The sequence below is a fragment of the Ursus arctos genome, unplaced genomic scaffold (genome assembly GCF_023065955.2).
Source record: "Ursus arctos isolate Adak ecotype North America unplaced genomic scaffold, UrsArc2.0 scaffold_19, whole genome shotgun sequence".
NCBI classification, from domain to species: domain Eukaryota; kingdom Metazoa; phylum Chordata; class Mammalia; order Carnivora; family Ursidae; genus Ursus; species Ursus arctos.
Window position 1 is genome coordinate 52324583 of NW_026622863.1, and position 61793 is coordinate 52386375.

At 45.7% G+C, this 61793-nt stretch overlaps 3 protein-coding genes across 10 annotated transcripts; all 3 read right to left on the reverse strand.

The window, feature by feature from the left end:
- Positions 1-259: 259 nt before the first annotated feature.
- Positions 260-30767, reverse strand: LOC113248009 (zinc finger protein 548-like). Of its 4 annotated transcripts, none has more exons than XM_057313928.1 (4): positions 30513-30745; positions 8370-8411; positions 4852-4978; positions 260-3229 (listed from the first exon to the last, which is right to left on the reverse strand). In XM_057313928.1, the coding sequence occupies exons 1-4, from the start codon at positions 30678-30680 to the stop codon at positions 1677-1679; spliced, it is 1890 nt and encodes a 629-aa protein (XP_057169911.1). In that variant the 5' UTR covers positions 30681-30745; the 3' UTR covers positions 260-1676. The 4 variants fall into 4 exon arrangements, with proteins under 4 accessions (XP_057169911.1, XP_048080056.1, XP_057169912.1 ...); XM_048224099.2 differs by lacking the exon at positions 30513-30745 and adding an exon at positions 10148-10377; XM_057313929.1 differs by lacking the exons at positions 260-3229; positions 4852-4978; positions 8370-8411 and adding exons at positions 23155-25206; positions 26376-26502 and having other exon boundaries at positions 30513-30767.
- A 7972-nt stretch (positions 30768-38739) lies between these two features.
- Positions 38740-46492, reverse strand: ZNF304 (zinc finger protein 304). The gene is made up of 3 exons (XM_057313925.1): positions 46056-46492; positions 43894-44020; positions 38740-42193 (listed from the first exon to the last, which is right to left on the reverse strand). The coding sequence occupies exons 1-3, from the start codon at positions 46086-46088 to the stop codon at positions 40374-40376; spliced, it is 1980 nt and encodes a 659-aa protein (XP_057169908.1). The 5' UTR covers positions 46089-46492; the 3' UTR covers positions 38740-40373.
- A 1115-nt stretch (positions 46493-47607) lies between these two features.
- LOC130544084 (uncharacterized) lies at positions 47608-60979 on the reverse strand. 5 transcript variants are annotated; one of them, XM_057313956.1, is made up of 5 exons: positions 58738-60711; positions 57780-57906; positions 56655-56776; positions 55341-56011; positions 47612-48407 (listed from the first exon to the last, which is right to left on the reverse strand). In XM_057313956.1, exons 1-3 carry the CDS (start codon positions 59257-59259, stop codon positions 56703-56705), a joined length of 723 nt encoding a protein of 240 aa, XP_057169939.1. In that variant the 5' UTR covers positions 59260-60711; the 3' UTR covers positions 47612-48407; positions 55341-56011; positions 56655-56702. The 5 variants fall into 5 exon arrangements, with proteins under 5 accessions (XP_057169938.1, XP_057169939.1, XP_057169940.1 ...); XM_057313957.1 differs by lacking the exon at positions 47612-48407 and adding an exon at positions 52937-54741 and having other exon boundaries at positions 56655-56760; positions 58738-60979; XM_057313954.1 differs by lacking the exon at positions 47612-48407 and adding an exon at positions 52937-54741.
- Positions 60980-61793: the final 814 nt, after the last annotated feature.

Here is a 61793-nt window from a genome sequence, read left to right on the forward strand (position 1 = left end):
TTTTCCACTGGTCAGGCCATCACAGAGGCTTTAGCTAATTCTTTAGAACACATATCCCCCCCTCCCTCTACACACACACCCTGACGGTTGTTTCTCTGGAGAACCTAATAGAACACAAAACCGAACACTTAAAAATAACAAGATAGTAAACTTTGTGTATTTTACACAATAAAAAATATTTTTAAAAAACGTCCTAAGAATTTTTATGATACAAAGACAGCTTAAAAACACTACTATTAAAAAAGAGGTCAAACACGAATTTTCTAGAAAGGTGGTTCAGATGGTTCAAAATCTTTTATTGATAATGAATTCATACGAAACCAAACTTAAATTTACTTTATTTAAACTTCACTTTCCCACTCTAAACAACTTTCACTCGGTGACTAGCACCGTTGTTGCTGACAGACAATGCAGCTCTAAAACATAACCCGGAGCCCTGCTTGTTACTTGATTCCATGCTTTTGCATACACGACATGGATGATACTAAAAATACATATATGCATTTAGTGAAAACAGCTTACAAGAGTAACTGTAGGATTCCCTTTATATAAAATTCTAGAAAATGCAAACTAGAGTGTCCACCTGGGGATGGCAAGTTGGGTAAAGCTTGGAGAGACAGAACATGAAAAGGGGCTAAGGGAAACTACAGGGCCTGTGGATTATTCATTATCACGACTCTGGTGATGCTCCCATTGTGCACATATACGAAAATATATTTTACATTTTTAATAAATGCAGTTTATGTCAATACCTCAATAAAGCTGTTAAGAAATAAAGATTCCATATAAAATCCGGATCTCCTCTTCCCTAGAAATAATATAACATCTGGCAAAGCTGCATTGATTCCATCAACACCCTTCCCTATATCTTAGGTATGTCAACTCTGATTCCTTCTCAGAACAGAAGGAAACGCTCAGAGAAGGAAATGCTGACAAATGGAGAAATCATGCGAAGCAAAACAAGCCAGTCACAAAAAGACAAATACTGTACGGTTCCACTCACATACAGTACCCAGAGTAGTCAAATTCATAGAGACGGGGTATAAAACCGTAGTCGCCAGGTGTGGTAGGGAGGGGGCAGAGAGGCAGAACTCTCTTTCGTGGGTTTCGTTTCAGTTTTGCCAGATGAAAGGAATTCTGGAAATTAGTTGCATAAATATGTGAATTTTTTAAACTACTAAACTGTACAATTCAAAGACAGGGTAGACTGCTACATGTACTTCGCCACAACATAAAGGTAAAATAAAGAACTAGATTACGGCAGCTCCCAGCGACAAATAAGAGCAGATATTTGGCTAAGTCTCTCCCCCTCTGCAATACTCTCTGGCGTGGTGTGAACGTTTTGGTGCTGAACAAGGCTGGTGTTTAAGATGAACAAATGCCCGTATCTGTTGCACAAATAAGGTCTTTTTCCATCGTGAACTCTCTGATGTGTAATGGGGCTGGAGTTCACCTAAGACCGCACACTGACTGCACTCGGAAGGCCTTCCCCAGTGACCTCCGGCTGTCTAATGAATGGCGAGCTGTACAAGAACAACTGCGCACGTTCGCTGTGCTCGTAAGGTGCTGCTCCAGTGTAATGAGTCCAGAGCGGTACCTAACGGCTTCACCACATTTGCTGCACTCAAAGTTTCTTTGCCAGTGTCATTCTCTGGCCAATGGCTTGGAGCCGTATTTCACGATTTTCCCACATTTACGGTGCTCACAGACCTGTTTTCACTGTGGATTTTCTGGTGATGAACGAGGTGGGACTTTCGAATGAAGGCCTTCTGACATTTGCTGCACTCATAGGGCCTTTCTCCAGTGTGGATTTTCTGATGCTCAACAAGTATATGTTTGTGGCTAAAGGCTTTCCCACACTCGCTGCACTCGTAAGGCCTCTCTCCAGTGTGATTTCGCCAATGTTTAATAAGGTTGGAGTTATACCGAAAGAATTTCCCACAGACACTGCACTCATAAGGCCTTTCTCCGGTGTGAACTCTTTTATGTCTAATGAGTCTGCAGTGGTACCTAAAGGCTTTCCCACACTCGCTGCACTCATAAGGCCTCTCTCCAGTGTGATTCTGCCAATGCTTGATGAGCTTGGACTTGTACCTAAAGAATTCCCCACATAAGCTGCACTCATAAGGCCTTTCTCCAGTGTGAACTCTTTGATGTCTAATGAGCGTAGAGGTGTACCGAAAGAATTTCCCACATTCACTGCACTCATAAGGCCTTTCACCAGTGTGAACTCTCTGATGTTTCATGAGTGTGGAATTGTACCTAAAGAACTTTCCACATTCACTGCACTCGTAAGGCTTTTCTGCAGTGTGAACTCTCTGATGTCTAATGAATGTGGAGCTGTACCTGAAAAATTTCCCACATTCGCTGCATTCATAAGGCCTTTCTCCTGTATGAACTCGCTCGTGTCGTATCAGTCGATAGTTGTACCTAAAGAATTTCCCACATTCTCTGCATTCGTAAGGCCTTTCTCCGTTGTGGATTCTCTGATGTTTCATGAAGTTGGCATTGTACTTAAAGAACTCCCCACATTTGCTACACTCATAAGGGCTTAATCCAGTGTGAACTCTCTGGTGACTAATGAGTGTAGAGTTGTACCTAAAGAACTTCCCACATTCATTGCACTTAAAAGGCCTTTCTCCAGTGTGAATTTTCTGGTGCTGAACAAGGTGAAACTTTCTAATAAAGGCCATCCCACATTTGCTGCATTCATAAGGTCTTACTCCACTGTGGATTTTCTGGTGCTCAACAAGTCCCTGTTTTTGGCTGAAGGCCTCCCCACACTGAGTGCACTTGTAATCATTTTGTCCAGGTGCAAAGGCCTCCCCATGCTCAGTGTCCCTGGGTGGTTTCAACGGGTCCTGGAGAAGGCCTGCGCTGGCCGGGAAGTCCTTCCCACTTCTGCTGCACGTGAAGCTACTCTCTGCCATGTGAATACTGTTGTTCATTGCAAAGGAAGGACTCCCCTCATCCCTTCTGAAAGATCTGTCTCCAATCTGCTCCTTTTGTTGCTGGTACAGGTTTGCCCCACAAATGGATAGCTCTTGGTCAGGGGACATTCCATCATGCTCAGCCGAATGCAAAATGTCTTTCCAGACTAGGCCACACGTCTCCCAGGGCTGGGACTTCTGGATGGATGGGGCTGGCTTTGGAGTCCTGACCTGTGACCCTCCTACAGAAACACCTTGCTCTGAAAGGGCCTGCTCGTCCTGGGCTCCATGCCAGCAACCTGTAAGCAGAGAAATGCCGGTAAAGTGCCTGCTGACTTCGTCGGGAGGAGGCGGCCCCATCGGGAACGTGTGTCAGACCCATGGACGAGGACGTGGGACTGCTGATGGGCGAGGGGGACTTAAGACAGTGAAAGGAAGGTGTGCTCTGCAGAGCTCAGCCTGGCAAGCTCCCAGGATGGGAGAGCCCTGACTCTGGGGAAGACCACGAGGGAGGGGTCCTGTCTTAGTCCATCTGGGTTGCCACAACAAAACACCACAGACTCGGTGGCTTATAAATGACAGAAATTTATTTCTTGCAGTCCTGGAGGCTGGAATTCCGAGATAAGGGTGCCAGCATTGGTGGGTGAGGGCCCTCTTCTGGGCTGCCAACATCTCACTGTGTCCTCACACAGCGGAAGGGGCTAAGGGACTTTGTGGGGTCTCCTTTACAAGGGCACTAATCCCATTCATGAGAGCTCTACCCTCATGACCTAAGCCCCCCGCAAAGGTGCCATCTCCCAGCACCATCACCGGGGCCTGAGGTTTGCGACACAGGAGTTGGTGGTGGGGCACAAACACTTAGAACGTAGCAGGTGCTGTGCAGGGAGGAGAGGCAGGGGTTTCACGTCACTCCTGTGCAAAGGGCTATGGCTGCTGGTGACCGGTGAGCACGGTGCAGAAAACTAAACAGACCTAGAAATACCTCAGCACATGGAGATGCTGCAACTCAAGAACTACGTAAGGACACCTGCAGACCTCGCAATACCCTAAGTCTAGCTCAAATGCTGGCGAGCCCTGAAAAGGGAGCAGTGACACAGAATCAGGGGTGAAGGCCAACAGGTGCTGGACTGTGGCGGAAAGGGGATTAGAATTCAGGGTGCATATGAAAATGGAGGAGAAAAGGTAGAAATGAGGTGTGGCCCCTGGCCCGAGCACCAAACAATGGTGGACAAAGGACAGGTTCCCAGCTCTGACACACCCCCTTCCCCCACTCCCTCGCACCAGGGCCGTGTACTTCTGAGTGTCTCTTGCCACTGGCACAGTAAGGTCCACCTACTAGGTGCCCGGGGTCCTCCCCACTGCTCGAGGTGAGCACTGATGTGGCACCTGAGACAGGCCAGTCCTAGACAAAAGGAAGGAAAAGGCGTGGCCAGCGTGTGCCCAGAGTAACCTGACACAGGATATCCAACATCTTAAAATTACAAGAACTTTACAGGAGAGACTGTAGAAACAATTCAGTTCCTCAAAATTAGTAATTAGGTTGGTGCCTGAATTCCTGGCACCAGCAGGACCCAAGAAATGTCAGCAAGAGGAAGGGGGAAAGCCTGGGGCACCACGGTTCCACGCATCTGGACTAAGTGACCCAACCAGGGACAAGGCAGGTCTGAGGGATCTCCCAGACAAACTTCAATCCCTCTGACCTCTGAACCTGATCTTCCAAGTGCTCAGAGCAGCAAGGATGTGACTGTGTGGGGAGAGAGGGTGCACACGGCCCAGTCCTGGCACCAGTAACACGCACGCCGGGAAACCAGGAAAGGAAGCAGTACCCATGGCCTTGTTGTGGAAAGGAGAGAGCTGCCCCTGGACCAAAGGGGAAGAACAGAGCCCAGCGCAGGACACGGGGTGGGTGTGCGGGCCTTACCCAGGGAGGACAGAAGCGCAAAGTTCTCCAGCATCACGGCATGGTACAGAAATCGCTGAGCTTCATCAAGGAGGCCCCACTCTTCCTGGGAGAAATATATGGCCACGTCCTCAAAGACCACATGGCTCTGCCAAAATTGGAACATTTGGTTCATGAGTAGCTTCTTGTGTTAACTGTGTCTCGTGGACTCTGTATTTAGCTATTTGCCAACCATTATTTAGAGGACTAAACGAACAGCCAAATGTGTTTCTGTACCTCCCTCGCAATCCGGAATCCACACAGAACCACCTCCTTCACTAACTCACACACCGAGTCAACAGTGTCCCTGCCCTAAATCAACCGGGGCCAGGTACCAGACAACCAGGGACATCCCTTCCACCCCAGGTACACGAAAATTATGGGAAATAGCCATCACTTAGCTTTTCACCCTACCCCTTCCGACATTTCTCCTAGAAAGTTCAGTAAAGGCTCCGACCGGAGGAGCCCCTCTGCTGGTGTTTATGCCTCCTAACCAAATCTGGCGCTTCCCCGTGTGGCCCTGTGTTACATGGTGTGCTCTGGCCCCCTCGAGAAATAGAACAAAAACCTTCTTTGAGTGTCATTGGTCTCTCCATGTCATCACTCACCCACCTCCATAAATTAAAATCCTGTGGGTGCAAGTATCTGATACACTTCTCTTCCAGGCCCTTCGGTCCTTCCCACACACATCCATCCCTGCTCGAACTCCTCCCTGACTTCCCAACGTGGAAGAGCCACCAGCTGCCGGTGGCACCGGTGCCTGCTCGGGCCTCACTCCCACTGATCACTGTGTCCAAAACACAGCATAAGACATGAGGAGCGAAGGGGCAGAAGAACACCATCTAGGTTGTGGGCCTGGCAATGCAGGGCTCTCCCCCCTCCTGCCAGCCAGTTTCCCTGGGGTCCCCCAGGTCCTGTCTGAGAGGTAAGACTCAGACTCTCAAGTCAAACTCGGACGTGTCCCTCTCCCTTAAGCACCCAAACGCAACCATTCACACTCCGCCTCACCTGCCTGTTGGTCATTGGACTCACCCTCCTCACGACTCTGACTCCTCCACAGTGACACCCCCAGCCCACACCCCTGGCATTTCCTTCATGTCCTAACAGGCAAATACATCCAGGATCCAATTCAGCCCCGACCCCGTCCCTGAACACTGGAAGTCCCCAAGGCCCTTAGCGCCAGCTCCAGCCCCAAGTCCAGCTTTGAAGGTCTCCCTACCAGGCCTGGCTTCTTGCTTCATCCTCAGCGACCTGCCTTTGTGAGGACATCACACACTCTCAGCCCTTTCTCCTTTCTGTATCACACCAACTGTCCCATAAGCAGTCAGAACCTTCCTCTCTCCTCATTTGAAGCCCAGGTACCCGTACTCCCCACCCACACTCCCACCCCACATGAGGTCTAACAACACTTCAGGCTGACCAGGTTCCCCCCAACATCTGTCTCATGTGCACTCTGGTCTCAGAAGCCTTTCTCACTCCTTTTTTTTTTTTTTTTTTTTTAAGATTTTATTTATTTATTCGACAGAGAGAGAGAGAGACAGCGAGCGAGAGAGGGAACACAAGCAGGGGGAGTGGGAGAGGAAGCAGGCTTATAGCGGAGGAGCCTGATGTGGGGCTCGATCCCATAACGCCGGGATCACGCCCTGAGCCGAAGGCAGACGCTTAACCGCTGTGCCACCCAGGCGCCCCAGAAGCCTTTCTCACTCCTATACCCACTGTCTCCCTTTCTCTCTCCCCGTGTTTCTCTCTCCCTCTCTTTCTGACACACACACACACACACACACACACACACACACACACACACAGACACTCGGCTACCTCAGCTTTGTGATGCCTCCCCCACCACCCAGGTGCCCAATCAAGAAACCCAGTACTTGGGGAGCCTGGGTAGCTCAGTCAGTTAAGCATCTGACTCTTGGTTTCAGCTCAGGTCACAATCTCATGGGTCATGGGATCAATCCCCGTGTCGGGCTCTGCACTCAGAGGCAGAGTTTGGGATTCTCTCGCTCCCTCTGCCCCTGCCCCCACTGGCACGCACGCCCTCTCTCTCTCTAAAATAAATAAAGCAGGGGGGCCTGGGTGGCTCAGTCAGTTAAGTGTCTGCCTTCGGCTCAGGTCATGATCCCAGAGTTCTAGGACTGAGTCCCGCATCAGGCTCTCTGCTCAGCGGGGAGTTTGCTTCTCCCTCTACCCTTCCCCCCCCTCGTGACCTCTTAGTCTCTCTCAAATAAATAAAATCCTTAAAAATGAAGCAAGCAAGCAAGCAAGCAAGCAAGCAAAAAACCCAGTACTCAGGCCCTTCATTCCCACTCCTGCTCCTCTAATGGCATTGCCACCATAACCTAGAAATGCTGCCTCCTAAATCTGACCCATTGCTTCATCCTAGCCCACACCCCAGCATGCTGTCTCCAGCTTGAATCCATCCCCAGAACTCCAGGGCTCTGTGTTAAAGTGCCTGCTTGAGGGGCGCCTGGCTGGCTCAGTCAGTGAGGCGTCTGCCTTCAGCTCAGGTTATGATCTCGGGGTCCTGGGATCAAGCCCTGCGTCGGGCTCCCTGCTCAGTGGGGAGTCTGCTTCTCCCTCGCCCTCTGCCCCCCGCCCCCACTCATGCTGGCTCTCTCCAAAACAAACAAAATCGTAAAAAAAAAAAAAAGAAAAAAAAGGTGCCTATGTGACGCCTCTCCTTGGAATCTCTGGTGCATTTGTGACATAGACAAAACTGACTTCATATTCCACCTGCAAATGCCTCATACCACTGACTTCCTCCATTTTAGTTCAAGCATCCATCCTTCCTAACAAGGCCAAAAACCTGGGGGCATCCCCAACTCTTCCCTCTATCCCACCTCCTCATCTCCGAGTCTCCACATCCTAAAATATGAGCAGCTCTAGTTGAAAACACATCCAGAAACCAACATCCCGTCTACCTCGGCAGCCAGCGCTCCTGTGTAGCCGCCGCCACAACTCTCACCTGGACTGTGGCAAGCAGTTCACTGACACCCCCTGTCCGTCTTCTACTCCGCAGCGAAAGGCAGCCTGTTAAAATCTCGGTCATAGCGCCTTCCTGTTCTGTTTCAAACCTTCCCTACCTCCCACCAACCTCTGATTAGAGGTCCAGAGCCCCAGGCTGTCACTCAGGGTGTGACAACTGCACACCCTTACCCAACCCCAACCTGGCTCCCCATTCTAACCAGCTATAAAAGAGACCTGCAGTTTCCTGAATACCCCAGCAAAGTCTCACCTCCAAGCAGGTGAACATTCTGAATCCTGTGGCCAGGATTCCCTGCCACATCTTACATCAGTCATTAGAAACGAGAACTGTTCTATTTATAATCTAAATACAGGATCTAGGGACTGGGGAAAGCACACAAGTCTTCAAACTTAAGAGAGTGAGATGGACAAGTCTCAGGACACTACCACTCCCTGACAGTGTATATATCGGGGTGCCAAAAACATCTGGGTGACAACTGGGATGGTTGAAAGGTAGGACACCGTCCACTCACCTGCACAGTGTCCATAAGCATTTCTGCCACCTCCGTGGGACCCTAGGGGAAGAAGGAGACCATGAGAAATGGGTAACCATGGAAGGATCTTATGAACTGAGCTGGACCACCACCCCTGCCCTGCCCTGGAGCAAACTGATCTCAGCCTGATGGTCTAGGTTCAGCTCCTCCAGAAAACAGTGCCGTGTCTTATCAGCTGATGACAGCTGTTACTGTCCATAGGATCAACAGTTTTGTATATATTTTCAGTGCAAATGAAGTAGAAGGGTTTTGAAATTTGAGGTCTTTATTTTTACCACTTTTTAAAATTTCGTAAGATATCATACATAAAACTTGACACTGTAAACAAACACAGGTAAATTAATGTCAAATCAATTATGAAGTGTTTGCATAAATTTAATTTGTTGGAGAGATTAATTTGTAATTGTCTACCTCTGTACGTATTTAAAAGAATACTGATTAATGAGTACTTAAGCCAATAAGTTTGTTATACATTCTTAAGTTAATGAGTTGTAGGAAAAGGCTAAACAGGCAGACAAGCGACTAGTCCATATAGCAACAAGACCTGCCTGTTACATAATCCTCAAAAGGGAGCTTGTTGGAGGCCCTCAACTGGACGGCAGCTCACCCCTCTCGCCTGAGGGGTAGGGGTGAGGAAGCAGTCCCCTGTTTGGGACTGTGAGGCTCCATCAGCCTGGCTGACCTTTCCCTTGTTCCACTGGGAGCGGCCCTGAGAGTCAGCTGCGCTGCAAGTGGACAGTCAACACCAGCACATAACACCGGCTCCAACGAAGGGAGACTCCTCACCCCACCAATACCTCTCTTCCTAAAGACACAGGCGAAATATTTCTCCTACAGCAAATCTGCTCTTTTTTGAAGGAAGCATCAGGGATGCCAACACCTGCGTCCCATACCCTGCCCACGAACTCTCAGCCTTTGCCTCCTCACCATCTAAAATCATTTTAAGCCTCCCTCCTTGATCTGGTCCTCAGGCAACGCACTGGTGCAGTCCACACCCTCCACACCTTTGACAGCCCAGCCCCCTTCCCCGACCTCCAGACCTTTACCTTCACATACTCCTATCATGTCTCCATCCTAAGATATCTCAGCATCAACATGTCCAAAATCAAACTCATCATCTTCCCGATACCTGCTTCCTGGGCTCGCTTCCCCCCCTTCATCCTTTCAGACGTTCAGGCAAAGAAACCTTGGCATGGCCCTTCACTCCCTACTTTGCTCACGTGTGGATGGGATGCAGCAGGAAATCCTGTCGGCTCTGCTCTGGAACTCTCCGCAGAATCTCCTCGCATCTCCCTCTAACAACACCGCCCCGGGCCAGCCACCACCAGAACTCCCCCGGGGCGGGGGGGCTGCGGGGTCTCCTGAGCAGTCTCCCCGCCTCCATTCCCCGTCCTGCTCTCCCCTACCTTAAACTTCTGACTCTGGGCATGTCCCTCCCATCCCCGCCCTCTTGCGACCTTCCGCGGACCCCGGCTGCCCACGCCGCCGCTGCAGGCGACACTCCGCCTCGCCCTCTGTTCCCCGCACACACAGGAGTCCCGGTCCCCCCGCCCCCGGTGCCGACTCAGGAGCACCTGCCGGGACACCCCCCCGCCACGCCCCACCGCACGGGTGGATCCAGGACTCCACGCCGGGGCGCACTCCGCTCCCGCCCCGCCGGCCCGGCTGTAAGGAACTGAGCGGGCGCCCGCCCATCGCGGGTGCAGGGCTCGGGACTGGGGGAGGGCGGCTGAGGGTCCGGGGGTCGCAGCGCCCACCTGAGCCGGCTTCATCGGTGCGGCCTCCGCCAACGACCAGTGGGAAGAGCGGGGCGTGGAGCGGCGGGCGACCGGGCGGGGACGAGGGCGCCACGCAGCAGCCTCTGCTGTGCGGACGACGCTTCTCCCCGCGTTCTCCTGCCCCGTCACCTCCGCACCGGCCAAACGCCTTCGAACCCGAGAGCAACCAAACTGACAACGAGAACGAACGCCGGAAGTCCCGCCCCCTCACGATGCGCACGCATGCGAGCGTCACTCTCTCAAGGCTTCATTGGCTCGGTCGCCGCCACCGCGCACCGCAGACCTACGGGTATCGTAGTTCCCGCTACCGCCTCCACCTTCCCCCTCTGCGACACCGGCCCCGCCTCCTTACGTAGAGGATTAAGGACTACAGGCCTGGTCAGGGGCTCTGGGAAATGGAGTCCCGCGGCTCCGACGGTGGGGCGGGGTCTCGCCTGCTCTTAAAGGGGACACACCCAGATTTCTTGGAGCGCAGTATTGGAAGTCACAGAAAGGTTAGGGACCTGTTACTTAATACGCTAAGAAGCACGTAAGTTCCCAAAGGCTACACATCCAAAGGGACACACCATATCACGACTCCACGTCCACTCATAGCTGTCAACGACCTTGTCGTTTTTCAAATACAGACCGAATCTCTGAAGTTCGTTTTAAAGAGCAGTACAGGGGCGCCTGGGTGGCTCAATCGGTGGGCATCTCCCTTCAGCTCAGGGCGTGATCCCGGGGTCCTGGGATCAAGCCCCGCATCCAGCTACCTGCTCCGCTTGGAGCCTGCTTCTTCCTCTCCCTCTCCCCCTGCTTGTGCTCCCTCTCTCTCTGGCTGTCTCTCTCTTTGGCAAATAAATAAAATTTTATTTATAAATAAATAGATAGATAGATAGATAGATAGATAGATAGCAGTACATTTGGCCCGGACAAGAAAGAAAAGGCTTCAGACAGAGCCATGGAGGGGAAGATGGGGGAGGAATGATGGGGCACCGAAATAGGTAGAAAGGGTGAAGCTACGTCTCTGATTCCCAGAAAAACATCTTTGCTGCCCGAATAGTCAGTCAGTGATTGTGTTTGAACCCAGTGAGTAGTAATACTACTACTCCATACCTGAGGTATTTGTCAATTCCTTTAAGAATCTGAAATCTATCTGAAAACAATAGTGACTTAACACATGCCATCTCCTGCTAGGATGGTGTGTGCTCCTTTCACAGTTGGGGCATCTGTAAAAAGGGAGCATCCTGTTCTTGAGACAAAGGTGAGGAATCCACTATCTCATCTCCTCGTTGGGAAGAGATTTATCGTTTTACTGAAATTCTAGTAATAGTGTCATCACAGGGAGTCAAAATGATCTGAGAAAAACAATTGTGAAATGGAAATTACTAAAGTGATCAGTTATTTATATTTTTATTTTTTCAAGACGTATTTATTTATTTATTTTAGCAAGAGAAAGAGCAAGAGAGAACAGGAAGGAGCGGAGACAGAGGGACAAGCAGATTCCGCGCTGAAAACGAAGCCTGATGTGGGGCTTGATCGCAGGACGCTGAGATCAAGACCTGAGCCGAAATCAAGAGTCAGATGCTTAACTGACTGAGCTACCCAGGCGCCCCATAATCACTTATTTAGAGAGATGAGCAGAAATACTTCTAGGGAATCATACCTGTAACACGTTAAAAAAGAAAGAAGAAAGAAAGAAAGAAAGAAAGAAAGAAAGAAAGAAAGAAAGAAAGAAAGAGGAAGAAAGAAAGAAAGAAAACCACATGTGACGCCTGGGTGTACAGGACACACTGGGGATAGGGTTACCAGCTGCTCTCTGTATACAGGATTGTTCTGTGTTTTCTGTAGTTGTCTATTTAGCATTCATTTATCTGAAGTCAGACTAATAGTCAAAGATGTATACTTCTCTCTTCCAAGTCAGCTTCATGGATGTGCAAAACTCCTGTTATAAACACCTCAAGAACAAACCCGAATCTGTGTTTTTGGTTCCTGCCCAATAGGACATGTCTCCACCTGGGTAGACCCTGACACTTTAGTGTTGAAGGCATACTCTCAGTTCCTCCTCCCGCTCCTCCTTCCTGCATGTCACATGGTTTCATGTGGACCTCCGTGGGGTGTGCTGTTTCTCTTGTTTCCAGGGTGTTGAGAATTTAGCTAAGTTACTTCATTGTGTCACTGTCTCAGCATCCATTTTATTTGGCCAAACTGTCTGTAGGGGACCTTACACTGATGCTCACCCCCTCATGGAAGCACATGCCCTACATAACAGCCCAAAGGACCGCAGGCAAATGTAGGTTTCTGATAGGACTTCCAAAGACCCTTCCCAATCCCCAGCCTTGCAGCACCTGTATGCCTTATGTTCACCCTTAGATAAAACCTCCTTGGAGCTTACCAAAACCCAGCTCTTCTTGGTTTTAACTGAACAATTAGGGCCTCCTGGGTGACTCAGTCAGTTAAGCCTCTGACTCTTGATCTCAGCTCGGGTCTTGATCTCAGGGTCATGAGTTCAAACTCCATGTTAGGCTCCACACCCACCATGGAGCCTACGTTAAAAAAAAAAAAAAAAAAAGAATTGACCAGTCTGGCCTTAACTGGGACCTTCGTAAAGGCATGTGCCCCAGATAATGTTTTTCTTTCTGCCTGCACTTTGCCTTGATGTCCCTGTGTGGCCTCTGGAAGTGTGCCATGTACTTCCTCCAGGACCTGTGAGTATAAACTTCTCTATTTCAATTTCTCTTGGTGCTCTGTCATTGAACCACAACCTGACCCACCATCCAGCATCCTGTGCGGTACTTAGCAAATGTTAATTTACCAGTCATAACACAGGAAACTGTTGTTTCAACGGCACTGACCTCTCCATGTTGCACTCAGTCACTTTTACAAATCAAGAGTCTGTCACAATTCAAGGACACGCTTTCTGTGTTTAACAATTTGGTCCTGATTCTTACATTAACTTTGTCAGGACACCCTAAATATCCTGTATTACAGCTTTTTACGATATATTACAGAAAAGTCATGCAGGTGACATGATACTCTATGTAGAAAACCCAAGAGATTACACCCCAAAAATGCTAGGACTCATACAGGCATTCAGCAAAGTGGCAGGATATAAAATCAATGCACAGAAACCAGTTGCATTCCTATACACCAAAAATGGGACAGAAGAAAGAGAAATTAAGGAGTCGATCCCATTTACAATTGCACCCAAAACCATAAGATACCGAGGAATAAACCTAACCAAAGAGGCAAATCCGTACTCAGAAAACTGTAGACTACTCATGAAATAAATTGAGGAAGACACAAAGAAATGGAAAAACGTTCCATGCTCATGGATCGGAAGAACAAATATTGTTAAGATGTCTATGCTACCTATGGGGCGCCTGGGTGGCTCAGTTGTTGGGCGTCTGCCTTCAGCTAGGGTCATGATCCCAGCGTTCTGGGACTGAGCCCCTTCCCGTGCTCCCTGCTCAGCGGGAAGCCTGCTTCTCCCTCTCCCACTCCCCCTGCTTCTGTTGCCTCTCTCGCTGCCTCTCTCTCTGTTAAATGAATAAATAAAATCATAAAAAAAGATGTCTATGCTACCTAGAGCAATCTATACATTCAATGCAATCCCTATCAAAATACCATCAACTTTTTTCACAGAGGTGGAACAAATCATCCCAAATTTGTATGGAAGCAGAAGAGACCCCGAATAGCCAAAGGAGTCTTGAAAGAGAAAACCAAAGCGGGTGGCGTCACAATTTCGGACTTCAAGCTCTATTACAAAGCTGTCATCATCAAGACAGTATGGTACTGGCACAAAAACAGACACCGATCAATGGAACAGAATAGAGAACCCAGAAATGGACCCTCAACTCTATGGTCAACTAATCTTTGACAAAGCAGGAAAGAATATCCAATGGAAAAAAGACAGTCTCTTTAACAAATGGTGTTGGGAAAATTGGACAGCCACATGCAGAAGAATGAAACCAGACTACTTCCTTACACCATACACAAAAATAGACTCAAAATGGATGAAAGACCCAAATGTGAGACAGGAATCCATCCAAATCCTAGAAGAGAACACAGGCAGCAACCTCTGTGACCTTGGCCACAGCAACTTCCTGCTAGACACATCTCCAAAGGCAAGGGAAACAAAGGCAAAAATGAACTACTGGGACTTCATCAAGATAAAAAGCTTTTGCACAGCAAAGGAAACAGTCGACAAAAACAAAAGACAACTGACAGAATGGGAGAAGATATTTGCAAATGACATATCAGATGAAGGGCTAGTATCCAAAATCTACGAAGAACTTATCAAACTCGGGATGCCTGGGTGGCTCAGTTGGTGAAGTGTCTGCCTTGGCTCAGGTCATGATCCCAGGGTCCTGGGATCGAGTCCTGCATCAGGCTCCTTGCTCAGCAGGGAGCCCGCTTCTCCCTCTGCCTGCCACTCCCCCGGCTTGTGGGCTCTCTCTGACAAATAAATAAATAAATAAAATCTTTAAAAAAAGAACTTATCAAACGCAACACCCAAAGAACAGAAATTTCTCCAAAGACATAAAAATGGCCAACAGGTATATGAGAAAATGCTCGTCGTCACTAATCATCAGGGAAATGCAAATCAAAATCACAATGAGATATCACCTCACACCCGACAGGACAACTATTATCAAAAAAGCAAAATACAACAAGTCTTGCCAATGACGTGAGAAACTGGAACCCTTTCACACTGTTGGTGGGAATGCAAAATGGTAGAGCTGCTATGGAACACAATATGGACATTCTCCCAAAAAACTAAAAATAGAACTACCATATGATCCAGTAATCCCACTTCCAGGTATGCACCCAAAAGAAATGAAATCAGGACCTGGAAGAGATATGAGCAGTTCCGTGTTCACTGCAGCACTGCTCATGAGAGCTGAGATGTGGAAACAAACTAAATGCCTATCAACAGATGAATGGATGATGCAAATATGATGTATACAAATAATAAAATATTATTCAATCGTTAAAGAGGAAATTTTGCAATACATGAGAACACGATAGACCCCGAGGAGATTTTGCCAAGTGAAATAAGCCAGACACCGTATAAAGACAAGAACTGCATGATTCCACTTAGATGATGGGGAATCTAAATGGTCAAATTCATAAAGTCAGACTGGAATGATGGTGATCAGAAGCTGGGGGGAGGGGAAAATGAGAAGTTATTAATCGACAGGCATACACTTTCAGTTAGGTAACATTAAATGTTATTTTAATAATTTTCTTTGCTATTAGAGGAAATCCTGAATATTTCTCATGTTTAGCTGTTAGTATATACTGGTTTATAGCTGTTGGAAAACGTCACCAAAAAGATGTGAACGCCAGTTAACCTGCGAACTAGACCCCAGGCACTCCGAGGCTCCTCACCCCCTCCCCTGTCCTTGGAAGGTGGGTTCCGGTTGTCTTTCTCACTCCCAGAGGCTGCTCCAAGGACATAGCCTTGAGATCATGATGTGGTGTTGAGAACACCTGCACAGTGTATGTGACTGAACCCAGTTAAGGCCTCTTTCTAAACTTCTAAGATTTGGCAAGCGGTGCAGGGATCCATTTGTCTTGCTGCTATCCAAGACAAGCCTCGTTCGTAAGTTCCCTCTGCTTATTAAAACAGCCAACTACCAATCTGGACTGGCCTCTCTCTTTCTTTGGTCTCTCCCTGCCCTCTGCACACAGGAGCTGGTCTTAGCCTACACCTGGGAAAACTGAGAGAATTGAGAACTTGACTACTCATCATTTTCAATATTGAGTGAACAACTGCATACCACACAAATACCTTTGAAAGGAAGTATAATCATCTAATGCCAACTCTTCAGGAAACTCACCATCAATTGACACAGGCATTTTGGTATTTTCTATTTGATACACACGAAAAGTGGATAGCATAACCTCCTTGCCATCTCACTTTGCTGTGCACAAACTTTTTAGTTTGATGTAGTCCCACCTGTTTATCTTTGCTTTTGTTTCCTGTGCTTTGGTGTTAATCAAAAATTATTTCCAATACCAATGTCAGGGAGTTTCCCTTTATGTTTTCTTCTAGCTTTACTGTTTCAGGTCTTTTGTATTTATGTCTTTAATTCATCTTTAGTTGATTTTGTGTATGTTGGAAGATATGGGTCCAATTTAATTCTTTTGCACGTGGATATCCAGTTTTTCCAACACCATTTATTGAAGAGACTATCTTTCCCCCCATTGTATATTCCTGATTCCTTTGTCAAAGATTAGTTGACTTCACATGTGTGGGTTTTTTTCTGGGCTCCCTCTTCTGTTCCATTGGTCTATGTGTCTGTTTTGATGCCAGTACTATATTGGTTTCATGAGCATAACTTTGTAGGGTAGTTTGAAGACAGGAAGTTTGATGCCTCCAGCTTTGTTCTCCTTGCTCAAGATCGAGCTGTTCAGTGTCTCTTGCGGTCCCACATAAATTTTAGGGGTTTTTTTTTTTCGTATTTCTGTGAAAAGTGTCACTGGAGTTTTGATAGGGATTGCGTTCAATCTGTAGATTACTTTGGGTAGAATGGACGTTTTAATGTTATTAATTCTTCCAATCAATGAACACAGGATGTCTTCCCATTTATTTGTATCTTTGATTTTTTCATCAACGTTTTATAGCTTTCAGTGTTCAGATCTTTCATTTCTTTGGTTACATTTATTCTGAAGTATTTTATTCTTTTTGTTGCTGTTGTCAAACTCCGTTTTTTAAATGTCTTTTCCAGATAATTTGTTAGTGTGTAGAAATGCAACTGATTTTTGTATGTTGGTTTTGTATTCTGCAACTTTACTGAATTCATTTACTAGTTTTTACAGTTTGTTTTGGTACAGCCGTTCAAGTTTTCTACATATAAGTATATAAATATATATACACACACTAGTACAGTTCATCTGCAGACGAGACATTATTTCTTCTTTTCCATTTTGGATGCCTTTCAATTTTTTTTCTCACCCAATTGCTTTGGCTAGGACTTCAGTACTATGTTGAATAAAAGTGGAAAGAGGGGGCACCCTTGTTCGTAATCTTAGAGGAAAAGATTTTGGCTTTTCAACATTGAGTATGATGTTAGCTGTGTACTTTTCGTATATGCCTTTTATCATGTGAAGGTATCCACCTCTACTTAATTTGTTACAAACTTTTTACCATAAAAGGATGTTTGTCAAATGCTCTTTCTGCATTTATTGAGATGATCATATAATTTTTATCCTTTGTCAATGTGGAGTATTACATTTCCTGTTTTGCACATATTGAGGCAACCTTGTATCCCAGGGATAAATCCAATTTAATCATAGTGTAAAAGTTTAAAGGTGCTGCTGAATGTGGTTTGCTAGCATTTCCTCGAGGATTTTTGCTTTTATATTTATCAGTCTCCAAATAGTTAAAGTTTAGAGAAAGCTCTGCCTGAATTGTCGATTGCTATATTGTACACCCAAAACTAGTACAACACTGTGTGTTGACTACACTGGAATTAACATTTTCAAAAACTGAAAGAAAAAAAAAAGTTCTGTCCGGAAGTGGAAGACAGAAGTGGGTGTTGTTACCAGCAGTGCTGGGCCGTGAGGGGCTTATTCTTGCAGCTTCAACCGTACTCAAGGGGCAAAAACTAAGGCCTGAACTCAACTGTGGAGTTAATTTTAGAAAATATGATTTGAACCTGCGGGCACGAGTCCAAGGCATTTGCTGAAACCACAGCATCAGCTTTGCCTCAACCTGTCGCACGTGACGGTATTTGAGATGAAGCTCTCATGACCCTTACAAGACTCTAGAGGGTAGGGGTAATTGAAGCCAATCTTTTTCTACACGTACTTTCTGAATAACTGCACATACCCTCTGGATGAGTTAGTAGTTAATGTTTAAAAGTAATAGTTCTCCTATGTTCTAAGCCTTCCCTGCTTTGAAGCTCTTTGATGAATCTGTCTGATAAGATTTTCAGTAAAAACCATGTTTAGGCCTGTGCAGCTGTTGCTCTCCTCTGGAGGCAGTCCAGAGTGTTTTATTTTCAGTGCGTGGTGACACTCAATCCCATCCTCAGCATATGGCTGGACAGATACCCCTAGAGGACCATGACCTCATAGGTACCTGAAAAGTAAAAGCATTATAAAATTTACTGTATACATTTAAAATAGTTTGATTAAAGTAGTTATAAAGTATGCATATAAATTTTATTAAAAACTGGAAAGGACAACAGTAGAGTCATTAAGTAATGAGGATTTCAACTCAAAATAACTATGAAATACGAAATATGTGAAAAATAGAGTAGGTGGAATGAATAACATAATGGATACAACTAGCTCTGAATTAAAAGGCTGTGAGTTCAGATCAGAGGATGCTTTAAAAATCTAAAAACATTAAAAAAAATAAGAGACATGAACACAAAATCTATGAATAAGAGGAAAATTCAGTGAGACAGAATTACTTATAACAGAATAACCCAATTACTAGTCACAGTAAAATAAAGTACTTTATTACAGAATAAAGAAAATCTTGCGAGCTGACAACAGGAAAAAATAGATTACTTTTTTTTAAAGATTTATTTCTTTATCTGAAACACACAGAGAGAACACAAGTGGGGAGAAGGATCAGAGGGAGAGGGAGAAGCAGACTCCCTGACGAGCAGAGAGCCTGAGGCGGGTCTTGACCTCAGGACCCTTAGATCATGACCTGAGCTGAAGGCAGATGCCTAAGGGACTGAGCCACCCAGGCACCCCAAAAGTAGATCACTTCAGAATAACAATGGGATCGAGCCCCACATCAGGCTCCTCCGCTGTGACCCTGCTTCTTCCTCTCCCACTCCCCCTGCTTGTGTTCCCTCTCTCGCTGGCTGTCTCTCTGCCAAATAAATAAATAAAATCTTTAAAAAAAAATGATGGGACTGAGCCATGAATTTTGATCAAACACAGTGGATGCAGGTCTAGAAAAATAGCTCCAAGAAAAAGAAGAAGTGATAAACTTTAATTCAAGATCTTTTTTTCTATGCAATATATTCATAGTCAAAATGTCCAAAATGAAGCTACTGTGCTAAATGAAATAAGTCACAAAAGGGCAAATGTATGATTTCTCTTATATGAGGTTCCTGGAGTTAGTCAAATTCATAGACAGTAGAGATAGAAAGCAGATGGTGGTTTCCAGGGGCCGGGGGGAGTGAAGTTGGGAAGATCGTGTTTAATGATACAAAAATACGTTCAGTTGAGGAAGATGAAAAAGTTCTGAAGATGGATGGTGATGTATTAAAGACCACATACGATGATTGATTTTGTGTGTCCACATATTTGGTCAGACATTACTCCAGATGCTGCTTTCAAGGGCTTTTTGGATTAACACTAAAATCACTTTGAGTAGAGCAGATTACCCTCCATAACGAGGGCAGGCTTCATTCACTCAAAGGCTCTAATAGAAAAGCAGTAACCTACACAAAATACAAGGAATTTTGTCTGCTGACTGCTTTGGGCTTGCCCTGCAATTCTTCCCTGAGTCTCCAGTCTGCCAGGTTACCCTGAAGATTTTGGACTTGCTAAGCTAACATGATGGTGTCACCCAATACTTTAAAATAAATCTCTCTACATACATATGCATGTGTACAGACATACACCAGTTTGGCTCTATTTTTCTGGGTAATTCTAATATGTAACAGAACCAAATACTTAAAAGTGATTAAAATAGTAAATTTTAGGGACAGCTGGGTGGTTCAGTTGGTTGAACAGTGCCTTCGGCTGGGGCCCTCATCTCAGGGTCCTGGGATCAAGCCCTGCGTCGGGCTCCTTGCTCAGCGGGGAGTCTGCTTCTCCCTCTGCCTGCTGATCCCCCTGCTTGTGCTCTCTCTCTCTGACAAATAAATAAATAAATAAATAAATAAATACCAAAAAAAAAAAAAACCCACCTAAAAATAAAATAGCAAATTTTATATTATTTATTTTTATCACTAGAAAAATGATTATTTAAAACGTTTCTAAGAAATTTTATGATGCAAAAACATACTTTGAAGACAAAAAAAAGTATTCAAGTAAAAAGAGAAAATTCTAGAACAACGCCTTGGCGGACATTTGTGTAGAAGGCAGATGGTTCATTAAGTTTTATTAGCAATCACTTCATATGTAGATGAACTTAAATTTGAGCGACTTAGCTTAAACTTCACTTTCTTACTCTACTCTTTGCTCAGTCATTGTCTACACATAAAAGTACTTCTGTTGTTTATACATGATACAGCTCTGATACATAATGCAGCCTTGCTTATTTTGGGGAGTACTAAAACTTTTTTGTTGGTGTTTTTTATTATAACATTATAGCCAAATGGAGAGTCCCAATCAAATTCCCCAAGTCCCATGAGACAATTTATAGTTTTGTATAATTATTCACAGCAGCACAAATTCTGATATATTATTTTATGTCCAAAAGAGAACTTACTTGCTGCAGTAGAACCCATTAACAGGTGAGATCAGGGGAAACTACACATGAAGATAAGAAGTGCAAAAAAGAAGCAAAATCCCTGGCAGCTCACCAGTCCACTGGGAGGGATTTGACTGCCTGGGAGGGGATCAGGTCCATAAGGAAATTAATTGCTCTATTTTTGAGCTTTAACATGAATCCCTTAATATTTAGTTTAGCCTTACTAAAATATATTCTCATACAAGATTACATGCTAGCAAATTATCTAGAAAGAACTGGACTGGAAAATAATTCAAGGGAGACAGTATGCAACTGCTTCATGGTGACTTTGGTTTGCTATTTTGTAAAGATTTATATCTAAGAAAGACACCAACGTCTCTCCTAGTTGTAAATCCTGAAGGAATGAATCAATGCAATGAAAAGGGCTATGGAATAGTATATATGGAAACGAGTAATGTATACAGAATACGTGCAATATTATCAAAATGGGATGAGACAACAGTCCTCAAAATGTGGTCTGTACACAGTAACAACAACGTCAACTGGGAACTTGTTAGAAATGTGATGTCTCAGGGACGCCTGGGTGGCTCAGTTGGCTAAGTGTTTGCCTTGGCTCAAGCCTGGGATCGAGTCCTCCATCAGGCTCCTTGCTCAGCAGGGATCCTGCTTCTCCCTCTGCCTGCCACCCCCCTTGCTTGTGCACTTTCTCTCTGACGAATAAATAGAATCTTCAAAATAAAAAAAAAAAAAGTGAATTCTTCTTCCTATTTCTGACTCAATGAGAACCTTTGCGGGTGGAACTCAGCAATCTGTGTTCATGGGATTCTGACAGAAGCTAAAGTTTGAGAAGCACAGCAAAAGAAAACCAAGAATAATGTAAGGCCACTGGACATAAGAAAATATTTAAGCTTAAAATTTTGGTGCTAACACTTCAGTGGATCCTGAAAATTTTGAATTACCGTATGATTCTTATCTCCCAGAGCAATGCTAATTCTTTATATACCCCCCCCCAAAAAAAAAGGTGAATGCAGGGACTAAGATATTTGCACATTAATGCTCAGAGCAGTATTTGTAGCAATCGCCAAAAGGTGGAAACAATTCACATTATCTATCAACAGATGACTGGAAAACCACAAAGTTGCAAATATATACAATGAAATATTATGCAGTCTTAGAAAGGAAGGAAAGTTTCATACATATTATTACAACATGAATGAACCTTGCAAATGTGCGTGAGGCAGGCACAAAAGGACAAATACTGGGGGCCTGGGTGGCACAGCGGTTAGGCATCTGCCTTCGGCTCAGGGCATGATCCCGGCGTTATGGGATCAAGTCCCACATCAGGCTCCTCTGCTATGAGCCTGCTTCTTCCTCTCCCACTCCCCCTGCTTTTGTTCCCTCTCTCCCTGGCTGTCTCTATCTCTGTCAAATAAATAAATAAAATCTTAAAAAAAAAAAAAAAGAAATGGAAAAAAAAAGGACAAATACTGTATGCTTTCACTTACATGATGTATCTAGAATAAGAAAATTCACCGAAATGGAAAGTATAATATAGATTACAGAGGCTGGACATGCGGTGAGGAATGGGGATTGTTCACTGGGTAGAGTTTCTACTAGGAATGATGAACAAGTTCTAGAAATAGTGGTGATGGTAATATGATATTGTCAATGTACTTAAGGCCATTAAATTGTACACTGAAAAATGGTTAAAAGGGTAAATTTTATGTTATCTATATTTTATCACTATTACAAAAACTGTCAGGGGCGCCTGGGTGGCTCAGTGGGTTGAGCATCTGACTCTTGACTTTGGCTCAGGTCATGGTCTCAGGGTTGTGGGATCCAGCCCCATGCTGGGCTCCACTCTCAGTGGGAAGTCTGCTTGAGAGTCTCTCTACTTCTCCAGCTGCCCCCTCCCCCTGCTCTCTCTCTCTAAAATAAATAAATCTTAAAAACAAACAAACAAATACAACAACTGTAAAGGTTACTAAAAACAAGGAAACTGTCACAACCATGAGGAGCCTCAGGAGACATGAGGGCTAAATGTAATGTGATATCCCAGAAGGGATCCTGGAACAGAAAATTGATTTTGATCAAAACTAAGGAAATCTCAATCAAGCATGTCTTTTGTTATTAATACTGTATGAATATTCAATTATCAATTGCACAAAATGTACTATATATGTATATATTTTAAAGATTTTATTTATTTATTTGACAGGGAGAGAGACAGCGAGAGAGGGAACACAGGCAGGGGGAGTGGGAGAGGAAGAAGCAGGCTCCCAGTGGAGGAGCCCAATGTGGGACTCCATCCCATAACGCCGGGATCACGCCCTGAGCCGAAGGCAGACGCCCAACGACTGCGCTACCCAGGCGCCCCACAAAATGTACTATATTGACATAACATACTAATAGTAGGGGAAACTGGGTGTGGGATAAATGAGAACTCCCTGTACTATGTTAGCAGCTTTTCTCTAAATCTAAAATAGTCTAAAATTATTGAAATAATTAGATAATAACGAAGTTAATAAATTTGGACACTTTGCCAAAAAACGCAATAAAGCACATAAAAAACGCTCAATATCACTAGTTATTACAGAAACGCAGACTAAAATAAGACTATGACACATTTATTTTAATTTAAAAGATAGGCTATACCTATAATTGACAAAGATATGTTCCAAATGGAACTCTCATATACACCTGTTGGGAGTATAAAATGGCACATTCACACTGGAGATCAATTTGGCCAATTCTTAAGAAGTTAAACATTCATCTCTGAGCAGCACTCCACTCTCAGGTATTTACTTATATATGAATGTTCGCAGTTGTTCTGGTAACAGGTCTACACTAGAAACAACCTACGTGTCCATTAACAGATAAACACCTTGTGTTATATACACCCAATGGAATACCACTCAGCAATAAAATGGAATGAACACAACAGGGTAAGTCTCAACAGAGCCACGCAGGGATACACTTTAGGATTCCATTTATGTAAAAATAGAATGAAAAGCAGCCACGCAAAAGTATACTGTAGGATTCCAAGTACATATAAAAATTAAAGAAATGCAAGTAAGTATAAAATGACATAAGTCGACAGACTCTCCCACATTCACTGCAATCATAAGGCATTTCTCCATTGCTGCAAATTTGAGTGTTTAATGGGGTCAGAGTTGTAAGTAAAGATGTCCCCATACTCGCAGTTCTTAGAAGGACTCATGTCAGTGTGAACTCTCTGCTCTGTAACGAGACTGGAGCTGTACCACCAAAACTTCCCACATTAGATGCAGTCACATGCATTTCTCTACTGTGATTTGCCTGACATCAAATGAGTGTGGAGTTGCAACTAAAGGATTCCCTACATTGCTGCAGTCATCAGGCCTTTCTCCAGTGTGAGTTCTCTGGTGTCTAATAAGTGTGAAACGGTACCTAAAGAATTTCCCACACTTGTCACACTCATAAGGCCTTTCTCCAGTGTGAACTCTCTGATGAATAATGAGTGAGGAGCTGCCCATAAAGAATTTCCCACATTCTCTACACTCATAAGCCCTTACTCCGGTGTGGATTTTCTGGTGCTCAACAAGTTTATGTTTAAGGCTGAAAGCTTTCCCACATTCACTGCACTTATAAGGCCTCTCTCCAGTGTGGATTTTCTGGTGTTCAACAACTTTGTCTTTGCGGCTGAAGGCTTTCCCACATTCACTGCACTCGTAAGGCTTTTCACCACTGTGGATTTTCTGATGCTCAACAAGTTTATGTTTGCGGGTGAAAGCTTTCCCACATTCACCACACTCATAAGGCCTTTCTCCAGTGTGAACTCTCTGATGTCGAATGAGTGTAGAGCGATTTCTAAAAAATTTTCCACATTCACTACAACCATAAGGTCTTTCTCCTGTGTGGATTTTCTGGTGACCAACAAGTTGGGACAGTCTAAGGAAACCCTTCCCACATTGGGTGCACTCGAAAGGCCTCGGCCTGGTGTGAATACCCTGGTGGTCACTGAGGCCAGGTATCTGTGTAAAGAATCCTCCACATTCTGGGTTCTCATAAAGCTGACCTTCATCATGGCCCTTCTGGTGCTGATGGAGGTGGACCTTTCTACGGAAGGCCTTCCCATATTCCCTGTACTCATAAAGCTTTTCTCCAGTGTGTATTTTCTCATGGTCAACAAGTATATGTTTATGACTGAAGGTTTTCCCACACTGGGTGCACTTATAATAATTCTGTTCATTCTGAAAGGCCTCTCCACTTGCTGTGTCCCAGTGTGGCTTTCCTACAACATGAGGAAGCTGTAGTTGGAGAAGGCCTGAGCTGGCTGGGAAGTCCTTCCCACCTTCCCTGCACGTAAAGGTCGTCTCTGTCATGTGACCTCTGCAGTTCTTCACAAATGAAGGCCTCCCCTCATCACTTCTGGAAGGATTCTCTCTAATTTGATGCTTTTGGTGCCAGACATGCTTTCCCCCACAAGTGTGCAGGCCTCGCTCAGGGTGTGCTCCACCATGCTCAGCCAAGCGCAAAAGGTCTTTCAAGAGCAAGCTCCACGTCTCCCAGGGCTGGGACTTCTGGATGCATGGGGCTGGCTTTGGAGTCCTGACCTGTGACCCTCCTACAGAAACACCTTGCTCTGAAGGGGCCTCCTCGTCCCGGGCTCCATGCCAGCAACCTGGAAGCAGAGAAATGCCGGTAAAGTGCCTGCTGACTCTGTTGGGAGGAGGTGGCCCCATCGGGAGTGTGTGTCGGACACACGCACGGACGAGGCCGTGGGACTGCTGACAGGCGAGGGGGACTTAAGACAGTGAGAGGAAGGTGTGCTCTGCAGAGCTCAGCCTGGCAAGCTCCCAGGATGGGAGAGCCCTGACTCTGAGGAAGGCCACGAGGGACGGGGAAGTGCAGGGAGGAGAGGTGGGCTCCCCAACTAGCTCCTCTGCAAATGACTGTCAACAAGGCCAGAGCTGCTGGTGCCTGGTGAGCACTGACACAAGACTGGGTCCAGATGCAGAAATGGGTGATTGCAACACAGCAGCTGGTGTTCAGAGACTATTTAAAGATATGTGCAGCTATCACAATACCTTAGGGTAGGTCAAATGTCAAGTGTACTGCAAAGGGAGCAAAAGGAAGGAAGACAGAAGAAAGCCACAAAAGTGGGGGAACTGGGGAATGCAAGATTAGAAATGATGGGAAAGAAAAGGTAGAAATGAGGTATGACCACTGTCCTGGCATCATACAATGATGAACCCAGCTCTGACAACACACCCATACCCAGCCCCCGAGCCCCAGGGCCACTTCCTGTTGCGACTGGTGGAATAATATCCACGCTATCAGGCACCAGGCCCCTCCCCCTTCTTCAAGATGAGCACTTACATGGGAATTGGAATGGGCCAACCTAGGTGAAACACAGGAAAAGGGAGTGGAAAGCATGCCCCCAGAGTGATCCCTCACACAACATCCCATATTCTAAAACCAAAAGAACTTCAGAGGAGGGTCTTGCAGAACCAGTGGTCTCTACAAATAGAGACCACATTGGTGGCTGGAATTTCTGGCACAGGCATGCCCCAAGAAATGTCAGCAAGGATGAAGAAGGCATGGAGCACAGAGGCTCCATGCTTCTGAACGGATTAACCTGACCAATGATGACCAAGACCACTGGGATTTCTCAGACAAACTTGGAGCAGAAGTGCACTGGGCCTGGACCTGGCTCCCATAAATGTATGCTAGGAAACCAGAAGGGAAGTAGTGACTGAGATGTGGGTGTGGAAAAGACAGAGCTACCCCCTGGGAAAGGGGAAACCCGGTGCCCAGCCCCAGACACTGGAGGGGGTGGGAGTGCCTTACCCAGTGATGACAAAAGTGCCAAGTTCTCCAGCATCACACTGTGGTACAGGCTTCTCTGAGCCTCATCAAGGAGCCCCCATTCCTCCTGGGAGAAATGTATGGCCACATCTGTGAAAACCACAAGCCCCTGCCAAAATGGGGACAGTTCAATCAATGTGCAGCTTCTCTCTCCAGAATCTTCAGTACCGCCCCCCCCACCCTCACTTCTATCTCTTCCTTGCCCTCCACCCCAACTTCCCAATGTGGAAGAGATACAAAGCCTGGTGGTGCTGGTGCCTCTCTTGTCACTGCCACTGATCACTGGGTCCAGACCTCGGGAAGACAAGTGGGAGAGGGTGCAGAAAAGCCCCACCTAGGCTCTGGGGCTGCAGTAGGGCTCTCTCTATAGTAAATTATGCTGCAGTCCCCCAGATCTTGCCTCCCAGGCAACAAAACTGGAACTTATCTGTCTCCCATAAACGCCCCGTCCCAGGACTTTGGGTCAAACATTCACACTCCTCCTCGCCTGCACATCGTTCTTGGTCTGAGCCTCTCTATGGATCTGGTCCTTCCACTTCTGCAACTCAGTTACTGAGACCCACCAGCCTGCTCTGTAGGTAATTCCATGGCTTCCCAACACACCGCCGTACACGTGGAATCCAGGCAGTATTTTGCAAATGGAATCAACAGCTTATTTGGCCCCATCCTGCCCCAGAAACCCAAGTTCCCTAGCACCAGAGACCACCAGGGTCCCTTTGTGGTTCTCCCCACCTGGCCCTGCCACCTGTATCACACTCGCCCTCCCAAACCTAACGTCAGTACTTCAAGGACTCTTGGCCGTCTGCTACATCACTGCTACACATGCTGTCCTACAAGCAGTCACAAACAGCCTGTGTTTACCTGACCCCCATTCGAAGCCCAGCTTCACTGAACTCCCCACCCCGGGCCTAGCAATCCTCCTGGCTGATCCATTTTAACCTCAACTGATCTACCAGCCTGAATGAAACAATACAGGTCAGAATAAGAGTTACCACAAAACAGTGACGCATCCAAAGAAAGATAATGTGTCCTGCCCTGAGCTCACTGACCTCTGACCTCCTTCATGGAGATGCTTCAACACCTATCTCATATCCTTGACCCCTTGGAAGCCGTTCAGACTCCTCACCTTTATCCCTCATAGGCATACCTCCGTCCAGACACTCTGCCTTCTCATCTGCCTTTGTGATATCCCCTACCGCCATCCAGGCTCCCAAAAGAGATTCAAATCTCAGCCTTCTTCTTCCCCTTCCCACCTCCACAACCCAATGATGCCCCCTCTGAAGACTGAGGCACAGTGACACTTCAGTCCACATACCGGCCACTACGTTATGGCTGTCTGCAACCCGAATGCCTCCCCTAAACTCCAGACCTGTGTGTCTACCTGCCGACTGGGTACCTCTACTCGGGAGTCTCTGAAACATCTGTGACATCAGTGACAAAACCTGACTTCCTATTCCTTCTGAAAAGCCCTCTGACTACTGACTTCCCTAACTCAATTGATAGAACATCCAAACTTCCAGAGAAAGCCAAAAGCCTCGGGACTGTCCCTGACTCCCCCTCCCTTTGCACCTCCCGGCGCCCGCACTCACCACATCACTAAATGTGGGCAACTCTGTGCAGAACGCATCCAGAAAGCACCAGTCTTCTACCTCCACAGCCACCACCCCCTGTCCAGCCATCAGCAGCACTCACCTGCATCGTCACAGGTGCTCCCTCCCAGGTCACTATTCCCACCTTCACTCCAGCTTCTCCGCCACACTTGCAAGACATAGCCTGTTAAAATCTGGATGTGATCACCTGGCTCCCTCCGCTCCAAACCTTCTCTAGCTCCTACTTCCTTCAGATCAGAGGCCCACAAGCTCATGTTGTAATTGTGGATCTGATAACTGTGTGCCCCTGCCCCCAACACTCCCCCTCCCACCCTATATTCCCACCACATGTAAGAACCTTGCAGTTCCCTGAGCATCCTACTCACTCTCACCCCCATCACTCGAACATTCTGGGAACTGTGCTCAGGACACCCTTCCACATCTTACCCCATCAGTTGTCAGAAATGGGAAACGCTCCATGGAATCCAGGGCTCAGTTCAAAACCCTGGGCTTTGTTGAGACACAGGGACTTTAGACCCAAGGGAGGGAGAAGACAAGGTGAACAATCTCAGGACACCACCATTCTTTACATGGGAGTGGCAAAACCATCAGGGTGATAACTGGGGTGGATGAAGGTCTCTCACATCCTCCATTCACCTGTACAGGGTCCATAAGCATTTCTGCAAATGCCATGGGAACCTGCGGGAAGAGGGAGGCCATGAGAAGGGGGCAACCATGGTAGGATTCTACATGCTGAACTGGACCACCGCCGACCACCCCTGCCCTGCCCTGCAGCACAGCGTTCTCGGCATGATAACTCTCAGCTCCTCTGACTTCAGTGCCGCTCTTACCAGCTGTGTGACTTTATAGGACTGAACCTCCTGAGCTCAATTCCTTTCCTGTAAAATGGGGTTAACAATGACCCCTACCTCACAGAGCTGATAACGGTGATAAACACAATTAATACACACTACCTGGCAGCCATAACTATCCACGAGATTAACAATTCTGTATGCTGTCGGTGCAAATAAAGGGATAGAGTTTTAAAAATGTGAGTCTCCATTATTTCTGCTAAGATTTTCAGTAGATGTAATATGTAACATTCTACTGTTAGCAAATACCACAGATAAATTTTGCCAGTTTATAAAGTGTTGCCATGCTTAATTTAGTGAATGAATTAATTTCTCATTGCCTACCTATGTGTACCTATTTAGATGACTATTGGTTACCTGACATCTTAATCGATAAATGTTTCATACATCCTGAATTTAATGCGTTGTAGGGAGAGTCTGAGCAGGCAGCTCAGATACTCTTCCTTTCAGCAAACAAGCCTACCTGCTACGTGATCCCCTGAAGGGCATTTGCAAGACCCCTTTACCGTAGCACTCTTTCCTTCCTCTTGCCCTCAAGGTGGAGGAGGAGAAGACAGTGCCCCTGTCTGGGACTCATCTGCTCCCCACATCTGGCTATTACTTTGTCTCACAGAGACTGTCGCCAAGGATCAGCTGACCTGCAGGGCTGAGAGTCTATACATCCATCTCCAACCAGGCCAGCAAACTTAACAACATCCAGGCACTCTTTTCTAGACACAGGCCAGAATACCTTCCATGATACGTACACTCCTTTATGGAGGAAGCATTAAGGATGCTGAATCCCCTACACGCTCAAAGTCTCAGCCCTCCTGACACCACAGAGGCATCGGCAATAACGACCTTAAGACTACCTCCTTGATCTGGTCCTCAGGTCACGCACTGGTGCAGTCCACACCCTCCACACCTTTGACAGCCCAGCCCCCTTCCCCGTCCTCCAGACCTTTACCTTCACATACTCTCATCATGTCTCCATCCTAAGATATCTCAGCATCAACACGTCCAAAATCAAACCCATCATCTCCCTGATACCTGCTTCCTGGGCTCGATTCCCCCCCTCCATCCTTTCAGACGTTCAGGCAAAGAAACCTTGGCATGGCCCTTCACTCCCTACTATTGCTCACGTGTGGATGTGATGCAGCAGGAAATCCTGTCGGCTCTGCTGTGGAACTCTCCGCAGAATCTCTTCGCATCTCCCTCTAACAACACCGCCCCGGGCCAGCCACCACCAGAACTCCCCCGGGGGGGGGGGCTGCGGGGTCTCCTGAGCAGTCTCCCCGCCTCCATTCCCCGTCCTGCTCTCCCCTACCTTAAACTTCTGAGTCTGGGCATGTCCCTCCCATCCCCGCCCTCTTGCGACCTTCCGCGGACTCCGGCTGCCCACGCCGCCGCTGCAGGCGACACTCCGCCTCGCCCTCTGTTCCCCGCACACACAGGAGTCCCGGTCCCCCCGCTCCCGGTCCCGACTCAGGAGCACCTGCCGGGACACCCCCCCCGCCACGCCCCACCGCACGGGTGGATCCGGGACTCCACGCCGGGGCGCACTCCGCTCCCGCCCCGCCGGCCCGGCTGTAAGGAACTGAGCGGGCGCCCGCCCATCGCGGCTGCAGGGCTGGGGGCTGAGGGAGGGCGGCTAAGGGTCCGGGGGTCGCAGCACCCACCTGAGCCGGCTTCATCAGCCCGGCCTCCGCCAACGACCAGTGGAAAGAGCGGGGCGGGGAGCGGCGGGCGACCGGGAGAGGACGAAGGCGCCTCGCAGCAGCCTCTGCGGCGGGGACGACGCCTCTCCCCGCGCATCCCACGTACTTCAGGCAGTACTCTGGTCGCATTACACGAGGCACAGTCCCCAGAACGACGAGAGAACCGAACGCCACAGGAACGCCGCCGGAAGTCCCGCCCCCGGGCGATGCGCCAGCACGAAAAGGGCTCTCAGCTAAGCCTGGCAGGTTGTGCAAGCCCCTGCCGTTGCCTCTACCGCACGGCCTTCTGGGTAATGTAGTTTCCGCGCAGTTACTGCGCAGACTCAGGACTTAGGTCGTCCCTGACGGAAGATAAAGGCCAGGCGAAATAGGAGCTCTGGGAAATGGGAGTTCCGGGTTCTAAAGGGGGCGGGGCTTTGCTGTTTCTTAAAGGAGTGATAGACAGCTTTCTTCCTGGTGCAGTGTAGAACAAGTCATAGAAATGTTCAGAGAGGGGCACCTGGGTGGCACAGCGGTTAAGCGTCTGCCTTCGGCTCAGGGCGTGATCCCGGCGTTATGGGATCAAGCCCCACATCAGGCTCCTCTGCTATGAGCCTGCTTCTTCCTCTCCCACTCCCCCTGCTTGTGTTCCCTCTCTCTCTGGCTGTCTCTGTCTCTGTCGAATAAATAAATAAAATCTTCGAAAGAAAAAAAAATGTTCAGAGACCTGCTGTTTCAGATTCCATGAATTGCAGCACATTTTCAGAAGCCTGCACATAGAAAGGGACACAGCATATCGTAATGTTACTTGCCATCCCCTCATAGCTCTCAGGATCTTGTTGCTTGCCAAAGACTGTACTACAGTGACCCTTTGGAGTCCTTTTTATGGGCTTCAATAGTTTCAATAAGAAGAGCCTCCAGGGGTGCCTGGGTGGGAGTGGAACTCTTGATTTCAGCTCAGATCTTGATCTCAGTGTCATGAGATCCAGCATTGCCTGGGGTTCCGTGCTCAGCTTGTAGAGTCCGCTTGAGATTCTCTCCCTCTACCTCCAAATGAATGAATGAATGAACGAACGAATGAATGAATACCTAGGGAGGAAGGGGGGTAGGGAGAGGGAGGGAAGGAGAGAAGGAGGGAAGAAGTGAGGGGAGCCTCCAGACAGGGCTGTGATGGGGAACTTGAAGGAGGGGTGTAAGAAGGCCCTGAAGTAGTTAGAAAGGGTGAAGATGCGCCTCTGATTCCCACAGAAAACATTTTTCCTGCCTGTATAGTCAGTAATGGTGTTCCAACCTGGAGAACAATACTTTTATTCAGATAATATTACTGTATATCTGAAATATATTCCCTTTCAAGAATCTGAAACCTATCTGAAAAAAAGACTTACCACATGCCATCTTCTACCTGAACAGTGTATGCCTTCCTGACAATTTGGCCATGTGTACAAAGGGACATCTTACCCCTGAGATAAAGCGTTGAGTATCCATAATCTCATCCCTCTGCTGGTTAGTGATTATCATTTCATCTGTAATTGCAGCAAAAGTGAATGCACAGGGAATTGAGATTATCTCTGGAAAAACACTTGTGAAATTGATATTACTGAATGCTATTAAAAATGTTTTTCAAGGAAAGTGGCAAAAATCATTCTAGAGAAATATATCTTTGACAAGTGGGAGGGAAGTTAAGATCTCAGTGAAATGTGAGCGAGAGACACTGAGTCTAAGAAGTCAGAGAATGGAAGCTGAGACTGTAGCTTGCTGAAACCTTGGCTTCTTTCATGGTTTGATCCCAAAATGTTATTATTTTTAAAACCTGAAAACATTGTGCAGTAACAGCCTGTAGGGAGTGGAAAACACAATATTTACAGAGTTGCCAGAAAGATAAAAAGGAATAGGAAAGTTGTACTGCTGTGTCTTTACTGATCTGTAAATGTTCAGTGAGCACTTACAGAAATTAGAATAATAAGTAGTCCCTTTAGCTGAACTATAGCAGATGGCATACATTTTGAAAGGGCTTCAGAATAAAAACAAGACAGGACCCAACCATAAATTGTGTCCCTGAAGGTCAAACAGCTATTGGCCCACTTCCCAATCAGCCACTTATTGACAAAGACACTTGTAGATACTGTAAACAGAAGGAATACTGGAAAGTTTGCCCCATCTTATGAAACCAAAACCAAGACAAAGAAAATACCTCAAGTCAGATCAATGAGGGTACTCTGAGGAAGGGAAAAGTGCTTAATAACCTACCTTAACCACGCAAGATGAATTAACTACCAATGGTCATCCTCACCAATTCCTGATAGAGTGGGTTTATACATTAAAAACTGACAGCTTTGCTCAGTCTCTTCCTCAGAATGTAAGATATTTAAAATAACGAATAGATTTTCTCCATACCAAGCCTTAATTATAACACTTGGGCCCTGACTGAAAGATTAAAAGCATTCCTCCTGCTCTGTGATACCAGCTCTGCAAATTTATTAGGGATTTATTAAACCACATACTATCAAATATCCTATGAGTAAATGGAGAAACTACAAGGGAAAATTTTTAAATGTAAGTATTTTGCGCTTGATAAAAGTAAAAATGCCACATATAAAAATCAATGTGACACAGCTAAACTAAACGATTAGAGGTAAATGTATAGCTTTAAACAGCTTATTACAAAAGAAGATGTCAATAACCTAAACTTCTACGTTAAAAAAAACCAAGAAAATGAGACCAAACTAATCCCAAACCAAGCATAAGAAAGAAAATAATAAAGATTAGAAAAAAAGTACTGGAATTAGAAAACAGAAACACACATGCACAAACAAAACCCTAATAACTAAACCACACAAAAACACTACAAGAAAGACAATTACAAGCCAATATCCCTGATGATCACCCATGCAAAAGACCTCAACAAAATATTAGCAAACTGAATTCAACAATACGTTAAAAGGATCATACGCCACGATCAAGTGGGATTTATTCCACATCTAGCAAGGATGGCTCGACATCAGCAAGTCAATCAACATCATACAGCACATTAACAACATGAGCGATAAAAATCATACGATCGTTTCAGTAGGGGCAGAAAAAGCATTTGACAACGTTCAACATCCATTTGTGAGGAAAACTCTCAACAAAGTGAATATAGAAGAAATGTACCTCCATAGAATAAAGGCCATATACGACGAACCCACACCTAACATACTTCAGAGTGAAAAGTTGAACGCTTTTGCTCTAAGATCAGGCACAAGGCAAGGGTGCCCACTCTTGCCACTTTTATTAGATTAGTATTGGAAGTCCTAGCCACAGCAAATGGACAAGAGAAAGAAATAAGACGCATGCAAATTGGAAAGAAAGTAAAACTTTCACCATTCACAGATAACGTAATGCATATAGAAAAATCTTAAAAGTTCCACCCAAGAACTATTAGAACTAATAAATGAGTTCAGTAAACTTGCAGGATACATAACCAACATACAGAAATCTGTTGCACTTTATACATTAATAACAAACTATCAGAAAGAAAGATTAAGAAAGCAATCCCATTTACCACTGCATCAAAAAGCATAAAATATCAAGTAATAAATTTAACCAAGGAGGTGAAAAGCCTGTACTCTAAAAACTATCAAGACAATGATGAAAGAAATTTAAGACAACACAAATAAATGGAAAGATAATCCACACTCAGGGATTAGAAAAATTAACATTGTTAAAATGTCAATACTACCCAAAGCAATCTACAGATTCAATGCAGTGCCTATCAGAATACCAATGGTACTTTTCCCAGAACAAGTAATCCTAAAATTTGCATGGAACCACAAAGGACCTCAAAGAGCCAAAGCAATCTTGAGGAAGAACAAAGCTGGAGATACTATACTTTTAAACTATACTACAAAGCTATAGTAGTCAAAATAATATGGTACTGGCACAACAACAGACACATGGATTAATGAAACAGAATAGAAATCCCAGAAATAAACCCACACTTATATGGTCAATTAATCTATGACAAAAAGAATATAGAATGAAGAAAAGATATCCTATTAAATGAATGGTGTTGGGAAAACCGGACAGCTACATGAAAAAGAATGAAATTGGATCATTGTATTATATCATATGCAAAACTAAACTCAAAATGGGCTAAAGGCTTAAGTGTAAGACCTGGAAGTATAAAATTCCTAGAAGAAAACCTAGGCAGTAAACCCTTTGACGTTGGTCTTAGCAATATGTTTTTGGATGTCTCCTCAGGTAAGGACAAAAGCAAAAATAAACAAATGGGACACCAATTAAAAAGCTTTTGCACAGCAAAGGAAACCATCAACAACAAAAAGGCAAACTACTGAATGGGAGAAGATATTCACAAATTATATATCTGATAAGGTGTTAACATAAAAAATATACAAAGAACTCATATATTCAATATAAAAAAATTGGTTTAAAAATAGGCAGAGGGGGGCGCCTGGGTGGCACAGCGGTTAAGCGTCTGCCTTCGGCTCAGGGCGTGATCCCGGCGTTATGGGATCGAGCCCCACGTCGGGCTCCTCCGCTGTGAGCCTGCTTCTTCCTCTCCCACTCCCCCTGCTTGTGTTCCCTCTCTCGCTGGCTGTCTCTATCTCTGTCAAATAAATAAATAAAATCTTAAAAAAAAATAAAAAATAAAAAATAAATAGGCAGAGGACCTGAAGAATTTTTTCCAAAGATGACTTATAGATGGACAATAGGCACATAAAAAGATGTTCACCACCACCATCAGGGAAATGCAAATTAAAACCACAATGAGGTATCACCTCACACCTGTCGGAATAGCTATTATCAAAAAGACAAGAAGTAAGTATTGGTGAGGATGTGGAGAAAAGGGAACAATTGTGCACTCTTGGTGGGAATGTTAATTGGTGCAGCCATTATGGAAAACAGTATGAAACTTCCTTTAAAAATTATAGACAAAAATACCATATGATCTGGCAATTCCACTTCTAGGCATTTATCTGAAGAAAGTGAAAGCACTAATTCAAAAAGACATATGCACCCCTATGTTCATCACAACATTATTCACAATAGCCAAGATATGGAGGCAACCAGGATGTCCAATGATAGGCACATGGATAAAGATGTGGTATGTGTGTGGAGTTACTAACTATATATTTAAATCTTGCTATCTATCTAGTTATCTCTCTCTATATCTATCTACCTAGCAAGAGAGCTACAATGGAATATTACTCAGCCATAAAAAAGAATGATATCTTGCCATTTGTGACGTGGATGGACCTAGACAGTATTACGCTAAGTGAAATAAGTCACGCAAAGACAAATACCATTTAACTTCACTTATATGTGGAATCTAAAATGCAAAACAAATGAACAAATGAAACAGAAACAGACTCACAGATATAGAGAATGATGGTTGCCAGAGGGATGGTATCTCAGAGGGGGTGGGGATAGATAAAACAGCCAAAGAGGATTAAGAGGTACTATCTTTCCATTGTAAAATAAATAAGACACAGGGCTATAGTGAACAACACAGGGAATACAGTCAGTAGTATTGTAACCACATTGTATCATGACATATGGTAACTAGACTTGTTGTGGTGACCATTTTATGTGTATGAATACTGAATCACTATGTTGTATACCTGAAATTAATACATTGTATGTCAATTATTCTTCAATTAAAAATTTGATGAAATGAAAAATGGATTCTTTCGAAAGATCAACGAAATTGACAAAATGTGAGGTAGGCAAAGAAAAGAAAACAACAAAAGCAGGAATGAAGATACTACTGACCCTTCAAAAATTGAAAATATAAGAGAATATTATAAAAATCTTTATCGTCTCAGACAATTTGGTTGAAATGGAAAAATTTCTTAAAGCACACCAATTATCCAAAATTGACACAAGTAGAAAATCTATGTAGGACTGTATTAAGCAAATTTTGACCAAAAATGAATTGAAAGTCTTCCCACAAGAAAATTCTAGGGTCAAACGCTTTCACTAAGGAATTCTAGCAAATATTTAAAGAAATATCACTAATCTTTCAAAAACTCTTCCATCCTTCCATAAAATGAAGGAAGAAACACTCCAAACTTTTTCTGAGGTCAGATTTTCTCTGATAGCAAAGTCACACAGAGATCCCACAAGAAATCTACAAAACTGTTATCTCTCATCAATATAGATGCAAAATACACTAACAAAGCATCAGAAAACTGACCTGGCAACATATACAAAGGTTCATACATCATGACCAAGTGGGATTTGTCCCAGGAAATGCAAGGTTAATTTGACACCTGAGTATCAATTAATGGATTATACCATATAAATCACCCCTCCCCCACCAAAACTCACCCCACACCCACATGATTATCTCAATAGACGGAAAAAAAAATGGGAGTCTAGAATTAGATCAGTAGAAATACAGTCAACTGATTATTGAAAGAGGAGCAAAGGCAATTCAGTAGAGAAAGGATAGTCTTTTCACCAAATGGTGCTAGAACTACTGAACATCCTCATGTTTAAAAAAATTGATCTAGGGGTGCCTGGGTGGCTCAGTCAATTAAAGGTTAAGTGTTTGCCTTTCGCTCAGGTCATGATCTAGGGGTCCTGGGATGGTGCCCCAGAGCCCCATGTCAGGCTCCCTGCTCATCGGGGAGTCCATTTCTCCTACTCCCTCTGCTCCTCCCCCGGCTTGTGCATTCTCTCTCAAATGAATAAATAAAATCTTTCTAAAATATGGTCTAGAAACAGAATTTACACTTGCACAAATATTTTCTCAAAATGGATAATAGACCTAAATGCGAAACACAAAATTACACAACACCTAGACAACAACATTGAACAAAACGCAGGTGACCTTGGATTTGGCAATGCTTTATATACAACACCAAAAATACAATCCTTGAGAAAAACTGGTTGATTTGAACTTGATTAAAATTAAAATTCTTCTCTGCAAAAGACAGTGTTAAAAGAATATGAAAATGACATTCATACGTCATTAGGGAATTTTACATTAAAGCAATAATGACACCTATTACAATGGCCATGTTTGAAAACACTGACACCACCAAATCCTGACGAGATATGGAGCAACAGAGACTCTCATTCATTGCTGGTGGGAATGCAAAACAGTACAGCCACTTTGCAAGATAGTTTCTTACAGGAGCACCTGGGTGGCTCAGTCGGTTAAGCGTCTGCCTTCGGCTCAGGTCATGATCCCAGGGTCCTGGGATCGAGCCCATGTCAGGCTTCCTGCTCAGCAGGGAATCTGCTTCTCCCTCTCCCTCTGCCCTTCCCTCCACTTGTGCTCTCTCAAATAAATAAAATCTTAAAAAAAAAAAAAAAGAAAGAAAAGAAAAGACAGTTTCTTATAAATCTAAACATACTGTAACATCCAGTAAATCACACTCCTTGGCTAGAACCCAAGAGATAAAAACTTACATTCACACAAAACTTACACACAAACGTATATTGCAGGTTTATTCATAACTGCCAAACTTGGAAGCAACCGCGATGTCCTTCAGTAGGTGAACAGACAAACTCTGGTATATTTATATAACGAAATGCTATTAAGTGATAACTTGCACACAGATCTTCAGAGCAGCTTTATTTGTAACAGCCCCACACTGGAAACAACCCAAACATCCACTAGTAGCTGAATGGATAAAACAATTGTGGTATATGCATACAATGGGATAATACTCAACGAGACAAATGAACAACCTATTGATACATGCAACAAGATGGATTAATTTCAAAATAGTTATGGATAGTGAGAAGGGTGAGAGTCCCCACTTCCCCAAACGTATATACCACATGATTCTGTCTACATAAAATTCTAGAAAATGCTTGTTGTTTATGAATTGTGGGAAGGGGTATTAGAAAGACTGAGACAATAGGATTATAAAGGGACACAAGGAATCTTTTGGTTGTGTTGAATATGTTCATTATCTTGATGGTGGTGATGGTTTCACAAGTATATACACATGCTGAAACAACACATTTCATACTTTATTTTTTTATTTTTTTATTTTTTAAAGATTTTATTTATTTATTTGACAGAGATAGAGACAGCCAGCGAGAGAGGGAACACAAGCAGGGGGAGTGGGAGAGGAAGAAGCAGGCCCAGCAGAGGAGCCCGATGTGGGGCTCGATCCCACAACGCCGGGATCACGCCCTGAGCCGAAGGCAGACGCTCAACCACTGTGCCACCCAGGCGCCCCACATTTCATACTTTAATATGTGCAGTTTATTTCATGTCAATCATACCGTGATAAAGTTGAGAACTAAATGTTCCCCATAAAGTCCCTATTTACCATCCCTCTTAGAAAGTCACATCTGCCAACTATTTTGGTTCTCCCATATCCCTCTCCCAATTTAGGATGAACCCTGACTCAATGTCAGCAAAAACTGGACAGCAATGAAATCCATGTCCACTTCAGTCACTAGGAATGCTAGCTGGGTCAGAGAAGCCCTATCCTCGGATCTCTCTTACGTCCGTGCTGAGGTTCCTGCCTGTGTAGTGATGGCCATAACATCAACAGCCCAGGGAGGTACAGGAATCCACAAACCTTTAGACACTGACAGTGGCCTTGGCCACAGGAGATACAGATGTCGAAGGTCCTGAGAATTTCTATACTCTCATCCCACAAAAATCATATGGACATTTGAAGATGCCTCTGCTAGAAAAGACACATATCCTCATTGGCCACATTCATCCCCACTCCATAATCTGTGTTCTGTACCAATTACGAGCCCCACCTTGCCCCATGGGCCTTCCAGTCAATGACGCTTGCCCATGGGATTCTGGACATCGGGGACTGGCTCCTATGCCGATCTAGCAGACAGAAATCCCTCAAAAGTGCTGGGGAGTATGGGAGAGTCCCCAGGAACAAGAGACCCGATTCATGTTTCCAGAAGCACCAGAGATTTTTCACACCAACTATGCCCTCCTCAGAAATGAACTCTGGGCTCACAGGAAATCTTGCCTTTCAGGCCACACGATGAGGCACACAAAGCTCTTCGCTCTTTTCTAGCAAACCCTGGGCACAATGCAAATTAGGCCAGCTAGACTGCGATCTGTTCTCTGCCATCCTGCTGACCCTTCTGAGGCACACACAGTAGATGCAGACAACAGGTGTTCCTCCCTTCATGGTGGAAGAACCCAACTTTTTCTTAATCCATTCCACACAGTGAATAGATCCCACCACACACCAGAGTAAAGATTGCCAGAGCAGGCCTGTGTCACTGCACTATTCAGAGCAGCATGGGGCAAGCAGTTCTAAAGATGGGTGATTTAGAAGAAGACAAATGAGTTTGTGGTTATTATGTTTACAGTCAACACTGTTCATGAAGAGAAATCTTGTCTGGAAATCCCCAGCAGACTCCAGTTCAGATCCTCTTAGCCAGAGCTGGATCATGTCCACCCAGAATCCAGTCATGGGGGAGGAAGTGAGGACCTCACTGGGCTCAGAACACTCATGATTCCCTCCAGAGAACAGAGTGGGGAGCACAGGGGTCTGCCTTCCCTGAGCATACTGGAGTGACTGACACACACCATGGGACCTTTAACAGCTGGTAGCAATGAGATGGCTTCCGCCACAGGCACTGGCAGTGATATAACTCTGTCAAGAGCCCTGGATACTTTAGAAAGTGCAATGCACCTCACTTCCCACCTATGTGGTACTAACTGGGAATCTCTCCATGGTACCTGTATGAATGTACAAGGTTCACCTGCCGGCTGATGGTTCCCTCACAAAGGGTACTCAGAGAGATTTTCTCAGTTGTGAATCCTATCAGGTCGAACGAGGAGATGGAGCACTTTTTGCATTCATAAGGCCTTTCTCTAGTGTGAGCTTTCTGGTGCTAAACAAGTTCCAGAGATGTAGCTAAAGGACCACCAAAACTGTTGCATTCATGAGGCTTTTCTCCAGTGTGAACTTTCTGATGCCGAACAAGATGGGAACTTCTACTGTAGGCTTTTCCACATTCGCTGCACACATAAGGCTTTTCTCCAGTGTGAACCCGCTGATGTAGGATGAGGCTAGAGTTTCGGCTAAAGAATTTCCCACATTCACTGCATTCATAAGGTCTTGCTCCAGTGTGAACTTTCTTGTGTTGAACAAGGTGGGAGCTACTAATGTAGGCTTTTCCACATTCACTGCACACATAAGGCCTTGCTCCGGTGTGAACTCTCTGGTGTAGAATGAGGCTGGAATTGTGGCTAAAGCATTTTCCACATTCGCTGCACTCATAAGGCTTCGCACCAGTGTGAATTCTCTGGTGTACAATAAGGTTGGAGCTATGGCTAAAGAATTTCCCACATTCACCACACTCATAAGGTCTTTCTCCAGTGTGGATTTTCTGGTGCTGCACAAGTGTGTCTTTCCGGCTAAAGGCTTTCCCACATTCGCTGCACTCATAAGGCCTTGCTCCAGTGTGAATTATCTGGTGCTGAACAAGTGTGTCTTTGCAGCTGAAAGCTTTCCCGCATTTGCTGCACACATAAGACCTTGCTCCTGTGTGCACTCTCCGATGTTTAATGAGGCTTGAGTTATGGCTAAAAAACTTTCCACATTCAATGCATTCATAAGGCCTTGCCCCGGTGTGAATTCTCCAGTGCTCAATAAGGTGGGAGCTTTGGCTAAAGAACTTCCCACATTCGCTGCACTCGTAAGGCCTTTCTCCAGTGTGAAATCTCCGGTGCTGCACGAGTGTATCTTTACGGCTGAAGGCTTTTCCACATTCACTGCACTTATAAGGCCTTTCGCCAGTGTGAATTCTCTGGTGTTGAACGAGGTGGGAACTTCTGCTGTAGGCTTTTCCACACTCACTGCAGTCGTAAGACCTTTCTCCAGTGTGAACTCTCTGGTGCTGAACAAGTGTGTCTTTGCGGCTGAAGGCCTTCCCGCATTCACTGCATGTGTAATGTCTTTTTCCACTGTGAAATTTCTGGTGCATTTTTAGGTGAGACAGGTGAATGAAGGCCTTTCCACACTCTTTACACACATGTGATGTTTCTCCACTGTGCACTCTTCTGTGATTAAGTGCTAATTTCTCCTTGGACATATTTCCACATGGTAGGCATCTAAAAGGTCTTACTTCACTATGACTTATCTGGTTGCCAAGGAGAGTAAAGGTATTCAGCAAGCCCTTCCCATTGTCAATGCAACTGAAAAGCACCAGTCCATCATGGTCTCCCTGGTGTTGGCCAAGACTGGCGCTGTGCAGGAAAGATTCCATGAACTCAGTCCTTTTGCATGGAATAATCCCATGGCCAGGAGTCTGGCAACGGAAGAGGCCAGAGCTGTCCACCAAGTCCACCCCTTCCTCCCTGCAAGTAAAGGGTCTCCCTAACATGTGGACTGCACAGCTCTTCATATATGAGGCCCCACCAGCATTCCCTCTGAAGAGATCCTCTCCACTATATCGCTTTTGGTGCTGGTAAAAGTTTGCACTGAACAAGAATCCTCTCCCACACGGGCCATGTGTGTATAGTTTCTGCAGGGGGTGTGATCCCTGGTGTTCGGCCAAGTGCAAAATGTCTTTTAAGAGTGGGTCACACACCTCACATGGGTGGGCTTTCTGGATAAATGCACCTGACTCGGGAGTCCTGAGCTGCGACACTCCTATACAAACGCTCTGCTCAGAAGGAGTATCCTCATTATCTGTTACACGCCAACAGCCTGAAAGCAGAAAGAGGATGGTGAGGTACACGTTGACTTTGGTGAACAGCTGCAGCCCCATCACATACGTGTGTGTGAAACACCAAAAAATGAGGGCACTGGCTTGCTGGTGGGACAAGGGAGCCAGGATCAAAGCGAGGAAAGGCCCACTGTCGGTCCCAGGCTTCTAAAGTTAATAGTAAGGAGAAAGGATGGGTAGACACAATGGTGGTACAAGGTATTGGGAACAGAGGAGAGTTTTCCAGCTCACTCCTCTATGGAGTAGGGCCTTGGCTGCTGGTGCCAGCTGAGCTCTGTGCAGAAAGATGTGTCCGGGCCCAGGAAAATCTGACTGCGAATAAGTATCTGGTTATTAAGGATTGTTTAAGGATATGTGCACAACTCATTCCACATGAAAGTAGCCAGCACTGCAGAGCAGAGAAAAATGAATGAGACACTGGTGAACACACGGCAGGCTGAAAGTATGATCTGAACCGAGCACTACCATGCCACTCCCCCAGCTCCCATTCTGCAAGGCCAGACCATCTCTGGGTCTCTCTCACTGTGGCGAGAGTCAGGTCTGCCCTATCAGACACCCAGGACTTCCTGCCCCTCTCCAACTGGGCCTCCCACCACATGGGATCTGAAGTTGTCAAGAAAACACAGGGCAGATAAATGGCCCAGGCAGACCCGCATCACAGAGAAGAAAATTAAATGTTAAAAAACAGAACCTCGAGGGAGGTTTTAGCAGAACAGCCCTGAGACATCCACGAGCAATGACCACAGCCGTACCTGTAATTCCTGGCATGCTCAGGCCCCAGGAAATGTCAGCTATGGGATGAGGGCAGAACCTGGGACACCAAGGTACCATGGATCTGGAGAGTTACCTGGCCAGGGAGTATACAAGCCATGCTGAACCCGCTGAACAGACTGAAACAGCCCTGAACCCCTAACCCATTCCTGCAAGACTTTGGGCAGAAAGTGTTGGAACTGCTCAGCAAGGTAGGGGAGACTACACACAGCCCAGCCCTGGCACCCACAGCCCTCCTTACTCGGGGAACCAAAGAAGGGAGGGAGAAGAGTCACTGAGCTGGCTGGACAAAAAGAGCTGCCTCTTGGAAACAAGGGGATAACTAAACCCAAGGGACACTGGAGGGAATGTGAGGGCCTGTGGAAGGCAGCCTCTAAGATGGCCCTGGGAATAGTATTCCTGCCCTTGTGTAAGCCTCTTCCTTTGCCTGTAGGCTGGACTGCCTGACCCATTTCTAAGGATAATGGGATGTCACTTTCAAGGTCAGGTTAGAAAAAGACCGGATTCCATCCCGAGCATTCTCTCTTACTCACTTGCTCAGAGGGAAGGCAGCTTCCATGTTAGGAGGTCCACTACAGAAAGGCCAACATGACAAGGAACCAAGGGAGGCCACTGGTCAACAGCCAGAGAGGAACTAATTCTCACAGTTCAACAAGCCACAAGAAATTAAATCTTGTGAACAACCACATGAGTGAGCTTGTAAGTGGATTCTTCCTGAGGCTGTTGTTCAGATGAGAACACAGCCCTGGCTTGACAGCTTGACTGAAACCTCATGAGAAAGCCTAAGCAAAAAGGATCCAGGTAAGCTGTGACCAGGTTCCTGATGCACTGAAACAATGATTTTTTACTGCTTTAAGCCTCTAAATGTAGGGCAATTTGCCATATACCAATAGATAAAACAGGGACTTACCCAGTGAGGCCACAAGTGCAAAGTTCTCCAGCATCACATCACGGTACAGGAGTCTCTGAGCTTCCTCAAGGAGCTCCCACTCCTCCCGGGAGAAGTACACGAACACATCCTCGAAGGTCACACAGCCCTGTCATGATGGGGGACAGTTGAGCCCACAGGTAACAGGAGTCCCCAGTCTATCCACTCACACAACCACCGCTGGTCCCTCTCCTCCCAGCCTCCCACCTCAGAGGAGATACCAGGTCTTGGCACCACTAGTGCCTGCTCCCTCATGTCTCTCTGATCGCTGTGTGTGGCCCAGAGCCAGGCAGGTGGGCAGATAGATAGTGTGTCAGCTGTGGGTCTTCCATGAAGGGCACAAACTCTCTTGCTGGCCAGTTCTCCTGGTGTCCTTCAGACCAGGCCTCCCAGACACAACCTTAAGGCCATCGGTTCATGCTTCTCCCAACATGTACATCATTCTTTGAACCACCTTCTTCCCGGTTGGAACCACCACTACCACCAACTTCCTGGTCCACAACATATGCACCTACAGGGCACACCCCCCCATGCCACTCTGCACATGGTATGTGGGAAGAGCTCATGTATCTTTGTGAGAGGCACCACTGTCACCCAGTGCCTAAGCAAGAGACCCAGTCCTCAGTCCCAAGTTTCAACTTTCTTGTTATTAGCTGCATTGCCGCCATGACCTGGAGATACTTCCTCCTAAATGTAGCCCACAACTCCACCCCATTGCACATACTGGCTACCACCTTTTGAACTTCTGCAACCAGTACCTCTTCCAGAACTAAAAACCTGCATCCAGCTTGACGTCTCAACTAAGGAGTCTCTGGGACTTCTTAAACTAAACAAGAGAAAAGCCTACTTTCCAATATTACCACAGAAAATTACTCCTGCTACCAGCTTCCCTATCTCAGTTGATGGCATTTCCATCACTCAAACAGGTAAAGAAAACAAAACAAAACAACAAACGAAAACCCCCAGGGTCACCCACGACTTATCCCTTTCTCTCATTCACCCTCCACACCAGAAAATCTGGTTACCATGCTTTAAAAGCTATACAAAATCCACCAACGTTTCTCACCTCCGCAGCCACCTCTCTGGGCCAGTTACCATCAACACTCACAGCCTACTGCAGTAAGTGCCCCACTCATACCCATACTCTGTTCTCAACCAAAGAGCAGCCAAAGGGAGTCCATTAAAATCTGAGTCAGGTACCTCTCTCTTCTGCTCCAAATCTCCCATGTCTTTCATCACCCTCAGAATGAGGCCCAGCTCCTCAGCCTGCCATTCCTGCCTGACTCCTGACCTTATTCCCAACAGACAATTAAGATCTGTGGTTCCTTGAAGACTCCCAACTCAATCTTACCTTCCAACATTTGCACTACGCTGTTCCTGGGCCCAATCCACCCTCAGTCCTCATCCTATTGGCTGCCAGAAGTAGGAACCTCTCTATATAACTCCTGGCCCGGATTCAGAATGCTGGGCTAGAAATGGCCCCCCTTTATGGTCTCCAGACTCAAATGCAGACAGAAGGAAAAGTAAACAGTCCCAGAATATCACTATGTCTCATAGTGGGCCCTACTTTAAGAGCAGATACCAAACTCATACACTTCCCTAACTTCCACTGCCGCCGCTCTGGTCCACCTACCATCAACACTCACTTGGTCTGTTGAGGTAAGCTCCACTCTGGTCTCCCTGCCCAGCCCCATGCCACCCCCACATCTTTCCATTCTGCAGCCAGAAGAAAGGCTATTAACACCTAAGTCAGATCATCTCCCATCTTTGTTCCAAATCTTCCATGGTTCCCACTACCATCAGAACATAAGCCCAGCTCCTCAGGCTGCCATTCCAGGCCTGACTCCTGACCACCTGCTGTGTGTTCTCACCAGATGTAACAGGGACCTTTGGTTCCTGGAACAATCCTAATTCATTCTCACCACCAAGTATTTGTATCAGCTGGCTCCTGCTTCTTGGAAACCCTCACACACCACAACCCATCGATGCCGGTACTGGGAACCTCGCCACATTTCCGCCAGGAGTGACCGCCCTCCGCCGCCTTTATACTCAAGAGCAGGGAGAGTTGAAGGCAAAGGAGGAAGGTGCTTGAACACGCCACCCTCTATCCTAATTGGTGAGGGCCTGAGGGACCCTCTGCTCACCTGAGCCCCGTCCATCAGCGCCAGGGCCGCCATGGAATCCTGTGAGCAGAACCGGGTCGTGAGAAGCTGGCAAACCGGGCAGGCCCTGCGGGCTCAGCCGGAACCCCAAAGCTCCACTAAGCGGGGAGACCTTGGGGCGTCCGCCGCCCTCAGAGCTTGTCTCCCCGTGTGAAAACGCGCACAGGCTTAGGGCGCCGCGGCCGGGGGCGTACGAGGACAGAGTGCAGATGCGAAGGCCTCGGGAAGGGCGCAGCCCCGGAGGACACCTCCGCGCAAGGCAGCCGGTCCCACGACGGGGCTCACGGAGGGCAACAAAGGCGTGTATTTTACCGATCTCCCCTGCTCGGTTCCGAACAGCCGCGTGGGAAGCGGACCCGCCCCAGTCCCGGAGCCTCTACCGCCACTGCGGATAATCTTGGCACAGGCAAAAGACGTCACGATGGCGACGCCGGAAGTCCCTCCTCAGCGGCGCGGGGAGACGGGAAACGCCTCTCTTCCGGGCTGTCATTGGCACGGTGTCTATGCGACGAGCACAGATTTCTGGGTAATGTAGTTGGTACCCTGCATCCACGAGGCAATGGGCATTATTCCGGTTTTTCCTGGCAACTGCAAAGTCGCCCGGGGCGAAGGCCGCTAGGAGGAGAAAGATAACGGAGAAATACGGTCCAGTAGTGCCAAAGCTCCTCTTAAAGGAGGACGCACCCATATTTCTGTGGTCACCTGGGACAAAGCCACGTCCTCAGAGGTCTCCAGCACGTGGTCCAGTCTTTAATCCTGGGGGAGCTGCTTCACCTCTCTGAGCTTTGGGGGCTGAAATTTAAACTGAATAATGAATATGCCTCGCAGGAGGGGACTTTGTGTAGTATCATTGAGTGTTCCTCTAATTCGTTGATTCCCAATTTAAGCCCCTGACAGGCAGTATCATCATCACCTGTGAACTTACCGAAAATCAAAGTTCTCCGAGGGACATGTAAACCCTGGGGGCAGAGCCCTAGCTTAAGCTAGAGAAGGGGAACTCTCTTGAAAAGTCATGACCAGGGCACCTGGGTGGCTCAGTCCGTTAAGCATCTGCCTTCGGCTCAGGTCATGATCCCAGGGTCCCATGACCTAGATCCCACGATCTAGCCCCGCGCTAGGCTCTCTGCTCTGTAGAGAGCCTGCTTCTCCCTCTCCCTCTGCCTGCTGCTCTGCCTGCTTGTGCCCTTTCTCTCTCTGTGTCAAACAGATAAAGTCTTTAAAAAAAAAAATCATGACTTCCCCCCAAGTTTAATAACTAAAATGGGAAAATAGTACAACCTATTTCATAGGAAATGATAAATGCTTAACACAGGGCCTAGTGCTAAATGTGTACAAGCTGTCGTTATTATTAACCATCATCACAAAGTTCTCACATATACTGCTGTAGGAGGATGTCAGGGACCCCTCCTAGTAGGGGTATAGCATCGTAGTAGCATCATAGGTGATGGTTAGAATTTTTTGCATAAAACATACGTGTATACATTTAGGTGCATTTAATTAAAAAAAAAAAAAAAGAAGACACCATATACAAGGTTTCAGAAAGCACAGGTAGGTCTGTTGTTCAAGGAACACATTCTTACAGGCCATATGATTCAAAACATAGGACTACCAAGACTAATTGCTCTTGGCCTTAAGTGGGTGTGGACTTAACATGGTTTCATACCGTTGACTTTAAAAACAAATCAGTTGTTTTGCTAGCGAAAATAGGTTTATTCTAGAATAGCAGAGAATTGCAATTTAGGACAGGTAAGCTGTGACAAAAACCATAGACTAGTTCAACAAACAAAGGAAAAGAACCGTTCTATGGAGAAGGAGCAAGTTGGGAAGGATTGTTTTGAACTGAAGTCCATTGGAAAAAAGCAAGAGTTCAGAATGATGATAGTTTCTCTTTGGTTGAGCTGCTGGGGTGGTCGATTTCTTGTAGGAGACGCAATGTGCATCTTTTCCTGTTGGGTCCTGTCGTTGATGATTCTTCCCTGTTGATTCTTCCCTTAGCCTCTGTATTTGGCAATTCTTGACTTCTAGTGGTACTGAGTGAGAGCTCCCCCTTCGGGCCTCCCAACTCCATTTTAGTGAGGTTTTTACAAGTTAATTTTCACATTTCCTCCTTTTGATCAAGATCTTTCTCTGAAAGCATTGCTGATCAAGAGTTAGTTTTTTGGGGGTTTCTGGGTGGCTCAGTCGGTTAAGCTCTGCCTTTGGCTCAGGTCATGGTCTCAGGGTCCTGGGATCCAGCCCCGCGTTGGGCTCCCTGCTTGGTGGAGAGCTTGCTTCTCCCTCTCCCTCTGCCTGCTGCTCCCCCTGCTTGTGTTCTCTCTCTCTCTTTCTTTCTCTCTGTGTCAAATAAATAAATAAATAAATAAATAAATAAATAAATAAATAAATAAAATCTTTTAAAAAATGTCCAACCATAGCATGGATACAAAAGACACATCTAAAATATAACAGTACAGAAATATTTGAAACAGGTCTTGAAAAACACACCTGTTGTAATCATTTAAAAATAACACATGAACACATGTGAACCATGTATTTATATCAGAAAGAATAATTTCAAGGGAGAAAGCATCACCGAGAAGATAAAATATGTAATTTGTAATACTGACTCAAATCACATAAAGCAACAGTTTCAGAATAATAAGGATAAAGATACCAGTCCATGAATACATCAAGCATTTTTATATCAGCCATCTCAGAATTTTTTTTTGCTAAATAATGATATCCCTATATATTATTTTTAAGATTTTATTTATTTATTTGAGAGGAGAGAACATAAGTGGGCAGGAGGGGTAGAGGGAGAGGGAGAAGCAGACTCCCCACTGAGCAGGGAGCCTGATGAGGGGCTTGATCCCAGGTCCTGGGATCATGGCCTGAGCTGAAGGGAGACGCTTAACCGACTGAGCCACCCAGGCACCCCTAACATCCCTATATATTCTTTAGAGATGTGTTTAATAAAATTCTATAGGTACATTAATAGTTTAAAACACATATAAAGGATGATAATTAACAAGGCATACATTCATTCACAAATGCTTAAAAAAATCCATAGTAGAGAAAAGCACACTGATTCCATTCATATAGATTTCAAAATCAAGCATAAAATGTATTTATAATTAATGATACATATGTAAGGTGTCAAACTATGAATTAAAAAAAAGGATTAATAAAGCAAAATTTCTGGATAAAGGATTCCTCTGAGGATTTGTAATCTGTGAGGTTCATAAAGAAATTCTAATCTTGCTATGCTCCTTTTTATGCTGTGGGTTGTGCATTGGTATTTACTTATTTTTTTTCTATATGTGTAATTTCAATAAGATAAAATGAACAAATCTTAAGTGTGTGGCTTGACAAGTATTTGCTTGTCAACACACATATAAACCCCACCCATACAAAGTCACAGGACATTTTCAACAGCCCTGCAGAAAGATGACCATTACTGTCCTTTCTCACCATATATTAGGTTCACCTGTTTTTTAACCTTTCTACAAGGTTACAGCACATAGTACTTTGTCTCTGACCTGTATCACTGTCACTCACTGTCTTTTTCTAGGAGATTCATCTGCACTGTTACATGAAGCAGTTTTCATTGCTGTGTTTTCTTCTATTTTGTGACCATATAATTTATTTAGGCATGTGCCCATTGATAGCTATGTGGGTGGTTTCAGGTTATTGGTTATTATTAATAAAGTTGCTTATAAACATATGATCCTACAGTTGACCCTTGAACAACACGAGGGTTAGGTGTGCCGACCTAAAGTTGAAAATATGTATATAACCTCTTACTCTCCAAAAGTTAATAATAGTTTACTATTGACCAAAAGCCTTACTGAGAACATAAACAGTTGATTAATATATTTTGTATGTTACCTCCTACATCCTTACAATAAAGTAAGCTAGAGAAAAGAAAATGCTATTAAGAAAATCATAAGGGAGGTGCCTGGGTGGCTCAGTCGGTTAAGTGTCAGCCTTTGGCTCAGGTCATGATCTCGGGGTTCTGGGATGGAGCCCCGCATGGGGCACCCTGCTCAGCAGGGAGTCTGCTTCTCCCTCCACCTCTGCCCCTCTGCCCCCTGCTCATGCTCTCTCTCTCAAATAAATAAAATCTTAAAAAAGAAAATCATAAGGAAGAGAAAATACATTCACAGTACTGTACTGTATTTTAAAAAATCCACATAAAATGGACCCATGCAGTTCAAATCCGGGTTGTTCAAGGATCAACTGTATATTTTGAAGGAAAAATGCTCTCATTTCTATTGGGTCTACACGCAGAATTGGATTTGCTTGGTTGCAATATACAACTATGTTGAAATTTTATACAAATCTCGACACATCAGAGTTAAAGGAGAAATTAATGAAAGCATTCTTTGAGAATCAATTGGCTATGTGAAGCTTACAATAGAGATCATCATCTATATTGTTACCATCTGTGAGTCGCATGCTTCACATCCTTTATATCACTGAAGTTTGTAATGAACTTCTGTAATCCAAATGCACTTTTTTCTCAGAAGCAGATGTTACACATTTATCACCACATTCCTGTGGATACAGATCTGTTTATCTGCGTTAGGGAATTTGTGAATGTGTGTCTGTGTGAATGAGTGAGAGCTTGTGTGTGTGCCTCTCTCTGGATGGCTGTATCTTTGCATTTATGACCATTTGTACACGTCTGTCAGTGGCTGTATGCATAAGGCCACCTTTGGCTATGTACCCGTTTCTGTTGTCCTTGTGATGTCTTGCGTCCGGCATTTTCTTTCTGTGGATGTCTGCATACTCTTCCTGCATGTGTGTGTCCCGGTGTGTACCTGGGTGTCTGTATGTATGCATTTGTGCCAATGGGTCCATCTGCCTGGTACGCACAGGTGTCCCTGGGAGCACTGTTCTTGATGTGTGTGGGACTTGTTTCTGGGTGTCCTTCTATGTCTGTGTCTGTCTTGTGGGTGCACGTGTCTTCAGTTGATATAAATATACTGGTACCCCAGCTCTTATGTCTGTGTCCTGGTGGGTATCTGTGTGTACATCTGCGTAGGATTTTGTGTCCTATATGTGTGTCTCTGGGTGTGCACGCCTGCCAATATGTTTTTGGTAGTTCTGGGTGTGATGGTGTTTACGGTCTGCTCCCAAACTGTGTATGTTCCATGGTGTGTCTGAGTGTGCTCTGCCCGCATCTGCCTCTGGGTGCCCCTCACCAACTGCCCAAACTGGACCCAGGGCCCTTGCTCTGCCACAGTCCAGTCTTCTAAGGGGATCTCTGAGTGCCACTCAGGCTCTACCAGCAGCGTCCCCACTGGCCTATCTGTGCCCTCAGCTTATCCCAACTCAGAACTCCTCAACAAAATACCTAGGAATGAATTTAACCAACGAAGTGAAAGATCTGTACAATGAAAAATTTAAGATTCTCATGACACACATGGAAGGATACTTTGTGTTCATAGATTGGAAGAAATAATACTGTTAAAATGTCCATGACATGCAAAGCTATCTACAGATTCAACACAATCCCTGTCAAAATTCCAATGGCACTTTTCACAGGAATAGAAGAAACAATCTTAAAATTTGTATGGAACCGCAAGACCCCTAAGAACCAAAGCAATTATGAGAAAGAACAGGTAGCAGCACATTTCCTGATTTTGACTATACTACAAAGCTCTAGTAACCCAAACAGTATAGTATTGGCTAAAAATAGACACAGACCAATGAAACAGAATAGAGACAAAATTAAAACCCCATGTATACAGTCAACTAGTATTTGGTGAGAGGCAAGGATATCAAATGGAGAAAAGTCTCTCTCCAACAAACGGTGTTGGAAAACTGGATAACCCCATGCAGAGAAATGAAATCGGATCCCTAGCTTACACCACTCACAAAAATTAACTTGAAATGGATCAAAGACTTAAACATAGACCTGATGCTGTAAAACTCCTAGAAGAAAACAAGGGAAGCTCCAAGACAGTGGTTTTGGCAATGATTTTTTGGATATGACACCAAAGGCACAAACAAAAGAAAAAATCAACAAGTGGGACCACATCAAACTTAAAAGCTTCTGCATTGCAAAAGAAATAATTAAAAAATAAAAATAAAAACACAACCTATGGAATAGGAGAGAATATTTGCAAACCATGTTACCAGATAAGGGGCTAATATTCAAAATTTTATAAAGAACTCATACAAGTCAGAAACAAACAAAAAATCTGATTAAACCATGGGCAGAGGAACTACACAGACATCTTTCCAAAGACATCCAAATGGCCAACGGGTACAGGAAAAGGTACTCAGTATCACTAATCATCAGGGAAACGCAAATGAAAACCACAATGAGATATCACCTCACACTTGTCAGAATGGCTGCTATCAAGAAGACGAGAGAGAAATGTCAGCAAAGATGTGGAGAAAAGGGAACATTTGTGCACTGTTGGTGGGACTGTTAACTGGTCCAGTCATTTTGGAGAACAGTATGGAGGTTCTTCAAAAAATTAAAAATAGGCGCAATCCTCTTGGGTCCCCTCCCTCCTTGGGAGCTTTGTACCATCACTTTGCTATTGCTTAATAAACCTTGCTTTGCTGCCCACCAAAAAGTTTTAACTAACTAACTAACTAACTAACTAACTAACTAACTAACGGGTGCCTGGGTGGCTCAGTTGGTTAAGCATCTGCCTTTGGTTGAGGTTTGGGCTCTCTGCTCAGCCGGGAGCCTCCTTCTCCCACTCCCTCTGCCTGCCAATCCCCCTGCTTGTGCTCTCTCTCTCTCAGATATATAAATAAGTAAATAATCTTTAAAAAATTAAAAAGAGAACCACCATATGGTACAGCAATCCCACTTCTGGGTATATACATATCCAAAGGAAATGAAAACAGGATCTCAGAGATATCTGCACTCCCACGTTTATTGTAGCATTGTACACAAGAGACAAGATATGGTAACAATTTACGCGTCCATCAGAGGATAAAGAAGACGCGGTATATATACAATGGAATATTATTCAGTCATGAGAAAAAAGGAAATGCTGCATTTGCGACAGTAAGGATGGCCCTTAAGGACATTATGCTAAGTGAGATAAGTCAAACACAGAAAGACAAATACTATGTATTTTTATATGTGGAATCTTCAAAGAAAAACAAAAAAACTGAACTCAAGGAAGAGAGTGGAATGATGGTTACCAAAAGCTTGGGTGGAGGGATGTTGTTTAAGGCTACATACTTGCAACAAGTAAATAAATAAATCCTTAAGATCTATACACAGTAAAGGGATTATAAGGAACAAAACTATATTACAAACATGAAACTTGGCAAGAGACTAAATCTTAACTGTTCCTACCACTAGGAACAGAGGATAACACAGGATACCATGAGGATACAGGTGCTAATGTGTCAATGGCAATCACACCGCAACATAAATCATCAAATCAATGTCGTACACCTTAAACTCACACGATGTTATATGTCCATTATATCTCAATGAAGAATAAATAAGTGAATAAATAACCGAAGCCTTAAATGGTCTTAAATGTTGCAGAGAATGTACCCATTCATATATACGTCCTTAGCAACTTAGATATGAATTTTAGGTAACAAAATTTTTAGTATTCTAATTTTTTTTTTTTAAGATTTTATTTATTTATTTGACAGAGAGAGAGACAGCCAGTGAGAGAGGGAACACAAGCAGGGGGAGTGGGAGAGGAAGAAGCAGGCTCCCAGCAGAGGAGCCTCATGTGGGGCTCGATCCCAGAACGCTGGGATCACGCCCTGAGCTGAAGGCAGACGCTTAATGACTGAGCCACCAAGGCGCCCCTAATTTCTTTGAAGTGCTTCATAAATCATGACTTCACATTTATCACAAAAACTTATGACCCTTACTGGTTGAGTCAGTGTTTTTTTAACAAGGATTTTGATAAATATTTGAAAAAAATTCTAAGCGTCCAGCTCTCCTGACATAGAATGGCAGTGAGTGTATATTAAGTCAGGTGAAGGGATGAGGCCCCTTCACTCCCACCTGCCACCCCAAACAAAAACAACTGAAAACAAATTGCCATGGGTTTGTCAGGGACACCTGAAAGAAACCATGTATGTATTCATTTTTCTATAAATCTACTTCTTTTCTTCCTCCTCCCTTATGCCTTTTCTTTTTAAAAAATATTCCATGATTGCTTTTCAGCGCATACTAACGCTGAACTGTAGCTGAAGGTCTTGTAACTGCACAGTAACCACTAGTTTTCTCTCCTTTTTCAATTCGCTTTTGTAGAGTAGGGTCCGACCTGCGTCAACTTCCAATAGGACCTTTTAGAAGATAGCGATGATCTGCTTCAGAAGATTTTCTCACAACAACGACACTTACAGGGTTTCTCTTTGGTATAATTTCTCAGATGCCGAGCAAGATGTTTCCTCTGGCAAACATTTTCCTCAGGAGTTACATTCTCCCCAGTATGAGTTCTCTGGTGTTGACTGAGGTAAGTCCACTTGCAAAAGGCTTTCCCACGTATCTTACACTTACAGGGTTTCTCCCCAGTATGAATACTTAGGGAGTGGGTGAGGGATGAATGAGGGCTGAAAGTGTGTCCACATTCACTGTATCCACAAGGTTTTTGTCACTGTGACTCCTCGTGCAGAGTTAGGGAAGAGCGATCACAAAAGGCGCTGATCTTTACACTCAAAAGGTTTTCCTCCAGTGTGGATGCTATTAATGCCAGAAATAAAAATGGTGAATGAAGGCCTTCCCACATCACTGCACTCAGGCCTTCTCTCCTGGGAAAACCCTTAAGTGTTGAGTGAGAAAACAGCTGTCACAAAAGGCTTACCCACATATTTTGTACTGAAGAGACTCTCTCTTGGGTGGGGGAAGTTATTTTGGACAAAAGCAGAGCTGTCCCAGACTTTCCCACATTCCTTGCATTCATAAGGCCTCTCCCAGTGTGAATCTGCTGGTGCTGCATGAGGTCTGACCTGCAGCTGAAGGCCTTCCCACACTGGGAAGTACTCCCCTGGCTTCGCTCAGTGTACATCCTCATGTGTTGACCTAGGCCTGCCCTCTCAAGAAAGGCTTTCTCACATTCACTGTGGTCACAGGCTTCCCTTCAGCGTGATCTGCTGATGTCTCACAACCATGCCAACATTCGTTAAGCTTCCACTTATAGAAATTCTGCCCAGAGACCAGGGAAGCTTTTTGTGGCCTGTGTGAGTGGTTCATGGAAAGAACCTCCCTCCCCAAGAGACTCACTCCCATGAAAGTCTTGAATGCAGATTAGCTGTTCCCACACCAATGTGCTTAGAACTCACCTTCCTGGGGAGACTCTCCTTGTGGGAAAGTGTCCTGGGCTCAGGTGCCTTTCCTGCATCTCCAATGGCCCTTGATGTTTCCCAGTTCACCACAACGAAGAGTCCCTTGAGATGCTCTGAGTCAACCAACCCTGGAGTGAGGCTGCTTCCAACAAGTGGAAGGCTTTCTGGTCTCAGGTTGTGCTTTCTTGCCTAAAGGAAATCTGATATACAAAAGGCCTCCCCACACTCAGGGCCCCTGTGTGGTTTCTCCCCAGTGAGAGGAGCCTGGTGCTGGAAAGTCCAGAGCTGACCACAAAGTTCTTCCCACCCTCCCTGCAAGTAAAGGCCTTCTCCAACACATGGGATCTGCAGATATTCACAAATCAGGCCTGGCTCCTTTCCTTTCTGAAGAAATTTTCTCCACTCTTCAGCTTCTGCATCTGGTCAAGGTTTATACGACACCAGAAGTCTCTCCTACAGTGACTCACATGATGGTGTTTGGGTGCTGCTCAGATGGTGTTCCCTGTGGCTCAGCCAGGTGCAAAGACGTCTTTCAAGACCGGGTCACACATGCCACAGGAATGAGCTTTTCGGATGGAAGGACCTGCCTTGGGAGTTCCCATCTGTGACACTCACAGAAACACCCTGCTCAGAGGGTGCAGCCTCCTCCTTCACTCCGTGCCATCAACCTGAAGGAAGATCAGTGTGGATGAAGTGCATGCGTAATTGGTGGCAAATGGAGGCCAAAACAAATGTGCGTCTGATACAACCAGGAATCAGTCCATGGGACTGTTGGCAGAACATGGGAGCTAGAATCAGGATGAGGAAGGGAAGACGTACGCTGCAGGCCCCTAAAGGTCAGACAGTGAAGGAGACAGGGAGAGGGTACAGTGATGGAGAACGGTATAAGGAGGGGCAGGGTCTCCAAATCACTCCTCTGCCAATGGTCTCCCAGCAGGCCTCATTCCTTGTGATAGGTGAGTGCTGTGCAGAAGGGTCTGTCCAGGGCCAGGAAGATCTGGCTGGAACAGAATACTTAGTTTTCAAGGAAAATTGGGATGTGAGCACAACTCATGACATATTAAATGAAAGCCAATGCTGCAGAGTACCAAGAGAAGAAATGAGGTGGAGATGGGAGGCGGAGGGGAGGGACTAACAGGTAACTGAGATTCAGAGTAGAAATGACAGTGGGCAGAGCATCCAAATGGGGAAGGAAAAGGGGGATGAGGTCAGCCATGGATACTGGCGTCAGAACACTAGGAGATACAGCATGGGTTGCAGGTATAATGTGAAGCCAGCCCTGATGCGACCATTCCCGTGGCTTCCACTCACCAGGGCCAGGCCTCCTCCAAGTCTTCTTTGCTGTAGCTGGAGCTGTGTTTACCTTCTCAGGCACCCTGGGCTCCCCTCTGGCTCCATTTGGGTACCTACATGGGACCTGGAAACGGCAAGTCCTAAGGGGAAAGAAGAGCTGCTGAGTGGCTGGCAGCACCCCAGGGCAACACTCTCCACAGAGAAGATTAAATATTTAAAAAGGAATCTTGGAAAAGCATCTTGCAGGAATAGCTCACTGTTCTTCACAAGGAATGACCATGTCAGTGCCTGCAATTCCTGAAGTCAGGCCCCAGGAAAAGTCAATTAGAAGAAGGGGTAAGAATATGGGCAGAGACCAGGGGTTTGGACAGACACCCAGTCAATGTGTGACCAGGCCATCTGGGATCTACTGAGCAGACTGCAAGACTCCTGACCCCTAAATCCTTCATTTCAAAGCTTTGGGACAGGAGAGGTGGGGGCTGCTGAAGAGGAGCCAGTGTGCACTGCCCAGCCCTGGGACCCACACCACCTACTCCAATGAGCCAAGGAAAGGGACTCCACCATGACAGTACTGTTAGACAGCCGCCCCTTGGGGGCTCTCAGTCCAGGAAACTGGGAATAATACCTATCCTCTGATATCCATGTCTTTGGTAGTCCTTCCAGCTGAATGTGGGCTGAACCTAAAACTCCCTTTTAATGAACAGAATATGGCAAAAATGATAGGATGTCACCTCTGAGAATAAATTACAAAAATACCAGCCTCTATGTTGGATGCTGTCTCTTGCTCATGCTCGTGGAAATCAGCTGCCTTGTTGTGATCTGCTTATGGAGAACACTACATGGCAAGAGACAGAGGGAGGGCTCTGGCCAAAAGCCAGCAAAAAAAAGACTAATTAGTCCAACAGCCTCCTGCTCAGGTGCATGACCTTGAAAGGAGATTCACCTCCAGTTGAGCCTTCAGATGAGACAGCAAACTTGCACAGCTTGACAGCAAGGTAATGAAAGACCTTGAGCTAGAGGTACCCAAGTAAGATATGCCTGATTCTTGACCCAAAGAGACTGTGAGATAAGTGTTTGTCTTCATCCCACTAAGCTTTGGGATAATTTGCCATGTAGCAACAGATAACTAAAGCAGGGCCTTACCCAGTGAGGACACAAGTGCAAAGTTCTCCAACATCACATCACGGTACAGGAGTCTCTGAGCTTCCTCAAGGAGCTCCCACTCCTCCCGGGAGAAGTACACGAACACATCCTCGAAGGTCACACAGCCCTGTCATGATGGGGGACAGTTGAGCCCACAGGTAACAGGAGTCCCCAGTCTATCCACTCACACAACCACCCCTGGTCCCTCTCCTCCCAGCCTCCCACCTCAGAGGAGATACCAGGTCTTGGCACCACTAGTGCCTGCTCCCTCATGTCTCTCTGATCGCTGTGTGTGGCCCAGAGCCAGGCAGGTGGGCAGATAGTGTGTCAGCTGTGGGTCTTCCATGAAGGGCACAAACTCTCTTGCTGGCCAGTTCTCCTGGTGTCCTTCAGACCATGCCTCCCAGACACAACCAAACTTGGGCTCAGCCTTCTTCCATAAGCCCCCAGTACTAGGGCCTTAAAGCTCTCAGTTCACATTCCTCCCGAGTCTCCCTACCTCCTCCCTCACTTCCACAGTCTCCACTCTGTAGCCAGGGGAAGCCTGCTGAATGAAATCTGCGTCAGACCACCTCCGTCCTCAGCTCCAAACTTTCAGGAGAGGCCCAGCGTCCGGGGGTGCCATTCCACTGCTCTCTTCCCGTAAGAGGCAACGGAGACCCTGTTCACTACCAACCCAATCTCATCTCCAACTACTGGCACATGCCTGTTCCCGTGATTCGGCCACCCTTCCGAGTGTTATTCCATTGGCCGCCCGCATCGGCAGCATACCCATATAATATCTGACCTGGGCTCAGGATGCTGGTCCAGAAGTGACCTCCCCCAGGGACCCCCATAACAGAGAAAATGGGAAATAATAGAGTACCACCACCATCATCGGCCATAAGGAGGAGCGGTGACCAGGAGGGTGAGACGTGACAGTGGGGGTAGAGGGGAGGCTGGGTGACCCTTCACTCACCTGCGCCGGATTCATCCGTGCTGCCGCCCCTGCCACTCCAGGGGTCGGGGTGGGCTGAGTAGGGCCCGAGAGGCGGGCGACCAGCTTGGGTCCCGAGGGCTCAGTTTGGGCGGGGTCGCCTGCGGCTGCGGGTCGCGCTCCGAGCCTCGCTTTAAGATGGTGTAAGATGCTCACAAGGCCCGGGCCGCCTTCGGGGGCCTGGGCGACGAGCGCCGAGACCTCGGAGAAGGTGCAGTCCAGGCGGCGCCCGTCCCACAGCTGGACACAGTCTCGGGGAGATGGGGCCGAAGCCGGGGCGTCACGGCTCGCCCAGGGCGCGGAGGCGGTCCCCGCCACGTCACTCTCCTGCCCGGCGCGGCCCGGAGTGGCCCCGCGCGCGCTCCAGTCCACTTGGTCGTGGCCCGACCAGCCGCCGCTCACCAAGGGATGCGCTCCTGCGGCGCGGCCGGAAGTCCCGCCCCCGCCCGCAGGAAACGCCCCTCCCGGGCGGTCTGCGGCCCGTCGCTCGGGGTGGAAGCGCATAGCACCCGCTTCTGGGTAATGTAGTGTAAGCGCTGCCGCGCCCACGCGCGTGTGTCGTTCCCGTCTTCATGGCAACGACAACGGTCAGCCGGAACGCGCGGGGAAATGGAGTCCCAGGTTTCCCTGTAAAGAAAAGCGTCACAAATCCCGCGGGCGAGGGGCGAAGCCCCACCCCCAGAAGCCAGGCGTCGCAGGACCGGGGACCTCTGCGGCCCGCCCCGACCCGGTGTGCGAGAAATTGCAGAGGGGGTTCAGCGCTGTTGTAAGGAGTCCTTCTGCTCCCAGGTTTGGGGACCGTGGCTCTACTGTGACTAGAACGGGAACTGAGTCCCTCGTGGGATTTAAAGGGCTTCTCACGTGGTTAGTTCTCAGTAAGTAACTAGTTGCTAGGATTAACATACCCTGCTGGGGGAGGCGAAGTCGGGGTTGCCTCTTTGCAGGATCCTTGGCATTATTTATCGAAACAAAATACAACGACTTCTTGACCGGAAAGTAGCCTCACAGACATTGATTAAAAATTTCACATAAAAGCACAGATTTGAACTATTATTCAGTTATTTCTTAAACAGCGTGGCAGGAGAGTTTCTTCAACTACAGGGAGGCAAGTTGCCCAATACATGCATTACTACAGGTCACAGGATTCAGATCTTGGCAGCATCATGACCAGCGGCTGTCAGGGCTAAGTAGAGAGTGGAGTTGACATGGTCTCACGTTTGTGACATGATCTGTCATCTAGTTCACAGTAACCAGGACCTTCGTCTCCCCCCACTGTCCTGCCCTTCTGACGCTTAGGGCAGGTAGGCCCAGGTACAGATACGTGATCATGAAGCTCAGGGGCTTTAGGCCATCATGCCCTGTCCTTAACACTGTCACCGTCAGCCAATCACCTGAACTCGCAGCCCCCAAAGGAGTACTAAATCCTGGGACAGTGTGAAATCTATAACTGAGGATATCCCCAGAATTGTGTACAAATGTGAGAACAATTAAGGCACAATTTCACCATCACTTCTGCCTATATTCAGTTGGCCACAGCTCATTCACATGGTCCCAAAATAAGTGTAAGGAGAGCTGAGACATGTTGTCCTCCCAGGTGTCCAGACAGAGAAAATGGGATTAGTAAGCATTCAGCCACCTTATGTCACAATCCATCAGTTTGGTCATCAGATATACATTTTATTATTTCTCCTATGCATTCTACATTGTCACTTTTTTATTATTCCAACAACTCCAACCCCATCTAATTACTGAAGCCATCTCACCGTTACAATCTCTACAGTGTGTTGTTCTCTGCACCAGGCTCAAATACTTTTCCGTAACCCTAGGAAACTATCAACACAAGGTAAATTGCTTCCACTCGTATCCAGTATATGGTGGGTGAGCAACACATGGAATGACACAGTGAAGGTGCCAAAAAAATAATCATCCACATAGATTTCTATACTCCACAAAATAGAATTTTTCAAGAAGGAACACAAAATAAGACTAAATGAGGCATAAAATGAAAAATACAATAGAAAACTAAGCCATACAAAATGAATCCTGAAGTTAACATTTAAAGTCAAAGGAAAGTGATCCCAGGTAAAATGTCTGCACTGACAGAGGGAAAGATCCAAGAGAGAGATGCATCTGTGGATTAATACAATTATTCACTATATATAACACATGAACAATATCTCCTTGTTGAGAAGAATGATAGAATTACCAAGCAATCCTCGATAATATCCCTTATATTGTGCAAGAAAAGGGTAAAGGTATTAACACTATATTCTGTTGTGTTAAAGACATGTATTATAATTTTTACCTTAAACATGAATAAAATAGGACCATATACATTCCCAACTAAAAGCAATGTTTAGAGAGCAAATAGTCTATACAAATTTTTAAAGGAAAGTATTAGAAACAGAACTGAAGCAAAGATAAGAACAAAATAGGAAGATGCATTTGAACCCAAATATCCCAACCATCACATGAAATGAATATGGAATAAATGGTTGAATTAGTAGTCAGTTATTTTTGGTGGGTGAAAAATATCCCACAACAATCTGTTTATAAGCCACACTTCTAAGATATGCTGTTACAGAAATAAATGAAATAAAAGTTTGAGAAATATATATCTTATAATTATTTTTAAAGATTTTATTTATTTGAGAGCGAGCGAGCAAGCAGGGATGGGGTGGGGGTGGGGCAGAGGGAGGAGAGAATTCCAAGCAGTCTCCGCACTGAGCTCGATCTCTCGACCCTGAGATCATGAAGCCGAAATCAAGAGTGATGCTTAACCGGGTAAGTCACCCAGGCACCCCTATACCTAATAATTATTAAACAAAAACACAAAAATGTGTATTTGTATTGGAAAAATAGATCTAAGGAAGAAAACAGCTGGAAGACATACTTTTTTTTTTTTTTTAAGATTTTATTTATTTGACAGACAGCCAGGGAGAGAGGGAACACAAGCAGGGGGAGTGGGAGAGAGACAGCCAGGGAGAGAGGGAACACAAGCAGGGGGAGTGGGAGAGGAAGAAGCAGGCTCCCAGCGG

Bases quoted from the DNA above. Each gene is read 5' to 3' on its own strand.
- ZNF304 (XM_057313925.1), bottom strand. From the start codon at position 46,088: ATGGCGGCCCTGGCGCTGATGGACGGGGCTCAG. The intron at 44,021-46,055 runs GTGAGCAGAGGG...CCATCATGACAG, and splicing joins CGCTGATGGACGGGGCTCAG to GGCTGTGTGACCTTCGAGGA. The intron at 42,194-43,893 runs GTAAGTCCCTGT...TTCTGCTTTCAG, and splicing joins TGCACTTGTGGCCTCACTGG to GCTGTTGGCGTGTAACAGAT.
- LOC113248009 (XM_057313928.1), bottom strand. From the start codon at position 30,680: ATGCGACCAGAGTACTGCCTGAAGTACGTGGGATGCGCGGGGAGAGGC. The intron at 8,412-30,512 runs GTGGGTGCTGCG...TTCTTCCCCTAG, and splicing joins GGCTGATGAAGCCGGCTCAG to GGTCCCACGGAGGTGGCAGA. The intron at 3,230-4,851 runs GTAAGGCCCGCA...CTCTGCTTACAG, and splicing joins TGCGCTTCTGTCCTCCCTGG to GTTGCTGGCATGGAGCCCAG.
- LOC130544084 (XM_057313955.1), bottom strand. From the start codon at position 59,259: ATGCGCTTCCACCCCGAGCGACGGGCCGCAGACCGCCCGGGAGGGGCG. The intron at 57,907-58,737 runs GTGAGTGAAGGG...CCATCATGACAG, and splicing joins CACGGATGAATCCGGCGCAG to GGCTGTGTGACCTTCGAGGA. The intron at 56,777-57,779 runs GTAAGGCCCTGC...CTTTCCCCTTAG, and splicing joins TGCACTTGTGTCCTCACTGG to GACTTGCCGTTTCCAGGTCC.